The sequence below is a fragment of the Cydia fagiglandana genome, chromosome 12, assembly GCF_963556715.1.
Source record: "Cydia fagiglandana chromosome 12, ilCydFagi1.1, whole genome shotgun sequence".
Lineage (NCBI taxonomy): Eukaryota > Metazoa > Arthropoda > Insecta > Lepidoptera > Tortricidae > Cydia > Cydia fagiglandana.
The window spans coordinates 20,166,547-20,238,285 of record NC_085943.1 but is presented as its reverse complement, the minus strand read 5'-3'; the positions used below and the strand labels follow the sequence as shown (position 1 = coordinate 20,238,285).

Below are 71,739 nucleotides of genomic sequence, written 5' to 3'. Positions count from 1 at the left end.
AAACTATGACAAAATATAATACTCTACACTAAATTTGACAAAAAAAAACCAATTTGACAGTTTGACAGATTATGTCAATATACATTATGCCATGTCACTTTGTACTAAATATTACCATACACATAAATGCATGTATATAAGTGGCGTACACGAAGAGAGGCCTATAGGTCAGCAGTGGGCGACTGAAAGCGAAAATGATGATGATGATGATTACCATATAATTACCTATTCTATTCTATTCTATTCAATAATAATATTTAAGTAATTTTATTTTGTACTTAACCATGACAAAATATGATCTTACACTAAATTTGACAAAAACTGTCAAATTTGACAGTTTGACAGATCATGTCAATATACACTGGGACACTGTAACATGCCCCTTTGTACCAAAGATTCCCATACGAAACCCAAAAACTCGCCCAAAAATACATACGCACAGCGATCACTGGGGCTGCAAGTGCGTTGCCGGCCCTTAAGATGAGAAATGCAGTCTACAAAAAATTACCCAACATTGACATTTAGTACTAAACTATGACAAAATATAATACTCTACACTAAATTTGACAAAAAAAAACCAATTTGACAGTTTGACAGATTATGTCAATATACATTATGCCATGTCACTTTGTACTAAATATTACCATACACATAAATGCATGTATATAAGTGGCGTACACGAAGAGAGGCCTATACTCAGCAGTGGGCGACTGAAAGCGAAAATGATGATGATGATGATGATGATGATGATGATGGTGATTACCATATAAATCATGACCCGAACTTACTAACCCGAAATTACAAAAAAAAAAATTAATGTATGTAAAACGGTCAAGTGCGAGTCGGATTTCAATATTTCCATACAAAAAAGTCATCAGCCCCTGATGGAGCTAATAGCAAAGTTTTTTCGTAAATTCGTACCTTCAGAACGATATATCTCGAAAACGGTAAGAGATAAAGCAAAATGGACTTCAGTTTTGAGCTGTCGCTAGTACGAAGTACTAGCGATTAATGCATTTCCGTATACATAGACCTTTTTTGGGACCGATTTGGACAAAAAAAAAAATCAAAAAATGAAAAATAAAAATTTGACCCGGGTCTAAAATCTTTATTTTTAGAGCTAGAGAGATGAAAAAAAAACCGTTTCTGTAAAATTTTAATATCTTTTGTTCAACCCCAAATCCAATCATATAGTCTTGTAACTTTAATTTAAAAAAAATAAAAACTGAAAAATTTGTATGGGAGGTCCCAGAAGGGGGGGGATTTCCACCCCTAAAGGGGGGTTCAGAATTTAGATCTCCTTAAGAAACCCTTATATACCGAGTTTGAGTCAAATCTACCGAAGGACGTACCCTTAACCTAACCTAACCTAACCTAACCTAACCTAACCTAACCTAACCTAACCTAACCTAACCTAACCTAACCTAACCTAACCTAACCTAACCTAACCTAACCTAACCTAACCTAACCTAACCTAACCTAACCTAACCTAACCTAACCTAACCTAACCTAACCTAACCTAACCTAACCTAACCTAACCTAACCTAACCTAACCTAACCTAACCTAACCTAACCTAACCTAACCTAACCTAACCTAACCTAACCTAACCTAACCTAACCTAACCTAACCTAACCTAACCTAACCTAACCTAACCTAACCTAACCTAACCTAACCTAACCTAACCTAACCTAACCTAACCTAACCTAACCTAACCTAACCTAACCTAACCTAACCTAACCTAACCTAACCTAACCTAACCTAACCTAACCTAACCTAACCTAACCTAACCTAACCTAACCTAACCTAACCTAACCTAACCTAACCTAACCTAACCTAACCTAACCTAACCTAACCTAACCTAACCTAACCTAACCTAACCTAACCTAACCTAACCTAACCTAACCTAACCTAACCTAACCTAACCTAACCTAACCTAACCTAACCTAACCTAACCTAACCTAACCTAACCTAACCTAACCTAACCTAACCTAACCTAACCTAACCTAACCTAACCTAACCTAACCTAACCTAACCTAACCTAACCTAACCTAACCTAACCTAACCTAACCTAACCTAACCTAACCTAACCTAACCTAACCTAACCTAACCTAACCTAACCTAACCTAACCTAACCTAACCTAACCTAACCTAACCTAACCTAACCTAACCTAACCTAACCTAACCTAACCTAACCTAACCTAACCTAACCTAACCTAACCTAACCTAACCTAACCTAACCTAACCTAACCTAACCTAACCTAACCTAACCTAACCTAACCTAACCTAACCTAACCTAACCTAACCTAACCTAACCTAACCTAACCTAACCTAACCTAACCTAACCTAACCTAACCTAACCTAACCTAACCTAACCTAACCTAACCTAACCTAACCTAACCTAACCTAACCTAACCTAACCTAACCTAACCTAACCTAACCTAACCTAACCTAACCTAACCTAACCTAACCTAACCTAACCTAACCTAACCTAACCTAACCTAACCTAACCTAACCTAACCTAACCTAACCTAACCTAACCTAACCTAACCTAACCTAACCTAACCTAACCTAACCTAACCTAACCTAACCTAACCTAACCTAACCTAACCTAACCTAACCTAACCTAACCTAACCTAACCTAACCTAACCTAACCTAACCTAACCTAACCTAACCTAACCTAACCTAACCTAACCTAACCTAACCTAACCTAACCTAACCTAACCTAACCTAACCTAACCTAACCTAACCTAACCTAACCTAACCTAACCTAACCTAACCTAACCTAACCTAACCTAACCTAACCTAACCTAACCTAACCTAACCTAACCTAACCTAACCTAACCTAACCTAACCTAACCTAACCTAACCTAACCTAACCTAACCTAACCTAACCTAACCTAACCTAACCTAACCTAACCTAACCTAACCTAACCTAACCTAACCTAACCTAACCTAACCTAACCTAACCTAACCTAACCTAACCTAACCTAACCTAACCTAACCTAACCTAACCTAACCTAACCTAACCTAACCTAACCTAACCTAACCTAACCTAACCTAACCTAACCTAACCTAACCTAACCTAACCTAACCTAACCTAACCTAACCTAACCTAACCTAACCTAACCTAACCTAACCTAACCTAACCTAACCTAACCTAACCTAACCTAACCTAACCTAACCTAACCTAACCTAACCTAACCTAACCTAACCTAACCTAACCTAACCTAACCTAACCTAACCTAACCTAACCTAACCTAACCTAACCTAACCTAACCTAACCTAACCTAACCTAACCTAACCTAACCTAACCTAACCTAACCTAACCTAACCTAACCTAACCTAACCTAACCTAACCTAACCTAACCTAACCTAACCTAACCTAACCTAACCTAACCTAACCTAACCTAACCTAACCTAACCTAACCTAACCTAACCTAACCTAACCTAACCTAACCTAACCTAACCTAACCTAACCTAACCTAACCTAACCTAACCTAACCTAACCTAACCTAACCTAACCTAACCTAACCTAACCTAACCTAACCTAACCTAACCCAGCGCATGGTGGCCTGCCATAAAAACGAGACTGTCAGAAGAAGACTGCCCGATGAACTTGAGACGGACCATCGACAGCTATCTAGAAAATAGGAAAGTAACAGTGAGATACGCTGGACAAGAATATAACAAAGGCACAAACAAGGGGTGTGTCCAGGGATCCATAGGGGGACCCATTCTGTGGAATCTCCTCCTGGACCCTCTGCTGAGAAAACTGGAGCAGAACGGAGTCTTCTGCCAGGCGTTCGCGGATGATGTGGTGTTGATTTTCGATGGCGACACGGCCCTAGACATAGAAACGCAGGCAAATGCGACCCTCGAACATGTTCGGACGTGGGGCATCGACCACAAACTGAAATTTGCTCCACACAAAACATGCGCAATGGTAATTACTAGAAAACTAAAATTCGATGCACCACGCCTGAGCATGGGCGGGGTGAACATAGCCATGTCAAACGAAATAAAAATACTGGGCCTCACCATCGACCACAAGCTAACATTCAACCAGCATGTGGCGGGCGTCTGTAGGAAGGCTCTTAATATGTATAAAAAGTTGGCCCGGACGGCCCGTGTAAGCTGGGGGTTGCACCCGGAGGTCATCCGCACTATTTACACGGCGGCAGTGGAGCCGGTCGTTCTATATGCCGCAAGCGCGTGGGCACCCGCCGCCAAAAAACTGGGAGTGATAAAACAGCTTAACACCGTACAAAGAGGTTTTGCCCAAAAGATATGCAAGGCATATAGAACAGTCTCATTAAACTCAGCACTGCTGCTCGCTGGGATGCTCCCATTAGACCTCAGAGTTCAAGAGGCGGCTTCTTTGTACGAGGCAAAGAAAGGAGTGCCCCAGTCGGCACTGCTAGATCGGGAGGTAGAACGGATGTCTTCGGCCATGGAAGCACCCCACCCGGCTGAGCACAGCGACCTGGAAGTCATAAGTCTGGTAGACCAACAACAAGTAGACAGCTACAGTAATTACCAAGTTCGCATCTTTACGGATGGGAGCAAGATTGGGGGCAAGGTTGGGGCCGCGTTATCCATATGGAAAGGCGAAACTGAGATCAAAGCCCACAAACTTGCTCTCTCCGAACAATGCACAGTCTACCAGGCTGAGCTCTTGGCGCTGTGCAAAGCTACGAGAGAGATCACAGCGAGCAGGGAAAAGACATTTGGAATTTACAGTGACTCAATGGCGGCCCTCCAAACAATCCAAAATCGAAAATGTTTCCACCCTCTAGCAGTAGAAGCCAGGGATAACCTTCGAACCTCATCCCGGCAGGGCAAAATGGTAACCTTGCACTGGATAAAGGCTCACGCCGGACTGGAAGGGAACGAGAGGGCGGATGTGTTGGCAAAGGAGGCCGCCGTTGGGTCAAAGCGAAAACCAAATTACGACAGGTGTCCGGTTTCATTCGTAAAGCGAGCCATTCGAACGGCAACGATTGAGGAATGGAACCGGAGATATGTCGATAGCGACACCGCCTCTGGAACAAAATTATTTTTCCCGGACGCAGTAAATGCCTACAAAATGGTACGGAAAATACAGCCAACAGGTATAAGAACCCAACTGATGACGGGCCACGGCGGGTTCTCGGAATACCTACATCGATTTAAATGTAAAGAGAGCCCGTCGTGCATATGTGACCCCGCAGTCAGGGAGACGGTGCCGCATATCTTGCTGGAGTGTCCTGTCCATGACCAAATGCGGTTTGACCTGGAAATGAAATTAAACTTAAACTTAAAACTAGCAAATATGAAAGAGTTAATAACATCAGCTAACAGAGAGGAATTCTTAAACTATTGTGAAAAAATTTGTAAACAAGTAGCAAAACGAAACGAGAGCTCATAAATTATGTTTACATAATATAATGATTATATTAATGTTAAGCATAAAACTTTATATAATGAAATAAAAAATAGTACTAAGAACATGTAACAAATATAGTTTAAGGGAAATAGATGTAAGAAATGTGACAAAACTGTAAAACAATAAAAGATATGTGTTGAAATTGATTCACCCACCCATCCCGAATCTCATGAGAAATGAAAATAAATAAATAAATAGAATATATATAGTATAGATAGAGATAGAGATATAGGTGGGAATCCCACCCACAAAAAAGTACGAAAGATGATGAATGCAAGAAAGAATTGTATGTAGAATGAAAGTGCGAGAAGCAAATAAGCGAGAACTGGCATGAAAGAGAAACCAGAAAATACAGGCTCCGATCATGTTGGAGGTAGAAGCATAGGAAAAAAAAAAAAAAAAAAAAAAAAAAAAAAAAAAAAAAAAAAAAAAAAAAAAAAAAAAAAAAAAAAAAAACCTAACCTAACCTAACCTAACCTAACCTAACCTAACCTAACCTAACCTAACCTAACCTAACCTAACCTAACCTAACCTAACCTAACCTAACCTAACCTAACCTAACCTAACCTAACCTAACCTAACCTAACCTAACCTAACCTAACCTAACCTAACCTAACCTAACCTAACCTAACCTAACCTAACCTAACCTAACCTAACCTAACCTAACCTAACCTAACCTAACCTAACCTAACCTAACCTAACCTAACCTAACCTAACCTAACCTAACCTAACCTAACCTAACCTAACCTAACCTAACCTAACCTAACCTAACCTAACCTAACCTAACCTAACCTTTTTTTTTTTTTTTTTTTTTTTAAGAGGGGAAATGCTTTACGCATACCACCCGGCGCGGGGACGGGCCGGGATGGTTATGTGGGACTCCCTGTTGTGGGCTAATGAGACCCCAGGTTTACCCACTAAAACCCCTCTGTTGCCGCCTCGCTGCTATATGGCGAGGTCCCAGGAACGCCGAAGTACTCTTCCGCAACCTCGCCAGCGGCTGTCCGGACTCGGACCCGACTCTAGGGGAAATCACCCCTTCACCTCAGTGGGCGCGTTGATTACCCATCGCGCCCGCCCACGCAGGGACCTTTGTGTGGGCGACCGACGTCCCCGAGCCTGCCGCCCACAAGCGCCCTTATGGGGGTAACCGGCGGTCATATGCCAACCGCCGCCGCCCCACGCGCTTGCGGCGCATTGGCTGAGAGGCCGGATCTTCCTCCCTGCTACGCTCCGCTGCCTCCTTCTGCACCATCACGTCCTCGCAGAAGGAGGCCACCGCCTTCCATCGACTCTCCCCACCAAGCATGGCTTTTACCACTGCTGGCAAGGACAGGTCTCTCCCCACTACGGCCACGAGTGCGGCCCTCTCATCAGCCCACGCTGGGCAAATGGCCAGCGTGTGTAGCGCCGTGTCTTCGGCATTGCCGCAGTCGTGGCATTGCATCGTTGGTTCCCGTCCCGCCCTCCTACACAGGTATCTCCCGAAGCAACCATGCCCCGACAGGACCTGAGTAAGGTGGAAGGAGAGGAACCCCCCCTTTCTTCTGATCCATCGCTCCAGAACGGGTCGGATGGCTTCGACGGTCCAGTGGCCGGCATTTGGCGCCTCCAATCTCTCTTTCCACTTCTGGAGGAGCACTCGACGGGAATCAAGTCTCCAGCGTCTGACCTCCTCCAGAGGTGGTTGGACCCCCCTGGCCCGCGCCTCAGAGACACGCCAATAAACATCAGCGAGCGCTGCTGCGTCGAGGTCCCAGGGCGGAGTCCCCGCCAACACGCACGCTGCCTCGTGGGATACGGAGCGGTATGCCCTCACCATCCTGACCGCCATAACCCGCTGCGGCCTCCGCAACTGGGCTTGATTTTCGGCGGTCAGGGTGAATGCCCAAATGGGCGCCCCATATAGGGCCATCGACCGAACAACACCCGCGTACAGTTTCCTGCAGCTCACATTCGGCCCACCGACGTTGGGTAGAAGCCGGCTGAGTGCCGACGCCGCTCCAATTAGTTTGGGAGCAAGGCCTTCGAAATGTTTCTTGAACGTCCAACGGCTGTCAAGGACTATGCCTAGGTACCGCATTGTCGACTTGACACCAATGGACGTTCCCCCCACCATTAAGCTGGAACCCGCCGGAGGGGCCTTCCGGGGCCCATGGAAACACAAGGCCTCTGATTTGTTAAGGGCCACCTCCAGCCCCAGCCTCCTGATCCGAGTCACGACCGACGCTACTCCCGCTGTGGCCCGAATTGACGCCTCCCTGAAGTTGTTGCCGCGAGCCGTTACCAGTGTATCGTCGGCGTAACAGGTCACGCTCACCTCCGGCAAGTTGGCCCCCCTCAGCACCCAGTCGTACCCGATGTTCCACAGGAGTGGTCCTAGGACAGACCCCTGTGGAACGCCGCACGACAGCCCCTTCTCCTCCCAAGCACCGCGCGCAGGGTACCTAACGGTTCTATCGGTGAGGTAATCCTCCACCGTCTTCCGCAGGTACTCAGGCACGGCATGGCGCTTCAGTGCCGCCTTGATACAAGCCCAGGGCAGGGAGTTGAATGCGTTGGCGATGTCTAGAGACACCGCCAAAACCACCTCACCCCTGGAGACTGCTTCATCCGCTAGAGCCTTCACCCTCGCAATTGCGTCGATCGTGGACCTGCCCCGACGGAAACCGAACTGATGGACACTGAGGTTCGGTCCCAGCCCCTCGAGGTGCCGCACGAGACGAGCAGCCACCACGCGCTCCAACAGTTTACTGGCCTCGTCCAGCAACACTATCGGCCTGTAGGCCGAGGGTGAGTCCGGTGGTCGCCCCTCTTTCCGCAGAAGGACAAGTTTCCCCGACTTCCACACACGAGGAAACCGCCCCTGCGCCAAACAGCCGCTGAAAAGCGCTCTCAAGCGCGGCTCGAGTGGGCCCAACGCCAGAACCCAGGCCCGGCCGGGGACTCCGTCGGGGCCAGGGGCAGTGTTTTTGGCTCGGAGCCGGAGCACCGCTGCCCCCAGTTCACCCTCCGTTACTTCCGGCGCCTCACCCACATCTGCTACCCTGGGAGGTGTCATGGGCGGAGGTATGTGTTCGTCCCTTGTCGGGAAAAGGGCACCGACCACCTGCTCGAGGAGCTGTGGCTGGAGACTTTGCGTTAGCGGGGGTGCCCAGGGGCGAAGCTTGCGCCTCACCATTTTATACGGCCTCCCCCACGGATCGTTATTTAGAGTCTCCAGCATCTCCTCCTCGGCTAAATCCTTCGCCCTGCCGATCGCTCTCTGCAGCAGCTTGACGGCCGCCGAGTATACTGCATATAAACGCTCCTCCTCTGGCACGTCTCGAATCCGCCGCCTCCTGCAGTGAGTATAATGGCGTCTTGCAGCAACGCACGACTGGCGCAGCTGCGCAAGTTCCGCGGACCACCAGTACACTCCACGCCTTGGGGGAATCGGGCCGACCCGTGGCATGGCCGCGTCACACACCTCGACCATAATACTCCCCATTCTCTCCGCCTCCGCATCGACATCAACAGGTCCTTCAGGGACTGACACCCAAGCTTTTACCACAGCTGCCTCTATAAATAAATCCCGGTCCAGGCGCTTGAGCGCCCAACGCGGGCCATCCCCTCGCAAGGGCCGATTCTGACCGTTCGGGTCGGCCGGAAGAGTGGAGACCTCGAACCGAATGTATCGGTGGTCCGATAAAGTCTCCACATCCTCCAGCACCTCCCAATCTCGAACACGGCGCGCCAGGGCAGCGTTTGCGAACGCGACGTCAACAATTGAGCCACCTTGTTGCCGCACGCACGTGTTTACCGACCCTCGGTTCAGAACAACCAGCCCAGTTGACACCGCCCACTCCTCCAGCTCCGCACCACGGGCGGTCGTTGCTGGAGATCCCCACGTCCTGGACTTAGCGTTGAGGTCTCCGGCCACGAGCACCATACCGGGACGGCTTCTGCCAATCAGTGTCCCGATCTCGACCAGGAACGGTTCAAACTCGGCCAAAGTCCGGTTCGGCGAGAAATACGCCCCAACCAACATTGTGTCGCCAATCCAGGCCGCGACGTAACCGTGGCCCCTTTTTACTCTTTGTAGCGGCGGAGAACCAGCGGACGGATTGACGATTATAGCCGCTAGACCGTCCAAATCTCCGGCCCAATTGTCTCTGGGTGGGACGGAATAAGGCTCAGCAATAATCCCAACTCCGATTTGCCATTCCGCCAGGCTTTGAGTCAGCAGGTCCTGGGCTCTGGCGCTATGGTTTATATTCCCCTGTAGAAATCGGATGGCCATTATTAATCGAGAGCCATTCCCTCTGCCGCCTCATTACGGACCACAGGTGTTTTTGTAGCCACTTGAGAAAGCTGCGAGGAGACCCGAGGGCCATCACCAACTTTCTTCCCCTTTCTCGGACGTGATGTAGTGCATGCCTTGGAGCCAAGGACGTGACTTGCCGGCATGCCCGCCGTGTCACACACGGCACAGTGGGGCGCCGCCGAGCACTGCGCCGCCTTGTGGTCAGGCTTCCCGCAGCGGTAGCACAGTCCGCCACGGTCCACCTGCGCCTGACACTGTGCTTTCACATGTCCGCACTCCAGGCAACGGAAGCAGCGCATTACTCTCGGCTCCAGCAGTTTGACCTGTGCGGAGGACCACCCCACAAGGAAACGACCGCCATCGGCCACCTTTTTTGCCGCCGTAGTCGGGCAGCGCACCCACACTGTGCCAAGACCACTGTAGTCCAGACGAATCTCCCCGGTTTTCACCTGATCCGTAGGACATTCGCCAGCTCGAGCAACGGCGGCAACTACCTCCTCTGGGGTTACAGAGTCGTCCAGGTTTGATAGGCGCAGCTCTGCACACTTTGTCGGCCTGGTGACCCGGACTCCTTCCCCCAACTTCTCCGCCAGCTCCTGCGCCAGCTTGTCTGCCTTCTCGCTGCTGGTCACTCCCGGCAACTCCAGGACCCGTGCACCAGTAGCTGCTCGTCGGAATTGCAAGGCCGAGATGCCGAGTTCCGCGAGATTCACTTTGGCCTTAGCCTCGGCCAGCACCTTGGCATACGTCACTCCCCTTTTCTCCGCCTCTGGTTGCAGCGTTAGCACCACTGCTGCTGACCGTGGTGAGCGGAGATTACGTGCACCAGAATTAGGGCGAGTCTTTGCCTTCGCCTGAGGCTGCGGGTTCGACTTCGCAGCGGCCTTCTTTTTAGCCCTCTTGCTGACCACCTTAGTCCACTGCTGGTCCGAGGAAGCGGTTGCAGGGGTTAGTAGTTGGGGCTCTCTCGAAGCCGATGGGCCAGCATCGGCGGCTGGTTGCAAGCCCTTCTTCTGTTTTGGCTTCCCGCTTTTGGGGCCCTCTTGTGCTGGAGAGGGAGGTGCAGGGGATGCCTTTTTATTGCCAGGCGCCACTACCGGCGTCTTGTTTTTCTTTTTACCGGCACTGGTAGGCACCGAAACGGGTGCCATTTTCTCTTCCGCCTTCTTTTTGTCAGCCGCCAGTTGGGGACGCAGGTTTCTGGCGGGAAGTAACCTTCCTTCTACTTCCAGCGCATCAAAGCGGGCATTCATCATGGCGACTATGGTTGCCCGGTCAGATGATGGCTCCACTGGCTCCTCCGTAAGAGCAATCGGCTGCGTCTGCATCGGAGAGGGTACTCTCCCCGACTCACGCTGCTGCAGATCCTTCTTAATTTGGGCTAACTCCGCCCGCAGCTCGGCTATCTCAGCTTGCTGTCGCTCGTTACACTTTTGAAGGCGTTTTACCTCGTCAGAGGACAGTAAGCGCGCCGCCAGAACCTCTATGGCATCTACAATGGAGTCCCCTGCCTCCTTGAGTTTCCTTTGATAGGTTCCTTTTAGGTTGCGGGAAGTCTTTGCTACGGCCTTTATTATTGCAACAGCGTCAGACGATTGTTGCACGAGAGCAGACGAAAGCTCCGTCTCATTTGATGGATTTAACGGCCGCGACCTGATTGACATTTTACTGACCTTCTCTTCGGCATTCAATTTTGATGTCTCACGCAGCTCGGCATTGAGCTTTGCCTGTGCTGCCGCCTTGCTCATAAAGTCCGCCTTCTTCGCCGGCCTCGCACCCGACGGCGACGCAGCGCCGTTCTGCATCTCTGTCTCTTCGCTCTCACTGCCTGACCTGCCGTCCTCGAGCTTTCGGCGCTTGCTACTCGAGTTCCAGAGGCGGCCCAACGACGGTGATCGGGACCGCGACCGCACATTGTACAGCGAGTCGTCCGATTCAGCCGATTTGTCATCGGCATCCTGGTCAGTCTGACTGAATATCAGACGCGCCTTTGGGACCGGGGTCTGGCTCCTCAGCCCAGTCCGCGTTCCCCTTCTCCTTCCGTCGGCGCTCCGTGATTCACGCCCGTCGCCGACCGAAACATCGCCAGTTGTATCGTGGACTCCGGTGCCCTCCATCAGAGCGTCCACTTCCACCGCCACACCATCGTTCAAATCTATTGGACTTATCAGTGTCCCTAATCCATCACCAGTTGTGATTTGGTCCTGTGAAGGGCCGTTTGTTTTGTTTTTAATTGTATCTTCCATATATTAATCCCACGAGTAGGGTGACTAAAGCTGCACAGTGGTCAGAGAACCCCAATAACCAAAGTGCCCCTTATACGCTGCAGGTTCGGGCGGTACTGCAGGTTGGCGCATTAGTAGCTGATGAACACCCCAGCCACTCCGGAGCTCCGGAGCACCCCGATATCATGTACCACAATACCGGGGGTTGTGGTTTTTTAGTGTGGTTTTCTCCACTTGGGCCGGCCGGTAAAGGCAAGCCCCCTGGCTCCTAAAGGAGTAACAGGCTGGCCGACGGTGACCTGAGTCTGCCCCGCTACGCCTAGCACTAGGAGTAGTAGGGCCCGCCGCCCCTCCTCATCACACGCACCAACGCCCTTCGGTTCAGTACACTTCCCGTACTCCATGACACCATATAGATGGAGGTCTTTGGGATAGTGTCGAAACCCGGGCTGACGGGGAGTGGCGTAATGCCCCGTGTGCTGGTTCGCTTCCTGTACGTCCTTCCCCCCAAGCCTGCCCGGTATGGGTAGCCCTATCCGGTATAGCCTCGGAGATCAGCAGGATACTACAGGCAAACCCACCATTCCCTCTTCACTTCGCATCTGAAGTGTCCTCTGCTTAAGCAGAGGAGCCCAGAGCAGCACCTTCTCAGCCTGTAAAAGGCCGTTTTCCCTCCCCCCCGTGTCGAGTTATTAGCAGCAACGGTAAGTGATTCCCCGTGAGAGATCCCTTACCGTTGCCCCCAGGGTACACCAGCCAGGACCCTACCCTTTCCTGCGGATTCACGAGAATTCAAAGGAATTGGCAGAGCCCTGACCCTCGTGGAGGTTACTCGACCTAGCACCCCAACCTAACCTAACCTAACCTAACCTAACCTAACCTAACCTAACCTAACCTAACCTAACCTAACCTAACCTAACCTAACCTAACCTAACCTAACCTAACCTAACCTAACCTAACCTAACCTAACCCAGTCACGTGCCACAGGGCGTCGTAGCAGCATCGTTTTCGAAAAGCTCCGCTCTAAAAAATTCGTGGACGTGGCAATTTTAGCCCGATCGGCCCCAAACAAAAACCGGCGTGTGTGGAACAGTGCGCGCTATCCGACGGATTGCAGTGTGTGAGTGGCGGACGTCCCAAAAAACCGCAAAGTTCAAAAAACAGTGAAAAGTGAGGTTAAGTTGAACTTTAAAGCTATCTGCAGTGCGATAGGAGATCGCAACACACAAGTTCGATACATCAACGGAAGCGCCGAATTAAGGTCTACACGCCGACATCCTCAGCGCCTCGATACCATCATCGGCTGAAGTACAATCACCAAAAAAACAAAAACCACGTGGTGGCGTGGTCAGCGATCCAGAGGCGTGCGGCAAAATCGGACAATACACAAAGAAGCGGCTTAGTACCTGGAGTGTTAAGGCATTTAGAACAAAATTTTTGGACCTTCCATCAGTGAGTAATTGACTTTTTAAAATTCAAAATTCAAATTGAAATAACTTGGAAACTTCAGTCAGACTGTATACTTTTTAAAGCAAAATCTGGTGCGCGCTAGCTGGGACAACACATCTGCGAAGTTTAAGAATTTTCTGGACCTTTTTAGTTAGAAAACTTTTAAGTTTTTCAAAATTTGTGAAAAATACCGATTGTGAATATTTTCTGTATTGGACCATTACAGCTTATTATTGTGTGTGATAGATGTGTATTTTATATTAATTTTAAAATTTTTTGCGCAATTTTACGTCAAGCGGTTCCGTAGATATTCATTTTTAACCCTTTTTTGGCCATAAATTCTAAATTAATAATAATTATAGTTTTTTCCCACTTAGTTTAGATATAGAACAGGTATTTCACCCCGGGAAAGCGGAAACGCGGACCCCGTAGCATTGAAATCGACCGGAAACCGAAAAATCGCCATTTTGTTTTTTCGGGTATCAAATTTCAAATTGTAATTTCTCGGTAACCGCTTGTCGTAGAAAGTTCGGATTTTCACCTCAGGTATTAACTTTAGGACAGAAACCAACTTTCCCTGGTTTCAGGTGAAAATCCTGAAAAAATTTTCTAAGTGTTGGGACCACTTTTATTTGACAGAGGGGATAAGGAAAATAGCAGGGAAGAAAACCCGAAATCTCTCCGGCCACTGGTTCCCGAGATATTGGCCCTCAAACATCAAGTTTGACAGTTCGGCGGCCATCTTGCCGTTTTTCGAGCTGCAATATCTCGGCAACCCGGGGGCCTGGAGACTCGCGGTTTCTTTCCTGGAGGACAGAGCAGGCACATCCACCACCTTCAACTCTTTTCAGGAAATTTCGGGCGTTTTTGAGTCCGAAAATTCCTGAAAATTTTTGAGGCCTGAAAGTGGTCTCACGCGACAGTATAGGTTAAGATTAGCGTACCAGCCCAAAATCCGGGTTTTCTGCGACCCCGGGAACGGGAGATATCAGCGGTCAAAGTTGAACTTTGACAGTTCTCGCCGCCATCTTGGAAAGACTCAAACCAAGATATCTCCCAAACGGTAAGTCGTAGAGGACCGGGGTTTTTTGCAGGGGTACAGGCACGACCTCCTCTGTGTAGGTACTCACACTCCAGAATTCTTCAGAGCTTTCAGGAATAAAAATTTTTCAAAAAATTTTTAGTCCTGAAAGTTAGCCCAGGGGATAGAGCTCGTCGAGCACAGTAAAACGAGCCCAAGCACGGCAAAATTGGGCCATCGGTTCCCGAGTTACAGTAAGATACCTGACTTGAAACCGGTTCTGGAGACCGATACCAGAAACTTTAAATCGCCACTGCTCGGGAACTCCTGGGACTAGGATAGCCGTGTTTGGTATCGCTGGAAAGGGCCCGGGGAGAGCTACCTCTTGAGCATAGAAATTTGGCTCTAGGTAGAGCTCAAAAATTTTTTGTAAAAATTAGTCATATCTTAGATTTAAGTGATTTCTGTGTTTATACATACAGTCGTAGTAGTTTAATTTGATAGTAGAGTCTGCGACTCTACACCTGTAAAACAAAAATTTTGACTCTACATTTTTAATTTTCTTTTTATTTTTACTTATTTTCTCTTTTAATCTACACTGACGGTAAGTAAAATTACCAGAGCGCCGCCTCCCTTTTACAGAGGCGGAAAACAATTAGTTGACAACTATACTTTGAGTGTAGAGTGTAGTAAGATTAAGTATATTGGGTTGGTCCCTATTGACTGACACAAATACCTCGACATGATCCTCGGTAGAAGCCCGGTCAAACAGACGGGGGACTCAGCTCCCCCCAAACAAAAAACCCCGGAGAAGAGCGTGAGACGGAGCATAGGGGAGTGGGAAGCAGCGAGCAGCAGTGAAAATGGCCCCACTCAAGCCCCCAATGCCAGTACAACAATGCAGGCCGGCCAGGCAAAGCAAAACGAAGCTCTGGCACAGGAGAACAAGGTTACAACTATAACCACAGCCACCTTAGGCCCGAAAAGGCAAAATACGATAACTATATCACCAGCGAAAAAGCATACCGTCGCACCTACAAAAACAAAAAAGGTCTACTCGAGCAGGACGGCAGAGGCCCGGGTCCTCCACGACATGGCGACCAAAAGCATAAAAGATGGGAAAAATGTCAAAACGTCAATCAAAAACGACGTCTTGGTGGCCCTGGACCGGCTGTACCAGCTCGTGAAGGAAGCTGAAACCGGGGCAAAAAAGGAGGCCGATGCCGATACAAGTAAAGGGAAACTAGTAGCAAACAGGGAGATGCCCGAGGACAACAAAGAGGCCACAAATAACTTGGCCGTGGCAGACACCGACACCTTCCTGTTAAAACTGGAAGAGCAAACCAGGCTCATCAAAGAAAACAATAGAAAAATGGATGAGCTGAAGGCCTCGGTGAAGACTCAACAGGAGACCCTCGAAAGGATGGTGACAACGGCGACATATGCCGGCGTGACAGCGGGACCGCCCAGTGCGGTCCCTAAAGTCAGACCGGAAGTAAGAGGCACCTTACACACCGTTGTCATCACCTCCAAAAACGAAACTGAAACAGGTGAGGAGGTCCTGGACAGAGTAAGAAAAGCGGCTGACGCCAAGGAGGGATGGATAAAGGTGGAAAGGGTAAGAAAGGCGAAGGACAGAAAGGTACTTATGGGATTCGGGACCAAAGGAGAGAGGGACAAATTCCGAGAAAGGATGGAGAGCCAGGGAGTCGACCTCAACGTCGAGGAAGTGAAAAACAAAAACCCGCTTCTGATAATGAGAGACGTGCTACAGATAAATAGCGACGAAGACATAATAAGGGCCCTCCAAAATCAGAATCGGGATGTTTTCCATGGCCTCGACGAAGAGGAAAGACACCTGGAGATCAAATACCGCAGAAAAGCAAGAAATCCACTAACTTGCCACGTCGTTCTAAGGGTATCCCCCACAATTTGGAACAGAGCACTTGAAGGAAAGCGCCTGAGGATAGATCTCCAGAGTATCCGCGTAGAGGACCAGAGCCCCCTAGTGCAATGCACGCGCTGCCTGGGCTATGGCCACAGTCGGCGATTCTGCAAAGAGCCAGCAGACCTGTGCGGCCACTGCGGTGGACCGCACTTAAGAGAAGCATGCCCGGAAAAACTCACAGGAGAAGCAGCGGCGTGCATAAATTGTACTCGGGCCAAAATGGAAAACTGCGCCCACGATGCATTTAGCAATGAGTGCCCAGTCAGGAGAAAGTGGGACACATTAGCCCGGGCATCCGTAGCGTACTGCTAAGGTGGCCCCGGAGAACAAAGGATACCAATGTATGCAGGCAAACCTCCAGCGCAGCAAACTGGCTACTACCGAACTCTTGCTGGAAGCCAAAAAGCGCAAAACGGCCATCGCGATGATTCAGGAGCCCTATGTGGGGAAGGAAGGAGAGGTGCAGGGATACCCAGGGGTTAGGATCTTTCAAGACAAAAAAGTGGAAGAGGGACCTGTGAAAGCGGCGGTCATGATCTTCGATGATGATCTCGACGTCACACAATACCCTGACCTCACCACAAAGAACATCGTAGTGGTGAAAGCCCGAACAATAGCCTGGACAATAGTGATGGTGTCCCTGTACTTCGAGCCTGATAAACCCATGGTGGAATACCTTGAACACCTCAAAAAAGTGCATAAAGAGATGGGTCAGGTAAAGATCATCGCTGGAGGCGATTTCAATGCCAAAAGTACCTGGTGGGGAAGCCAAATCGAAGACGAGAGAGGGAAAGAGCTGAGTGGACTGCTAGAGGAACTAGAACTCCAGATCCTGAATACAGGTACAACTCCAACATTTGATACAATAAGAGGTGGAAAAAGGTACAGCAGCTATGTGGACGTAACATTGTGCTCTGTTGATACGCTCGAATTAGTCGAAAACTGGCAAGTGAACGAAGGCCTTACAAGTTCAGACCACAACGGTATTACTTTTAAAATAAACCTAAAACCATCGAAAGGAACTAACATACACAGAACAACACGCATTTATAACACGAGAAAAGCAAACTGGGAGCAGTTTCATGGGAAACTGACCCAAGCTTTGCAAGACACTCTACTCACTACACAACACCTGGAAAATGTACACAACACAGAACAAATAGACGAAATATTAAACAATTACACACAAGCCATTACGAACACATGTAAAAGTACTATACCAAACAAAAAGAACGCAAACACACTCACCTTGCCATGGTGGTCCCAGGAACTTGCAGAGAAGAAAAGAAGCGTAGCCACCAAAAAGCGCAGAATTCGCAATGCCGCGCCCATCCGGAGAGCAATGGTGATCGACCTCTACCTGAAAGAAAAAGAAGAATATGAGAATGCTGTACGAATTGCACAGACGGAGAGTTGGAAGGAGTTTTGCTGTAAGCAGGATCGGGAGGGAGTGTGGGAGGGGATATATAGGGTGATGGGAAGAATTACTAAGCGAGAGGAAGACCAGCTGTTACAGAACGAGGGAAAAACGTTGGATGAACGAGGATCGGTGGAGTTACTAGCCAGAACCTTTTATCCCGATGACAGCGAAAAAGAGGATACGATGAACCATCGTCGCATCAGAGACTTAGCGCAAAAAGTAAACGTGAGGCATCATGATGAAAAACATGACCCCCCGTTTACGCAGAGCGAGCTTAATGCGACGATGAGGTCATTTAATCCAAAAAAGGCACCAGGATCCGACGGCTTCACCGCCGACATATGCGTCCAAGCCATAAAATGTAGTCCCGACTTCTTCCTGGCACTATTAAATAAGTGCCTTGAACACTATTACTTTCCAAAGATATGGAAAGAGGCCACAGTGGTAGTACTCAAAAAACCCGGTAAGGAGTCCTATACTTTGCCCAAATCTTACAGGCCGATTGGGCTTTTGCCTGTCTTGGGCAAGATATATGAGAAGATGTTGGTGGCCCGCCTCAAGCACCATATACTACCAAAAATCAGTCCTAAGCAGTACGGTTTTATGCCCCAAAGAAGCACCGAAGACTCCCTCTATGACCTGATGCAGCACATACAAGGTAAATTAAAAGCAAGAAAGCTGCTTACCATGATATCACTGGATATAGAGGGAGCCTTCGACAGCGCATGGTGGCCTGCCATAAAAACGAGACTGTCAGAAGAAGACTGCCCGATGAACTTGAGACGAACCATCGACAGCTATCTAGAAAATAGGAAAGTAACAGTGAGATACGCTGGACAAGAATATAACAAAGGCACAAACAAGGGGTGTGTCCAGGGATCCATAGGGGGACCCATTCTGTGGAATCTCCTCCTGGACCCTCTGCTGAGAAAACTGGAGCAGAACGGAGTCTTCTGCCAGGCGTTCGCGGATGATGTGGTGTTGATTTTCGATGGCGACACGGCCCTAGACATAGAAACGCAGGCAAATGCGACCCTCGAACATGTTCGGACGTGGGGCATCGACCACAAACTGAAATTTGCTCCACACAAAACATGCGCAATGGTAATTACTAGAAAACTAAAATTCGATGCACCACGCCTGAGCATGGGCGGGGTGAACATAGCCATGTCAAACGAAATAAAAATACTGGGCCTCACCATCGACCACAAGCTAACATTCAACCAGCATGTGGCGGGCGTCTGTAGGAAGGCTCTTAATATGTATAAAAAGTTGGCCCGGACGGCCCGTGTAAGCTGGGGGTTGCACCCGGAGGTCATCCGCACTATTTACACGGCGGCAGTGGAGCCGGTCGTTCTATATGCCGCAAGCGCGTGGGCACCCGCCGCCAAAAAACTGGGAGTGATAAAACAGCTTAACACCGTACAAAGAGGTTTTGCCCAAAAGATATGCAAGGCATATAGAACAGTCTCATTAAACTCAGCACTGCTGCTCGCTGGGATGCTCCCATTAGACCTCAGAGTTCAAGAGGCGGCTTCTTTGTACGAGGCAAAGAAAGGAGTGCCCCAGTCGGCACTGCTGGATCGGGAGGTAGAACGGATGTCTTCGGCCATGGAAGCACCCCACCCGGCTGAGCACAGCGACCTGGAAGTCATAAGTCTGGTAGACCAACAACAAGTAGACAGCTACAGTAATTACCAAGTTCGCATCTTTACGGATGGGAGCAAGATTGGGGGCAAGGTTGGGGCCGCGTTATCCATATGGAAAGGCGAAACTGAGATCAAAGCCCACAAACTTGCTCTCTCCGAACAATGCACAGTCTACCAGGCTGAGCTCTTGGCGCTGTGCAAAGCTACGAGAGAGATCACAGCGAGCAGGGAAAAGACATTTGGAATTTACAGTGACTCAATGGCGGCCCTCCAAACAATCCAAAATCGAAAATGTTTCCACCCTCTAGCAGTAGAAGCCAGGGATAACCTTCGAACCTCATCCCGGCAGGGCAAAATGGTAACCTTGCACTGGATAAAGGCTCACGCCGGACTGGAAGGGAACGAGAGGGCGGATGTGTTGGCAAAGGAGGCCGCCGTTGGGTCAAAGCGAAAACCAAATTACGACAGGTGTCCGGTTTCATTCGTAAAGCGAGCCATTCGAACGGCAACGATTGAGGAATGGAACCGGAGATATGTCGATAGCGACACCGCCTCTGGAACAAAATTATTTTTCCCGGACGCAGTAAATGCCTACAAAATGGTACGGAAAATACAGCCAACAGGTATAAGAACCCAACTGATGACGGGCCACGGCGGGTTCTCGGAATACCTACATCGATTTAAATGTAAAGAGAGCCCGTCGTGCATATGTGACCCCGCAGTCAGGGAGACGGTGCCGCATATCTTGCTGGAGTGTCCTGTCCATGACCAAATGCGGTTTGACCTGGAAATGAAATTAAACTTAAACTTAAAACTAGCAAATATGAAAGAGTTAATAACATCAGCTAACAGAGAGGAATTCTTAAACTATTGTGAAAAAATTTGTAAACAAGTAGCAAAACGAAACGAGAGCTCATAAATTATGTTTACATAATATAATGATTATATTAATGTTAAGCATAAAAGTTTATATAATGCAATAAAAAAAAAAAAAAAAAAAAAAAAAATAGTACTAAGAACATGTAATAAATATAGTTTAAGGGAAATAGATGTAAGAAATGTGACAAAACTGTAAAACAATAAAAGATATGTGTTGAAATTGATTCACCCACCCATCCCGAATCTCATGAGAAATGAAAATAAATAAATAAATAGAATATATATAGTATAGATAGAGATAGAGATATAGGTGGGAATCCCACCCACAAAAAAGTACGAAAGATGATGAATGCAAGAAAGAATTGTATGTAGAATGAAAGTGCGAGAAGCAAATAAGCGAGAACTGGCATGAAAGAGAAACCAGAAAATACAGGCTCCGATCATGTTGGAGGTAGAAGCATAGGAAAAAAAAAAAAAAAAAAAAAAAAAAAAAAAAAAAAAAAAAAAAAAAAAAAAAAAAAAAAAAAAAAAAAAAAAAAAAAAAAAAAAAAAAAAAAAAAAAAAAAAAAAACCTAACCTAACCTAACCTAACCTAACCTAACCTAACCTAACCTAACCTAACCTAACCTAACCTAACCTAACCTAACCTATCCTAACCTAACCTAACCTTTTTTTTTTTTTTTAAGAGGGGAAATGCGTTACGCATACCACCCGGCGCGGGGACGGGCCGGGATGGTTATGTGGGACTCCCTGTTGTGGGCTAATGAGACCCCAGGTTTACCCACTAAAACCCCTCTGTTTGCCGCCTCAAAGCTATAAGGCGGGGCACGGGAAACGACCGAGACCATGCTTCCGAAACCCCGCCAATGGCTGTCCGATCTTTGGACTCGACTTCGGAGGAAGTATTCCTCTGTCACTTTAAAAGTGCGCCATTAAGTCGGCGTACTGGCCATCCCAGGGACCCTCGTGTAGGCGACAGGCGTCCCCGAGCCTGCCGCCCACGGATACCCTTAAGGGGGAAGTCGACGGTCGTACGCCAAACGCCTCCGTCCTACGCGCTTGTGGCGCATCGGTTGGGAGGCTGGGTCTTCTTCCCTTTCTCTTTCCGCGGTCTCTTTCCTAGATATTACATCTTCGCAGAAAGAGACCACCGCTTTCCATGATCTCTCGCTGTCTGCCATAGTTTTCACCACGGCAGGCAGGGAGAGGTCGCGCCCTACTACAGCCACGAGTGTGGCCCGCTGTTCTGTCCAAGCTGGGCATACAGCCAGCGTATGTTGTGCCGTGTCTTCGGCAGCACCGCACCCGTGGCATATCGGCGTCGGTTCTCGGCCCAATCTGTTGCACAGATATCGTCCAAAACATCCGTGTCCTGAGAGGACCTGCGTCACTCGGAATGTTATAGGGCCATGGTCCCGGTCAAGCCATTGTTTTAGGACCGGACGTATTGCCTCTATAGTTAGGTGACCAGCAATCGGATGCGCCAGTCTCTCCTCCCAAATGTCCACCATTTCCAGCCGAATTGCTTCGCGCCGTCCATCAATTTCTCTTGGTGCTGGTGCCTCATCCCTCTCATGCATATCCTCGCGCCAGCGGTAAACAGCTGCGAGGGCTCTTGCATCGAGGTCCCAGGGCAAGGATCCCGCTAAAGCACACGCAGCATCCGTAGATATGGTACGGTATCCCCGGATTACCCGCAGCGCCATTGCTCTTTGCGCTTTTCTCAGCTGGGTAGCGTTTTGCCTTCCAATGGCGTCAGCCCAGACGGGTGCGCCATATAACGCCATGGAGCGAACGACTCCCGTGTACAAACGGCGGCATGAAGCCTTGGGCCCTCCCAAGTTCGGGAGTATACGCCCCAGGGCCGCCGCTGTACTGAGCAGTTTTGGAGCCAAGTGTTCGAAATGGGCCCGAAAGTTCCATTTGCTGTCAAGTATGACGCCCAGGTAGCGCAAGGTCGGCTTGACAGCAATCGGGACCCCGCCTACTATGATTTGGGCTCCTACCGGAGGACCTCTACGGTGGCCATAAAAACAAATGGCCTCGGATTTCTGTAGGCCGACTTCCAGGCCCAACCGCCTTATTCGGTTGACAACGTGGGCTACACCCGCAGTTGCCAGAATGGCCGCATCTCGGAAACTGGGCCCGCGGGCCGTCACCAACGTATCATCGGCATAACAAAACACGTCAACTCCAGGAAGGTTTGCCCCCCGCAGGACCCAGTCGTAGCCGACATTCCAAAGTAGCGGGCCCAAAACCGATCCTTGAGGGACACCGCACTCCATCCTTTTCTGTCCCCAATTTCGCTGCCCAGGCCAGATCACAAATCGCTCACTTAAATAGGCCCTGATGATATGGGCCAGGTGAGGAGGAGCCCTGTGGTAGCGCAAAGCTTCATTTACAGTTTCCCAGGGCATGGTGTTGAAGGCGTTGGCTATGTCTAAAGACACAGCCAAGACGACCTCGCCCCGAGAAATCGACTCCTGTGCAAGCCTTTTCACTTGCAGAATCGCGTCCACTGTAGAACGGCCGCTCCTGAAGCCGTATTGATTTTCGGCCAGGTCTGGACCAACCTCTCTTAGATGCTTGATGAGGCGGGATGCTATGATGCGCTCGAATAGCTTCCCCACCTCATCAAGCAAAACAATCGGCCGGTACGCTGAAGGCGAATCAGACGGACGACCCTCTTTCTTTAGCAGGACCAGTTTTCCCGATTTCCATGCTACTGGGAAGCGGCCCTGCTCCAGGCATGCCGTGAAGAGACGGATAAGACGCGGCTCCAGTTCTTTCAACGCGAGAGCCCAAGCGCGGCCAGGGACTCCATCTGGGCCGGGGGCAGTGTTCTTGGCTCGCATCTTAATCACTGCTACGCCAAACTCAACCGTTGTTACAGGTGGCACTTCAGCTTCCTCCACTTCATCTGCTCGTGGTGGTGCCATTGCTGGCGGCCTGTTGTTTCTTCCCCTAGGGAACAATGCCGAGACAACGTCGCTGACAAACTCTGGTTCTAACGTTTGGGTGAGCGGGGGGCCCCAGGAGCGCAATTTGTTCCTTACGAGCTTGTAGGGCCGGCCCCACGGGTCCACATTCAAGGTGTCCAGGAATGCTTCTCTCGCAGCGTCCATGGCATTTCCTATGGCGGCTTTTAGGGACTTCTTTGCCTCCTTATACAAGGCGTAAAGGTTCCTTTCTGCGTCTTCGTCTGTTCGTCGGCGCCTCTGCCTTGTGTACCGACGCCGCGCGGCTGTACAGTCCTTGCGCATTTGTGCAAGCTCAGCAGTCCACCAGTACACCTTTCGTTTTTGTGGTGGAGGCTTGGCTCGGGGCATCGCCGTATCGCATATTAGTGTCATGGCATCCCGGAACCAGGATGCTTCCGTCTCCACCACTACTTCGCCTTCCGGCGAAGGAAGCCACGCCTGTACAATAGCCGCCTCTAAAAGAAGGTCTCGATCCATTTTGCCGAGAGCCCATCTTGGACCTCCGCCGCCAATCGGTAGCCTGCAATTTTGGCCAGTTTGAACTGATGGCGATGTGGAGACGTCGTAACGAATGTACAGGTGATCGGACAACGTCTCCACATCTTCCAGTACCCTCCAATCATGGACACAGCGTGCCAGGGCGGCATTTGTGAAAGACAGATCCACTATTGATCCGCCTTGTTGCCGCACGCACGTGTTAGCGACTCCCTGGTTGGCTAGAGTCAGCCCTGACGCAAGTGCCCACTCTTCAACGACCTCACCGCGCACGTCCGTCGCCGGCGAACCCCACGCAGTGGACTTCGCGTTAAAATCTCCAGCGACGACCACTGACCCCCGGCCATAAAGCTGGCTGACTCGGGCGCCTACCTCCGCCAGGAACCGTTCGAATTCAGCCAAACAGCGATTCGGAGAGAAGTAGATGCCGACAAAAGTGACACGTTCATAATTTGCCGACACATAACCTTTCCCCCGGACAACGTTTTCGAATGTGCCTCCTCTTGCCATCAATGCGACAACTCCGTCTATATCAGACACCCAATCGCTTCGCGGTGGGACTGAGTACGGCTCAGCCACAACTGCCACATTAATACTCCACTGAGCCAGGGATTGTAAAAGCAGATCTTGAGCCCTGGCGCAGTGATTAAGGTTAGTTTGCAACACCTTAATTGTCATTAATTGTCGGTCGTTACAATGTCCATCTCATCTTCTTCCACCGCACCGGTGGAAGGGATAACAGCCTGGGAGGGGGCCCGGGGGCCATCGCCAGCGCGTTTTGTATTCTTTGGGCTAGGGTTGGTGCAAGCTTTGGACCCGATTTTATGGTCCGCAGGTTTGCCTGCAGCATGACACAGGATACATTGAGTTGATCCAGAGCACGCTGACCTCTTATGTCCTGGTTGACCGCAATTATAGCAGCGGTTACTGTAGTCTTCAGTCGCTGTGCATTGAACCCCAGCATGCCCCATCTGCAGGCAGCGAAAGCACCTCATGGGTCTTTCTTCAAGAAGGCTAACTTTAGCCGAGAGGCCCCAGCCGAGTTCAAGGCGACCAGCCTGTGTGACTTTCTTGGCTGCGGTAACAGGGCAGCGCACCCACAGAGTGCCGAGTCTTCTAATACCGCGACGAACCTCACCAGTCTTTACCAGGTCTGTTGAGCACTCGCCGGCGCTGGCGATCGCAGCTACTACCACCTCGGGCGTTATTGAGTCGTCCAACTCTGTCAACCTGAGCTCTGCGCATTTGACAGGTCTTGATACACGAACAGCTTCTGGACCCAGCTTTTCCGCAAGCGCTCTGGCCAGTTGGTCGGCCTTATCACCACTGGTAGTTCCTGGGACCTCTAGAACGGTGCCCCCAGTGATCGCGCGTTTGATTCGCAATGCAGAAATGCCGAGTCCAGCCAAGTCAACCCTACTCTTGGCCTCCGTAAGTACATTCGCATACGTCACCCCCCTTTCAACTGCCTCTGGGAGCAGTGTCAGAACCACCGCTGACGAACGCGGGGGCACTAGTTTGCGTACCTTCTTTGGTTGCTGTTTCTCTTTCGGTTGTGTTTTGGAAACAGCATTGGCCGCCTTCTTTTAACCTTTTTTTTTTTTTTTTTTAAGAGGGGAAATGCGTTACGCATACCACCCGGCGCGGGGACGGGCCGGGATGGTTATGTGGGACTCCCTGTTGTGGGCTAATGAGACCCCAGGTTTACCCACTAAAACCCCTCTGTTTGCCGCCTCAAAGCTATAAGGCGGGGCACGGGAAACGACCGAGACCATGCTTCCGAAACCCCGCCAGCGGCTGTCCGATCTTTGGACTCGACTTCGGAGGAAGTATTCCTCTGTCACTTTAAAAGTGCGCCATTAAGTCGGCGTACTGGCCATCCCAGGGACCCTCGTGTAGGCGACAGGCGTCCCCGAGCCTGCCGCCCACGGATACCCTTAAGGGGGAAGTCGACGGTCGTACGCCAAACGCCTCCGTCCTACGCGCTTGCGGCGCATCGGTTGGGAGGCTGGGTCTTCTTCCCTTTCTCTTTCCGCGGTCTCTTTCCTAGATATTACATCTTCGCAGAAAGAGACCACCGCTTTCCATGATCTCTCGCTGTCTGCCATAGTTTTCACCACGGCAGGCAGGGAGAGGTCGCGCCCTACTACAGCCACGAGTGTGGCCCGCTGTTCTGTCCAAGCTGGGCATACAGCCAGCGTATGTTGTGCCGTGTCTTCGGCAGCACCGCACCCGTGGCATATCGGCGTCGGTTCTCGGCCCAATCTGTTGCACAGATATCGTCCAAAACATCCGTGTCCTGAGAGGACCTGCGTCACTCGGAATGTTATAGGGCCATGGTCCCGGTCAAGCCATTGTTTTAGGACCGGACGTATTGCCTCTATAGTTAGGTGACCAGCAATCGGATGCGCCAGTCTCTCCTCCCAAATGTCCACCATTTCCAGCAGAATTGCTTCGCGCCGTCCATCAATTTCTCTTGGTGCTGGTGCCTCATCCCTCTCATGCATATCCTCGCGCCAGCGGTAAACAGCTGCGAGGGCTCTTGCATCGAGGTCCCAGGGCAAGGATCCCGCTAAAGCACACGCAGCATCCGTAGATATGGTACGGTATCCCCGGATTACCCGCAGCGCCATTGCTCTTTGCGCTTTTCTCAGCTGGGTAGCGTTTTGCCTTCCAATGGCGTCAGCCCAGACGGGTGCGCCATATAACGCCATGGAGCGAACGACTCCCGTGTACAAACGGCGGCATGAAGCCTTGGGCCCTCCCAAGTTCGGGAGTATACGCCCCAGGGCCGCCGCTGTACTGAGCAGTTTTGGAGCCAAGTGTTCGAAATGGGCCCGAAAGTTCCATTTGCTGTCAAGTATGACGCCCAGGTAGCGCAAGGTCGGCTTGACAGCAATCGGGACCCCGCCTACTATGATTTGGGCTCCTACCGGAGGACCTCTACGGTGGCCATAAAAACAAATGGCCTCGGATTTCTGTAGGCCGACTTCCAGGCCCAACCGCCTTATTCGGTTGACAACGTGGGCTACACCCGCAGTTGCCAGAATGGCCGCATCTCGGAAACTGGGCCCGCGGGCCGTCACCAACGTATCATCGGCATAACAAAACACGTCAACTCCAGGAAGGTTTGCCCCCCGCAGGACCCAGTCGTAGCCGACATTCCAAAGTAGCGGGCCCAAAACCGATCCTTGAGGGACACCGCACTCCATCCTTTTCTGTCCCCAATTTCGCTGCCCAGGCCAGATCACAAATCGCTCACTTAAATAGGCCCTGATGATATGGGCCAGGTGAGGAGGAGCCCTGTGGTAGCGCAAAGCTTCATTTACAGTTTCCCAGGGCATGGTGTTGAAGGCGTTGGCTATGTCTAAAGACACAGCCAAGACGACCTCGCCCCGAGAAATCGACTCCTGTGCAAGCCTTTTCACTTGCAGAATCGCGTCCACTGTAGAACGGCCGCTCCTGAAGCCGTATTGATTTTCGGCCAGGTCTGGACCAACCTCTCTTAGATGCTTGATGAGGCGGGATGCTATGATGCGCTCGAATAGCTTCCCCACCTCATCAAGCAAAACAATCGGCCGGTACGCTGAAGGCGAATCAGACGGACGACCCTCTTTCTTTAGCAGGACCAGTTTTCCCGATTTCCATGCTACTGGGAAGCGGCCCTGCTCCAGGCATGCCGTGAAGAGACGGATAAGACGCGGCTCCAGTTCTTTCAACGCGAGAGCCCAAGCGCGGCCAGGGACTCCATCTGGGCCGGGGGCAGTGTTCTTGGCTCGCATCTTAATCACTGCTACGCCAAACTCAACCGTTGTTACAGGTGGCACTTCAGCTTCCTCCACTTCATCTGCTCGTGGTGGTGCCATTGCTGGCGGCCTGTTGTTTCTTCCCCTAGGGAACAATGCCGAGACAACGTCGCTGACAAACTCTGGTTCTAACGTTTGGGTGAGCGGGGGGCCCCAGGAGCGCAATTTGTTCCTTACGAGCTTGTAGGGCCGGCCCCACGGGTCCACATTCAAGGTGTCCAGGAATGCTTCTCTCGCAGCGTCCATGGCATTTCCTATGGCGGCTTTTAGGGACTTCTTTGCCTCCTTATACAAGGCGTAAAGGTTCCTTTCTGCGTCTTCGTCTGTTCGTCGGCGCCTCTGCCTTGTGTACCGACGCCGCGCGGCTGTACAGTCCTTGCGCATTTGTGCAAGCTCAGCAGTCCACCAGTACACCTTTCGTTTTTGTGGTGGAGGCTTGGCTCGGGGCATCGCCGTATCGCATATTAGTGTCATGGCATCCCGGAACCAGGATGCTTCCGTCTCCACCACTACTTCGCCTTCCGGCGAAGGAAGCCACGCCTGTACAATAGCCGCCTCTAAAAGAAGGTCTCGATCCATTTTGCCGAGAGCCCATCTTGGACCTCCGCCGCCAATCGGTAGCCTGCAATTTTGGCCAGTTTGAACTGATGGCGATGTGGAGACGTCGTAACGAATGTACAGGTGATCGGACAACGTCTCCACATCTTCCAGTACCCTCCAATCATGGACACAGCGTGCCAGGGCGGCATTTGTGAAAGACAGATCCACTATTGATCCGCCTTGTTGCCGCACGCACGTGTTAGCGACTCCCTGGTTGGCTAGAGTCAGCCCTGACGCAAGTGCCCACTCTTCAACGACCTCACCGCGCACGTCCGTCGCCGGCGAACCCCACGCAGTGGACTTCGCGTTAAAATCTCCAGCGACGACCACTGACCCCCGGCCATAAAGCTGGCTGACTCGGGCGCCTACCTCCGCCAGGAACCGTTCGAATTCAGCCAAACAGCGATTCGGAGAGAAGTAGATGCCGACAAAAGTGACACGTTCATAATTTGCCGACACATAACCTTTCCCCCGGACAACGTTTTCGAATGTGCCTCCTCTTGCCATCAATGCGACAACTCCGTCTATATCAGACACCCAATCGCTTCGCGGTGGGACTGAGTACGGCTCAGCCACAACTGCCACATTAATACTCCACTGAGCCAGGGATTGTAAAAGCAGATCTTGAGCCCTGGCGCAGTGATTAAGGTTAGTTTGCAACACCTTAATTGTCATTAATTGTCGGTCGTTACAATGTCCATCTCATCTTCTTCCACCGCACCGGTGGAAGGGATAACAGCCTGGGAGGGGGCCCGGGGGCCATCGCCAGCGCGTTTTGTATTCTTTGGGCTAGGGTTGGTGCAAGCTTTGGACCCGATTTTATGGTCCGCAGGTTTGCCTGCAGCATGACACAGGATACATTGAGTTGATCCAGAGCACGCTGACCTCTTATGTCCTGGTTGACCGCAATTATAGCAGCGGTTACTGTAGTCTTCAGTCGCTGTGCATTGAACCCCAGCATGCCCCATCTGCAGGCAGCGAAAGCACCTCATGGGTCTTTCTTCAAGAAGGCTAACTTTAGCCGAGAGGCCCCAGCCGAGTTCAAGGCGACCAGCCTGTGTGACTTTCTTGGCTGCGGTAACAGGGCAGCGCACCCACAGAGTGCCGAGTCTTCTAATACCGCGACGAACCTCACCAGTCTTTACCAGGTCTGTTGAGCACTCGCCGGCGCTGGCGATCGCAGCTACTACCACCTCGGGCGTTATTGAGTCGTCCAACTCTGTCAACCTGAGCTCTGCGCATTTGACAGGTCTTGATACACGAACAGCTTCTGGACCCAGCTTTTCCGCAAGCGCTCTGGCCAGTTGGTCGGCCTTATCACCACTGGTAGTTCCTGGGACCTCTAGAACGGTGCCCCCAGTGATCGCGCGTTTGATTCGCAATGCAGAAATGCCGAGTCCAGCCAAGTCAACCCTACTCTTGGCCTCCGTAAGTACATTCGCATACGTCACCCCCCTTTCAACTGCCTCTGGGAGCAGTGTCAGAACCACCGCTGACGAACGCGGGGGCACTAGTTTGCGTACCTTCTTTGGTTGCTGTTTCTCTTTCGGTTGTGTTTTGGAAACAGCATTGGCCGCCTTCTTTTAACCTTTTTTTTTTTTTTTTTTAAGAGGGGAAATGCGTTACGCATACCACCCGGCGCGGGGACGGGCCGGGATGGTTATGTGGGACTCCCTGTTGTGGGCTAATGAGACCCCAGGTTTACCCACTAAAACCCCTCTGTTTGCCGCCTCAAAGCTATAAGGCGGGGCACGGGAAACGACCGAGACCATGCTTCCGAAACCCCGCCAGCGGCTGTCCGATCTTTGGACTCGACTTCGGAGGAAGTATTCCTCTGTCACTTTAAAAGTGCGCCATTAAGTCGGCGTACTGGCCATCCCAGGGACCCTCGTGTAGGCGACAGGCGTCCCCGAGCCTGCCGCCCACGGATACCCTTAAGGGGGAAGTCGACGGTCGTACGCCAAACGCCTCCGTCCTACGCGCTTGCGGCGCATCGGTTGGGAGGCTGGGTCTTCTTCCCTTTCTCTTTCCGCGGTCTCTTTCCTAGATATTACATCTTCGCAGAAAGAGACCACCGCTTTCCATGATCTCTCGCTGTCTGCCATAGTTTTCACCACGGCAGGCAGGGAGAGGTCGCGCCCTACTACAGCCACGAGTGTGGCCCGCTGTTCTGTCCAAGCTGGGCATACAGCCAGCGTATGTTGTGCCGTGTCTTCGGCAGCACCGCACCCGTGGCATATCGGCGTCGGTTCTCGGCCCAATCTGTTGCACAGATATCGTCCAAAACATCCGTGTCCTGAGAGGACCTGCGTCACTCGGAATGTTATAGGGCCATGGTCCCGGTCAAGCCATTGTTTTAGGACCGGACGTATTGCCTCTATAGTTAGGTGACCAGCAATCGGATGCGCCAGTCTCTCCTCCCAAATGTCCACCATTTCCAGCAGAATTGCTTCGCGCCGTCCATCAATTTCTCTTGGTGCTGGTGCCTCATCCCTCTCATGCATATCCTCGCGCCAGCGGTAAACAGCTGCGAGGGCTCTTGCATCGAGGTCCCAGGGCAAGGATCCCGCTAAAGCACACGCAGCATCCGTAGATATGGTACGGTATCCCCGGATTACCCGCAGCGCCATTGCTCTTTGCGCTTTTCTCAGCTGGGTAGCGTTTTGCCTTCCAATGGCGTCAGCCCAGACGGGTGCGCCATATAACGCCATGGAGCGAACGACTCCCGTGTACAAACGGCGGCATGAAGCCTTGGGCCCTCCCAAGTTCGGGAGTATACGCCCCAGGGCCGCCGCTGTACTGAGCAGTTTTGGAGCCAAGTGTTCGAAATGGGCCCGAAAGTTCCATTTGCTGTCAAGTATGACGCCCAGGTAGCGCAAGGTCGGCTTGACAGCAATCGGGACCCCGCCTACTATGATTTGGGCTCCTACCGGAGGACCTCTACGGTGGCCATAAAAACAAATGGCCTCGGATTTCTGTAGGCCGACTTCCAGGCCCAACCGCCTTATTCGGTTGACAACGTGGGCTACACCCGCAGTTGCCAGAATGGCCGCATCTCGGAAACTGGGCCCGCGGGCCGTCACCAACGTATCATCGGCATAACAAAACACGTCAACTCCAGGAAGGTTTGCCCCCCGCAGGACCCAGTCGTAGCCGACATTCCAAAGTAGCGGGCCCAAAACCGATCCTTGAGGGACACCGCACTCCATCCTTTTCTGTCCCCAATTTCGCTGCCCAGGCCAGATCACAAATCGCTCACTTAAATAGGCCCTGATGATATGGGCCAGGTGAGGAGGAGCCCTGTGGTAGCGCAAAGCTTCATTTACAGTTTCCCAGGGCATGGTGTTGAAGGCGTTGGCTATGTCTAAAGACACAGCCAAGACGACCTCGCCCCGAGAAATCGACTCCTGTGCAAGCCTTTTCACTTGCAGAATCGCGTCCACTGTAGAACGGCCGCTCCTGAAGCCGTATTGATTTTCGGCCAGGTCTGGACCAACCTCTCTTAGATGCTTGATGAGGCGGGATGCTATGATGCGCTCGAATAGCTTCCCCACCTCATCAAGCAAAACAATCGGCCGGTACGCTGAAGGCGAATCAGACGGACGACCCTCTTTCTTTAGCAGGACCAGTTTTCCCGATTTCCATGCTACTGGGAAGCGGCCCTGCTCCAGGCATGCCGTGAAGAGACGGATAAGACGCGGCTCCAGTTCTTTCAACGCGAGAGCCCAAGCGCGGCCAGGGACTCCATCTGGGCCGGGGGCAGTGTTCTTGGCTCGCATCTTAATCACTGCTACGCCAAACTCAACCGTTGTTACAGGTGGCACTTCAGCTTCCTCCACTTCATCTGCTCGTGGTGGTGCCATTGCTGGCGGCCTGTTGTTTCTTCCCCTAGGGAACAATGCCGAGACAACGTCGCTGACAAACTCTGGTTCTAACGTTTGGGTGAGCGGGGGGCCCCAGGAGCGCAATTTGTTCCTTACGAGCTTGTAGGGCCGGCCCCACGGGTCCACATTCAAGGTGTCCAGGAATGCTTCTCTCGCAGCGTCCATGGCATTTCCTATGGCGGCTTTTAGGGACTTCTTTGCCTCCTTATACAAGGCGTAAAGGTTCCTTTCTGCGTCTTCGTCTGTTCGTCGGCGCCTCTGCCTTGTGTACCGACGCCGCGCGGCTGTACAGTCCTTGCGCATTTGTGCAAGCTCAGCAGTCCACCAGTACACCTTTCGTTTTTGTGGTGGAGGCTTGGCTCGGGGCATCGCCGTATCGCATATTAGTGTCATGGCATCCCGGAACCAGGATGCTTCCGTCTCCACCACTACTTCGCCTTCCGGCGAAGGAAGCCACGCCTGTACAATAGCCGCCTCTAAAAGAAGGTCTCGATCCATTTTGCCGAGAGCCCATCTTGGACCTCCGCCGCCAATCGGTAGCCTGCAATTTTGGCCAGTTTGAACTGATGGCGATGTGGAGACGTCGTAACGAATGTACAGGTGATCGGACAACGTCTCCACATCTTCCAGTACCCTCCAATCATGGACACAGCGTGCCAGGGCGGCATTTGTGAAAGACAGATCCACTATTGATCCGCCTTGTTGCCGCACGCACGTGTTAGCGACTCCCTGGTTGGCTAGAGTCAGCCCTGACGCAAGTGCCCACTCTTCAACGACCTCACCGCGCACGTCCGTCGCCGGCGAACCCCACGCAGTGGACTTCGCGTTAAAATCTCCAGCGACGACCACTGACCCCCGGCCATAAAGCTGGCTGACTCGGGCGCCTACCTCCGCCAGGAACCGTTCGAATTCAGCCAAACAGCGATTCGGAGAGAAGTAGATGCCGACAAAAGTGACACGTTCATAATTTGCCGACACATAACCTTTCCCCCGGACAACGTTTTCGAATGTGCCTCCTCTTGCCATCAATGCGACAACTCCGTCTATATCAGACACCCAATCGCTTCGCGGTGGGACTGAGTACGGCTCAGCCACAACTGCCACATTAATACTCCACTGAGCCAGGGATTGTAAAAGCAGATCTTGAGCCCTGGCGCAGTGATTAAGGTTAGTTTGCAACACCTTAATTGTCATTAATTGTCGGTCGTTACAATGTCCATCTCATCTTCTTCCACCGCACCGGTGGAAGGGATAACAGCCTGGGAGGGGGCCCGGGGGCCATCGCCAGCGCGTTTTGTATTCTTTGGGCTAGGGTTGGTGCAAGCTTTGGACCCGATTTTATGGTCCGCAGGTTTGCCTGCAGCATGACACAGGATACATTGAGTTGATCCAGAGCACGCTGACCTCTTATGTCCTGGTTGACCGCAATTATAGCAGCGGTTACTGTAGTCTTCAGTCGCTGTGCATTGAACCCCAGCATGCCCCATCTGCAGGCAGCGAAAGCACCTCATGGGTCTTTCTTCAAGAAGGCTAACTTTAGCCGAGAGGCCCCAGCCGAGTTCAAGGCGACCAGCCTGTGTGACTTTCTTGGCTGCGGTAACAGGGCAGCGCACCCACAGAGTGCCGAGTCTTCTAATACCGCGACGAACCTCACCAGTCTTTACCAGGTCTGTTGAGCACTCGCCGGCGCTGGCGATCGCAGCTACTACCACCTCGGGCGTTATTGAGTCGTCCAACTCTGTCAACCTGAGCTCTGCGCATTTGACAGGTCTTGATACACGAACAGCTTCTGGACCCAGCTTTTCCGCAAGCGCTCTGGCCAGTTGGTCGGCCTTATCACCACTGGTAGTTCCTGGGACCTCTAGAACGGTGCCCCCAGTGATCGCGCGTTTGATTCGCAATGCAGAAATGCCGAGTCCAGCCAAGTCAACCCTACTCTTGGCCTCCGTAAGTACATTCGCATACGTCACCCCCCTTTCAACTGCCTCTGGGAGCAGTGTCAGAACCACCGCTGACGAACGCGGGGGCACTAGTTTGCGTACCTTCTTTGGTTGCTGTTTCTCTTTCGGTTGTGTTTTGGAAACAGCATTGGCCGCCTTCTTTTAACCTTTTTTTTTTTTTTTTTTAAGAGGGGAAATGCGTTACGCATACCACCCGGCGCGGGGACGGGCCGGGATGGTTATGTGGGACTCCCTGTTGTGGGCTAATGAGACCCCAGGTTTACCCACTAAAACCCCTCTGTTTGCCGCCTCAAAGCTATAAGGCGGGGCACGGGAAACGACCGAGACCATGCTTCCGAAACCCCGCCAGCGGCTGTCCGATCTTTGGACTCGACTTCGGAGGAAGTATTCCTCTGTCACTTTAAAAGTGCGCCATTAAGTCGGCGTACTGGCCATCCCAGGGACCCTCGTGTAGGCGACAGGCGTCCCCGAGCCTGCCGCCCACGGATACCCTTAAGGGGGAAGTCGACGGTCGTACGCCAAACGCCTCCGTCCTACGCGCTTGCGGCGCATCGGTTGGGAGGCTGGGTCTTCTTCCCTTTCTCTTTCCGCGGTCTCTTTCCTAGATATTACATCTTCGCAGAAAGAGACCACCGCTTTCCATGATCTCTCGCTGTCTGCCATAGTTTTCACCACGGCAGGCAGGGAGAGGTCGCGCCCTACTACAGCCACGAGTGTGGCCCGCTGTTCTGTCCAAGCTGGGCATACAGCCAGCGTATGTTGTGCCGTGTCTTCGGCAGCACCGCACCCGTGGCATATCGGCGTCGGTTCTCGGCCCAATCTGTTGCACAGATATCGTCCAAAACATCCGTGTCCTGAGAGGACCTGCGTCACTCGGAATGTTATAGGGCCATGGTCCCGGTCAAGCCATTGTTTTAGGACCGGACGTATTGCCTCTATAGTTAGGTGACCAGCAATCGGATGCGCCAGTCTCTCCTCCCAAATGTCCACCATTTCCAGCAGAATTGCTTCGCGCCGTCCATCAATTTCTCTTGGTGCTGGTGCCTCATCCCTCTCATGCATATCCTCGCGCCAGCGGTAAACAGCTGCGAGGGCTCTTGCATCGAGGTCCCAGGGCAAGGATCCCGCTAAAGCACACGCAGCATCCGTAGATATGGTACGGTATCCCCGGATTACCCGCAGCGCCATTGCTCTTTGCGCTTTTCTCAGCTGGGTAGCGTTTTGCCTTCCAATGGCGTCAGCCCAGACGGGTGCGCCATATAACGCCATGGAGCGAACGACTCCCGTGTACAAACGGCGGCATGAAGCCTTGGGCCCTCCCAAGTTCGGGAGTATACGCCCCAGGGCCGCCGCTGTACTGAGCAGTTTTGGAGCCAAGTGTTCGAAATGGGCCCGAAAGTTCCATTTGCTGTCAAGTATGACGCCCAGGTAGCGCAAGGTCGGCTTGACAGCAATCGGGACCCCGCCTACTATGATTTGGGCTCCTACCGGAGGACCTCTACGGTGGCCATAAAAACAAATGGCCTCGGATTTCTGTAGGCCGACTTCCAGGCCCAACCGCCTTATTCGGTTGACAACGTGGGCTACACCCGCAGTTGCCAGAATGGCCGCATCTCGGAAACTGGGCCCGCGGGCCGTCACCAACGTATCATCGGCATAACAAAACACGTCAACTCCAGGAAGGTTTGCCCCCCGCAGGACCCAGTCGTAGCCGACATTCCAAAGTAGCGGGCCCAAAACCGATCCTTGAGGGACACCGCACTCCATCCTTTTCTGTCCCCAATTTCGCTGCCCAGGCCAGATCACAAATCGCTCACTTAAATAGGCCCTGATGATATGGGCCAGGTGAGGAGGAGCCCTGTGGTAGCGCAAAGCTTCATTTACAGTTTCCCAGGGCATGGTGTTGAAGGCGTTGGCTATGTCTAAAGACACAGCCAAGACGACCTCGCCCCGAGAAATCGACTCCTGTGCAAGCCTTTTCACTTGCAGAATCGCGTCCACTGTAGAACGGCCGCTCCTGAAGCCGTATTGATTTTCGGCCAGGTCTGGACCAACCTCTCTTAGATGCTTGATGAGGCGGGATGCTATGATGCGCTCGAATAGCTTCCCCACCTCATCAAGCAAAACAATCGGCCGGTACGCTGAAGGCGAATCAGACGGACGACCCTCTTTCTTTAGCAGGACCAGTTTTCCCGATTTCCATGCTACTGGGAAGCGGCCCTGCTCCAGGCATGCCGTGAAGAGACGGATAAGACGCGGCTCCAGTTCTTTCAACGCGAGAGCCCAAGCGCGGCCAGGGACTCCATCTGGGCCGGGGGCAGTGTTCTTGGCTCGCATCTTAATCACTGCTACGCCAAACTCAACCGTTGTTACAGGTGGCACTTCAGCTTCCTCCACTTCATCTGCTCGTGGTGGTGCCATTGCTGGCGGCCTGTTGTTTCTTCCCCTAGGGAACAATGCCGAGACAACGTCGCTGACAAACTCTGGTTCTAACGTTTGGGTGAGCGGGGGGCCCCAGGAGCGCAATTTGTTCCTTACGAGCTTGTAGGGCCGGCCCCACGGGTCCACATTCAAGGTGTCCAGGAATGCTTCTCTCGCAGCGTCCATGGCATTTCCTATGGCGGCTTTTAGGGACTTCTTTGCCTCCTTATACAAGGCGTAAAGGTTCCTTTCTGCGTCTTCGTCTGTTCGTCGGCGCCTCTGCCTTGTGTACCGACGCCGCGCGGCTGTACAGTCCTTGCGCATTTGTGCAAGCTCAGCAGTCCACCAGTACACCTTTCGTTTTTGTGGTGGAGGCTTGGCTCGGGGCATCGCCGTATCGCATATTAGTGTCATGGCATCCCGGAACCAGGATGCTTCCGTCTCCACCACTACTTCGCCTTCCGGCGAAGGAAGCCACGCCTGTACAATAGCCGCCTCTAAAAGAAGGTCTCGATCCATTTTGCCGAGAGCCCATCTTGGACCTCCGCCGCCAATCGGTAGCCTGCAATTTTGGCCAGTTTGAACTGATGGCGATGTGGAGACGTCGTAACGAATGTACAGGTGATCGGACAACGTCTCCACATCTTCCAGTACCCTCCAATCATGGACACAGCGTGCCAGGGCGGCATTTGTGAAAGACAGATCCACTATTGATCCGCCTTGTTGCCGCACGCACGTGTTAGCGACTCCCTGGTTGGCTAGAGTCAGCCCTGACGCAAGTGCCCACTCTTCAACGACCTCACCGCGCACGTCCGTCGCCGGCGAACCCCACGCAGTGGACTTCGCGTTAAAATCTCCAGCGACGACCACTGACCCCCGGCCATAAAGCTGGCTGACTCGGGCGCCTACCTCCGCCAGGAACCGTTCGAATTCAGCCAAACAGCGATTCGGAGAGAAGTAGATGCCGACAAAAGTGACACGTTCATAATTTGCCGACACATAACCTTTCCCCCGGACAACGTTTTCGAATGTGCCTCCTCTTGCCATCAATGCGACAACTCCGTCTATATCAGACACCCAATCGCTTCGCGGTGGGACTGAGTACGGCTCAGCCACAACTGCCACATTAATACTCCACTGAGCCAGGGATTGTAAAAGCAGATCTTGAGCCCTGGCGCAGTGATTAAGGTTAGTTTGCAACACCTTAATTGTCATTAATTGTCGGTCGTTACAATGTCCATCTCATCTTCTTCCACCGCACCGGTGGAAGGGATAACAGCCTGGGAGGGGGCCCGGGGGCCATCGCCAGCGCGTTTTGTATTCTTTGGGCTAGGGTTGGTGCAAGCTTTGGACCCGATTTTATGGTCCGCAGGTTTGCCTGCAGCATGACACAGGATACATTGAGTTGATCCAGAGCACGCTGACCTCTTATGTCCTGGTTGACCGCAATTATAGCAGCGGTTACTGTAGTCTTCAGTCGCTGTGCATTGAACCCCAGCATGCCCCATCTGCAGGCAGCGAAAGCACCTCATGGGTCTTTCTTCAAGAAGGCTAACTTTAGCCGAGAGGCCCCAGCCGAGTTCAAGGCGACCAGCCTGTGTGACTTTCTTGGCTGCGGTAACAGGGCAGCGCACCCACAGAGTGCCGAGTCTTCTAATACCGCGACGAACCTCACCAGTCTTTACCAGGTCTGTTGAGCACTCGCCGGCGCTGGCGATCGCAGCTACTACCACCTCGGGCGTTATTGAGTCGTCCAACTCTGTCAACCTGAGCTCTGCGCATTTGACAGGTCTTGATACACGAACAGCTTCTGGACCCAGCTTTTCCGCAAGCGCTCTGGCCAGTTGGTCGGCCTTATCACCACTGGTAGTTCCTGGGACCTCTAGAACGGTGCCCCCAGTGATCGCGCGTTTGATTCGCAATGCAGAAATGCCGAGTCCAGCCAAGTCAACCCTACTCTTGGCCTCCGTAAGTACATTCGCATACGTCACCCCCCTTTCAACTGCCTCTGGGAGCAGTGTCAGAACCACCGCTGACGAACGCGGGGGCACTAGTTTGCGTACCTTCTTTGGTTGCTGTTTCTCTTTCGGTTGTGTTTTGGAAACAGCATTGGCCGCCTTCTTTTTCTTTTTGCCCTTGGGGCCCACCTTTTGCCATCCTTCCTCTGTTGAGGGACCTGGAGACGCTGGATGGGACCGAAGGGTTGCCGTACTCTGGCTGACAATGGGCTGTGGGGCAATGCTTTTCTTGCCTTTGCCCTTGCCTTTGCCGCTGATCTTTTGCGGCTCTTCAGTATAATTTGGTGGACCCTTCTTGCCAGCGACAGGGGCCACTGGCATCGCGGGCTTTTGGACGACGCTGACGTTAGAAATCGACTCTTTCCTCTTGTCACTTGCCAGAGGTGGACGGAGACTTTGGGCTGGCAATAGTCTGCCTTCTTTCTCCAAACCATCAAATCTAGCATTAATCATGCTACCTACTTGAGTTGTAACAGCCCGGACAATGCTCTCTATGTCCAGGGCCGCAGGTTCGTTAGACTTAGCCTTCTTTTTGGATGGCGCCGGTGGATGAGATCCCGACGGCGCAGATTGAACCACGTTCATTTCCTCTAGGGGAAGCGAACTCCGATGTGACATTTCGAAGCGTTGCATGTCCTCGCGAATTTTTCGGAGCTCAGAACGGACATCTGCTAGTTCCGCTTTAAGGCGCTTGTTCTGTGCCACTAGTTGTCGGGTTTCGTCGGATACCGTGTGTGTCCTAAGCTCCTCAAAGACCTTCTTCATTTCCTTGGCTGATTCCTTTAGAGCTTTTTGAAAGGTACCCTTAAGATGACTGGACTTTTGGGCCACCATGTCAATGGTTTTTGGTGGTCTTAATTGGCGGGTTTTATAAGACAGACACAAGTCCTCCGCCTCTTCTTCGTCGCGAAGGCGAAGTTTTTCGCGTTTCGCCTTATTGCCCGCGCTTGCTGATGTACTAGGACCATCGTCAACATTCGGCGACCTAGATCGCGACCTTTCATTCGAAAGGCGCCGTCTCTTGCTCCAGAAGCTGCTCTCACTCGCTGGGGAGCGTGAGCGTGATCGAGACCGATTTGAGCGCATTGACCGGGCTGAGCGCATGGACCGGACAGAGGTAACACTCCCGTCCGAGTCTGTTGCGGAGACCTTTTCCGCGTCTAGACGCTCAAGCGTCACTTTTGCGACTTTCGTCGCCACCTTCATCGTCAATTCCGAATCAGAAGCAACATTCTTTGTCCGTTCTTCGTTTGCAGGGGTCAGGTTGGGTTTGGGTTTTTGTTGGGTTTGTTTTTTAAGATTATTCAATTGCATAATAAGTCCCACGAGTAGAGGAGAAATAAATTTCCACGGAAGGCAGAGATCCTCGATGCCTAGGTGGCCCTTTTAATACTGTGAGGTCGGGCGGTATCACAGGTTTGGATTCTCATGACTGGTAATCACTCCAGCCGCTCCGAAGAGCATCTTGACGCGGAAAGCCGACACGCCAAGAGTTATGGATTTTTTATTGGGGTTTACTCCCCTTGACCCGGCCGATTAAGGCAAGGTCACCGGTTCCGAGGGCAGGCCTAAAACATGACCAGAACCCACCCCGGGATAACGGTTCGGCCGACGGTGACCGTAGTCTGCACCACTAACTTCTTCCCCGAAGCTAGCAGCACCCGCCGCCCTAGGTGGTTTTTATAGAGGTATTCCGTCCTCGCGGTCCCCGTCCATCGCCAGCGACCCTCGTGCCGACCCCACGGGCCGGGTTACGAGTTGGCCGACAGCTGACTTGAGTCAACCGTCGCCCTCACCATGGGTAATTTTTATAGAGGTTTTCTTCCTCGCAGCCCACACCCCGAAGGGAGACGGCCCCCGCTCCTGGCACCAACGGACCAAGTTTGCGGCTTTGACGATGCACGCACGACATCGCACGACCACCATATACCAATGGTATTGACCACTAGACCACGGCTGCGTCCTCTGCCACCTCAGGTGGAACTGAGGCATGACGGGAGCAGCCAACCACACAACACGGCACTGAAGCCAACGCAGGAGCAAGCTCAACTGCACCACGCCTATGACTGGTAGTTCGCAGAGGAAGGACAGCAAACGCGCAACTGAGCGTCTATCCTCCCCCTCCCAGGGTGCACCACGAGGAGGTCTACCAGCCCTTGCACCCCCGCCTTCTTTTAACCTAACCTAACCTAACCTAACCTTTTTTTTTTTTTTTTCGTTGGAAAAATGCTTTATGCATGCCCACACACCCGGGGGAGAAATGCGGGTTATGTGGGACTCGGCAAAGGCGCCGCTACCCACTAAAAAACCAACGGTATGCCTGCGCGCCGCCAATTGGGCGTGGCCACGGGTTCTCTTAAGTACGCAACCGTGACCACGCCGGCGCCGCTCGCCACTACCACATGCGGCGGGTCCTTCTCTGGGGGGGCTAGAGAGGAACTTCTACCCCTGCCTCCTCAGAAGGCGCGTGGGCATACCACGCGCGCCTTCTCTGCGAGGCCTATGTAATGGGCAGCGACGCCCCCGCGCCGCTGCCCGGACCTCGCTAGGTGGGGGAAAGGAGATGGGCATACGCTCTCCTCCGGGCCCCTGCGCGCTTGCGGCGGATCGGGTGCGAGGCTGGGTCAGCCTCCCGTTCCCTCTCCGCTGCCTCCTTCTGCGACATTACATCCTCGCAGAAGGAGAGAACCGCTTTCCACGACCTCTCGTCGGCGGTCATAGTCTTAACTATGGCTGGCAAGGAGAGGTCGTCCCCCACCACTGCCACGAGATCACGGCGCTGCCCCGCCCAGGCTGGGCATTCCTCCAGGGTATGCTGCGCCGTGTCCTCGGCGCAGCTGCACTGGTGGCACTCGGCCGTCACCTCCCGTCTTGCGAACCGGTGCAGGTAGCTCCCGAAACAGCCATGACCCGTGAGCACCTGCACCAAACGGAAGGTTAACGAGCCCCGCTCTATCTCCATCCAGTTTTGTAGAACCGGCCGGACCGCCTCGACAGTCCTGTGTCCTTCCTCGCGTCCAGCTAGTTGTTCCTCCCATTGGAGGACGATGGACTGCCGGACGAGGAGCTTCTGCGCCTCTACTTCCCTGGGCGCTGGATGGTACTCCTGCAGCCGTAGGTCTCTGCGCCACTCGTACAAAGACGCTTGGGCCTCCGCCTCCAGATCCCAGGGAGGCGTTCCCGCTAATAAGCAAGCCGCATCGTACGAGATTGTGCGGTACCCGCGTACAACGCTGATGGCCATCGCCCTCTGAGCCTTCCTCAGCAGGGCGACATTTCGGGCCGCCAGATTCACCGCCCAGATCGGCGCCCCGTACAGGGCCATCGATCGCACCACCCCCATATACAGACGGCGGCTCGCAACCTCCGGCCCCCCGATGTTGGGCATCAGCCTCTTCAGTGCGGCCGATGCTGCCATTAGTCGGGGGGTCAGGCGGACAAAGTGCTCGCGGAAGCTCCACCGGGAATCAAGGACAAGTCCAAGATATTTCATGTTGGACTCTACCTTGATTCGAGTGCCACCAACGACGATGCTGGATCCTTCAGGTGGCGCCTTCCGGGCAGCGTGGAAGCAGAGCGCCTCGGACTTGTGCAGCGCCACCTCCAGACCCAGCATCGTTATGCGCCTCACCACCTGTGCTACCGTCACGGTGGCGAGGCGTGCTGCTTCCCGGTACGAGGTCCCCCGGGACGTGACTAGCGTGTCATCTGCATAACAAGTCACACTTGACCCCGGGGGAAGCTCCCCCCGCAGGACCCAGTCGTACCCAATGTTCCACAGGAGTGGCCCTAAGACCGATCCCTGTGGAACACCGCACGATGTCTCCCACCTTGTTAGCCCGCCGGCCCGGACCGGATACTCCACGCACCGCTCCGAAAGGTAGGCCCCGACAATTTGGCACAAATAGGGGGGCACTTTGTGGTGTTTCAGCGCCTCCCTAATGCACGACCACGGCAGGGTGTTAAAGGCATTGGCGATATCCAAGGACACCGCTAGCAGAACCCCACCGTGGTCAACCGCCTCATCCGAGAGGGCTTTGATGCGCGCGACCGCATCGACGGTCGACCTGCCCTCTCGGAATCCAAACTGATGTTCGGACAAGTCAGGTCCCACTCCCCGGAGGTGCTCGACGAGGCGACAGCAGATGATACGCTCGAAGAGCTTGTCAGCCTCGTCGAGCAACACGATCGGTCGGTAGGCTGTTGGAGAGTCCGCGGGACGCCCATCTTTTTTAAGGAGGACGAGCCGGCCGGTTTTCCAGATGGTCGGAAATCGGCCGGACTGCAGACAGGCGTCCAGTAGCCCGCGGAATCTCTCCCCCAGGGCCCGCAGCGCCAGAGCCAGGACGCGTCCTGGGATCCCATCTGGACCAGGTGCCGTGTTTTTAGCTTTAAGCCTCAGCACGGCTGCATCTAGCTCTGCCTCCGTTACCGGAGGCACCCCGACTTCCGCAACCTCATACCCTACGAGCTGATGAGGAGGTGCCATTGCTGGGGGCTGGTGTTCCGGTCTGTTCGGGAACAAGTTGGAAACAACCACCTCCAGCAGTCGAGGCTCGAGACTCTCCGTCAAGGGGGGGGCCCAGGGGCGCAGTTTGCCCCTGACCGCCTTGTACGGCCTCCCCCATGGATCCCGATTTAGCGTCTCGAGAAGCTCCGCTCTGGCGCTCGCTTTCGCCTCGCAGATGGAGAGCTGCAACGCCTTGACTGCCTCTCTATAGGCGTTGTACAGCCGCGTCTCTTCTTCAACGTCTCGGGTCTGCCTTCGTCGGCGGGACCGTGTGTACTGGCGTCTCGCCCTGTTGGAGCGGGATCGAAGTTCTTCGATTTCTCGAGACCACCAGTACACTTGACGCTTCGGAGGCCGTGGCTTGGCTCGTGACATGCCTGCGTCACAAATTTGTGACATAGCTTCACGAAACCAGGCTGCCTCTTCCTCAACCTCCACAGGCCCAGGAGATGTTGACCAGGCCTTTACGAGGGACGCTATTTCTACCGCTTCGCGATCTAGGCTGGTCAGTGCCCAGCGAGGGGAAAGAGTCGCAGCACGGCCATTCGGACGACGATCTGTGTCTGTCGTGTCTCCGGAGGACGTGGAGACATCAAACCGGATGTACCAATGGTCTGATAGTGTCTCCACCGTCTCTAGCACTCTCCAGTCACGGACACGAGTCGCAAGTGCCGGGGTCGCGAACGTAACGTCCACTATGGACTCCCCCTGCCAGCGCACGCAGGTACTGGCCGACCCTCGGTTCAGAACTGACATGCCGGTCATCGTCGCCCACTCCTCTAACAGATCTCCACGAATATCTGTTGCGGGACAGCCCCAAGACCTGGATTTGGCATTTAAATCACCCGCGACAACTACCTGGCGCGGTTGGGTCTGGCCGACGAGAGCCGCTAGCTGGCCGAGGAAGGCTTCAAACTCAGAGACTCTTCGGTTGGGGGAGAAATATACCCCAATCAGGGTGATTTCGCCCCAGAGGACAGCCACATAGCCTTGACCTCTCGACAAGGTGGAAGGGGGCGGTATGCCCGCTGCCCCTGCCTTTGTTATAATGGCCACTAAGCCGTCCAGGTCCGCAGCCCAGTTGTGGCTGGGAGGGACATAGTACGGCTCGGCGACCACGGCGACATCTATCGACCACTGCGCCATGGACTGCAGGAGGAGATCTTGAGCCCCGGCGCAGTGGTTTATGTTCGCCTGGAGGACCCGATTAACTGACGCCTCCATTATTCGGCGCATTGTTAATCGGGCCCTCTTTAGCAGCCGGAGGCGTTGACGCTCCAGGGGTGCCTGGTTTGCCGGCCATCTTCCGGGACGCACGTTTCGGGGCTTTAGCCCCCGTCGTGCAGGTACTGCTGCCGGCAATGTGGTCGGCAGGTTTCCCCGCTGCAGCGCACAGAGTGCAGTGGGGCGCGGCGGTGCAGTCCTTGGCCCGGTGACCGGATTGACCGCAGCGGTAACATTGGTCGCTGCGATCGATTTCTGAGGTGCACCCCTTCCTAACATGGCCAGGCACCAGGCAGCGGTAGCACCTCAGGGGTCGGGACTCCAGCAGCTGCACGTTTGCCGAAGCCCAGCCGACGAGGAGTCGCCCCTCAGCCACTTTCTTGGCGGCTGCTACGGGGCAGCGAACCCACGCTGTACCCAGGCCTGTTGGTGTTCGGGAGATCCGGCCAACATTCACTGCCTCTAGGGCACACCCTCCAGCTTTCGCCACGGCAGCGGCGAGCTCTTCTTCTTCGACCGAGTCATCCAGGCCGGAAATGCGCATCTCCGCGCATTTGACCGGCCTAGCGATGCGGACGTCGGCCTCATTAAGCGTCTCCCTCAACTTGGCAGCAAGGGAGTCTGCTTTGTCGCCACTGGTGGTGACTGGGCCCGGGATCTCCAAGATTGCCGCCCCTGTCACTGCCCTACGGAACCTCAGACCGGTGATACCGAGCCCGTCCAGGGAGATTTTGGACTTGGCCTCCGTAATCACCGTTCCGTAGGTGACGCCTCTCTCTTCTGCTCCCATCTGCAGGGTGAGGACTACGGCCGCCGAACGCGGGGCGCGCAGTGTCACCTTGGCGTTCTTGCGACCCTTCCCTTCTTGCGCTTTCCGCGGTGCCGCCGGCTGTTGTGGCTTCGCAGTCGTCGCCGCTCCAGCGGAAGTCTTCTTTTTGTTCTTACCCCGCTTGACCACAGTCGTCCAACCCTCTTCAGAGGCTGGCACTGGTGTCTGCAGCCGAGGCTGCTGGACTTGGGAAGCGGGACCAGGAACACTCGTAGGAGGCTTTTTGGGCCCCTCCTTCTTTTTCTTCTTCTTCGCGGCCCGCTTCGCACCCGATGGGTTGGTAGGAGCTGGGGTGCGACCGGGGGGAGAGCTTCCTGCTTTGGAAGGTGTGGGAGCAGTCGACGCCTGGGTAGGTTCCTGTGGGAGCAGTCTCTCCTCCAAGGCGCTTAACCTTGCACCCATCATGGCACTCACCTTGGCAACGATGTTGCGCTCCAAGTCGCCTTGCTCCCGAGCAGGTGGTGTCGCCGTCTCTTGGCGCGTCCCTTCGAGGCGCTGCCCAAGGCCAGCACGCAGGTCGCCCATCTCCTTACGGAGCTCGGCCATTTCCGCCTTTAGGCGAGCGTTTTCGGCGGCGAGCCTCCTCGTCTCATCGGAGACAGTCCGGCCCCTCAACTCGCCGACTGCTTCCCGGATCGCAGCCATAGCCTCCTTCAGGATACGCTGGTACGTGCCCTTTAGGTTTTTGGACTTGGTGGCCACGTCCTTAATAAGCCCCAGACTATCACGCACCTGCTGGTTCAGGGCCAGGGCTGTGCGGTCTTCATCGTCTGACCCACTTGTCGTCCCGAATGATTCCGGATGGAGGGCAAGCCGTCTTAATGTCAATTTTTTGGACGCGGCCCTCAGGTCCTCTTCGGCCTGCCGCAACCTTCTCCTTGGTCAGCCCTGCATAGCGTGCCGTGGTTGGTCGGCGGCCTCTTCCTCGCTTGGAAGGTCCCGAGGCGGACTTTCCTCGCTCCGCGAGATCGGAAGCCTCGCCGCTCGGCGATGCTCCAGTGTCACTACCGCTGCTTCGCTGCCTCTTCCGTCCCTCGGACAATTGGGCAGTTATCGAAGCGTCGGATTCGGCGTTTTCCCCATCGGTTGGCATCGGAGAGAAAAATACTCCGTGCCCAGGGAGGTCATCCGCATCTATTGTCCTGGGGGAGAAGAACTCCTCCCTGCCAAGACAGGGGACCCTTTCTGTAATGCGTTCCAGTCGCACTACGGCTTTACGTCTCTCACTAAGCACTCTAGCTGGTTCGGGTGGAGAGCGTGCAGAGTCCACCGCCGTCCCCGGAGGCACGTCTTCAACATGGCGCACAAGGCGCCCCTGGGCATCCCGAAGTGACCGGAACCCATCTTTGGGGGGCCTGGTGGAAGCTTCCGCCTCTGCCGGACCACCATCCTCCCCATCACCCCCTCCTTGCAGCCTCAAAACCAAATTACTCTGCAAATCGGTGTCCATGAAGTATTTGCCAGTGTCGTCGTTTTGGAATCTAGAGTGGTTTGCCCCCCCAGAATACGGAAGGCGGCATGTCGCCACAGCACGGGCGCTTGCCCGTCCTGTGGCGACATGGAGGATTGGAACCTCCTGGGGTAGTTCTCCATTTTCGTTTCCACTCATTTTTGGGTTGCTATTTTTAAGGAGGTATGCCCCTCCCTGACGCTTGTGACTGGACTCCCTCCAGCCACGCATCCCGTCGGCACGTCAGACACACCTTGGGATTGGGGTGATTTTTATAGTGGTTTTCTTCCACGTGATTTCCCTCTCAGTGAGCGGAATCCCCGGCCCACTCAGTGTGGGTTACGGGTTGCCCGACGATGGTCAAGGCCAACGTCCGTCTGCAGACTGTGAGACGGATCCGCCGCGCTTAGTAGCCGAAGCCACTCCCACTCCTCCCCTCGCCAGAGGGAATTCCTAATGGGTCCCATCAGCGTCCCAACAGGGACCTTGCGGCTCACACTGTGCCCTCTGCTACTCAGAGGGACACGTGGAGCCACCCGCCATTTATCTCGGTAGTCTGGCCCTTCATCCCCGGCCTGTCCGATATGGGAAGCCCTATTCGGCATAGCCCTGGGGAACACTGGCATAGCTACGCAGCCACTCCTCAGGGTATCAACCAAGGAACTGCTCCGCGGGCGAAGATCCGGAATATGTCCCCCGCAGCCGCCATTGGAGGCCAGCAGCCCCCCCAGACGCGCAACGGATACGCGCGGCATCCGACGCGTGAGCCTCCCGATCCGCTAACACCGCCGACCCGCCCGGAGAGATGGATCTGCAATTGGGTTTCACAGAAGCCCAATGCACAATCCTTCCAGACAGCTAGGCAATGTCAGAAGAGCAGAAGGCTCCCCAAACTGGCTACCACACACATCCATGACGCGTCAGGGGCCCATCCAGTCCCCTCCAGCGCCTACGGGGGGAGAGCACCCGGACTCTCGCGCGCAAAACAGTGACCTGATTGACACCACATAACATTCCCATCTGCTCATCCACTGCGCCGTCTGCTTATTCAGAGGGAAGCGTGGAGAGCCATTCTCGGGCAGAAAGCCCCCCCCCCCCCCTAATTCCCCCCCGGTGTTTGGTTCGCGGGACTACGTCCTACCCCGGCTCGATGACGAGACGGGGCTTTCCCCTATCCACCACCTGGGGACGCGCCACGTCGGGGTTCACCTCCCCGCCCACTCGGACACCCGAGCAGGTCCGTGGGCCATGGACTAACCTTTTTTTTTTTTACGAGGGGAAATGCGTTACGCATACTCCCGCCCCCGGGGGGATTATGTGGGACTCCCCTCCCTTAGGGGGAGGCCTACCCACTAAAACCCCTCGGTGTACCCTCGCTCCGCCTGAGGTAGGGCTAAGGGAACGCTTGGCGCTTACCTCGGCCCTGCCATGTGCGTGTCGCCCTTGCGGGCTCGGCTATTGCGGCTTTTGCCATTGTCCCTCCTAGGTGTGCACTTTTTGCGCCTTATCCGCCTCGGGACACTCTCGTCAGGCAGGAGACCCCCCGATCTCCTGCCCGAGGTCCCAGTTAGGGCGGCAAGCGGCGGTCATACGCGGCCCGCCTCCGCCCGGTCCTTTTTCGGCGGATAGGGAGCGAGAGGGGATCGTCCTCTCGCTCTCTCTCCGCCGCCTCCTTTAGGGACATGACAGCGTCGCAGAACGCGACGACCGCCTCCCAGGTGCCTCTATTACGGACCATCGCACTGGCTATTGCCGGCAGCGATAGGTCTGCTCCAAGAACCGCCGCCATCTCCGATCTTGGTTCATCCCACGCAGGGCATACGGCGCGGGTGTGATGCGCCGTGTCCTCCTCACCTCTGTCACAGTGCTTGCACACCGCTGTGTCCTCTCGTCGTGCCACTCGCCACAGGTACCTACCAAAGCAACCGTGCCCAGTAAGTACCTGTGTCAAGTGGTACGTCATTGGCCCGAAGTCGCGCTTCAACCAGTCCCTAAGGACTGGGCGTACTGCGCCCACCACCTCGCGGCTTGCGCTCGGGGCTTCTAGCCTTTCATCCCACCTCCGGAGAAGGTCATCCTTGGCCTCCTCCCTCCAAAGCTTGATCTCCTCCGGAAGTGGACGATTTCCCGCCGCCCGCTCTTCCGCAACTTGCCAATATACCGCCGCCAGGACCCCAGCCTCCAGGTCCCATGGTGGGCTGCCGGCCAGCAACGTCGCCGCCTCAAAGGAGACCGTCCTGTACGCTCGTATCGCTCTTGTGGCTATAACCCGTTGGGGTCTGCGCAACAGGGCCACGTTCCGAGCGTTCAGGGATTCTGCCCATATTGGGGCCCCATAGAGTGCCATGGAGCGCACAACACCCTGATAAAGGCGGCGGCATGTGCTGCCCGGTCCCCCGGTGTTCGGGAGCAGTCCCCCGAGTGCTCCGGCTGCGGCCAACAATTTTGGCGCCTTCCGCGCAAAGTGCTCAGTGAAGCTCCACCGACCGTCGAGGACAATGCCTAGGTACCGCATCGTCGACTCGACGGCGATGGAGGTTCCCCCGACCACTATTTCCAGCCCAGGAGGCGGTGCGTTTCGAGGCCCGTGAAAACATAGAGCCTCGGACTTGTTGAGGGCCACTTCGAGTCCCAAGGCCCTAATGCGACTCACCACGTGAGCTACCCCTGCTGTGCCGAGCCGGACGGCCTGCCTGTGGGTGCTCCCCTTTGCGGTGACGAGAGTGTCGTCAGCGTAACACAGTACGTTGACGCCCCGCAGGTTGGTACCGCGAAGCACCCAGTCGTACCCGATGTTCCACAGGAGTGGTCCGAGGACTGACCCCTGTGGGACACCGCACGTGACCGTCCTGCTTGCCCATCCAGCTTGAGTCGGGTATGTGATGGCCCGGTCTCTGAAGTAGTCCTCGACTACTATTCTGAGATAGTGGGGCACACCGTGGTACTTCAATGCCTCCTTGACAGTCTCAAAGGGCAAAGTGTTGAAGGCATTCGCTATGTCTAGCGACACTGCCAACAGCACTCCACCCCGTGAGACTGCCCCATCGGCGAGGACCCTCAGCCGCGCTATGGCATCAATGGTCGACCTTTCCCGCCGAAAGCCGTACTGGCACTCGTGCAAGTCGGGTCCTACCTCCCCGAGGTGTCTGACGAGACGGGCCGCGAGCACTCGCTCAAGGAGCTTGCCCATCTCGTCAAGCAAGACTATGGGGCGATAGGCCGACGGCGACTCAGCCGGGCGCCCGTCCTTCTGAAGAAGGACGAGCTTACCGGTCTTCCAGCTTCGCGGGAACCGACCTTGTTGGAGACATGCGTGGAAAAGGGCCCTCACTCTCTCCTCCAGCTCACCAAGCGCGAGCACCACGACACGTCCGGGCACACCGTCAAGTCCGGGGGCGCTGTTCTTCAGCCGGAGCCTTAACACCGCTGCCCCGAGTTCCCCCTCTGTGACAGGAGGTATGTCCTCCTCTACCGCAGTGCTGGTAGCGTTCCCACCCATCGCTGCGGCAGGCGTGGCATTTGGCTCGGTAGGCGGCGTAGAGCTCATCCTCCCTGGCCGGATCGCGTATCCTTCTCCGTCTGCTCCTGGTGTATTGGCGGCGCGCAGCTGTGCATCCGCTTCGTGCCTCACGAAGCTCCTCGCGCCACCAGTAAAGCCGGCGCCGCGGCGGAGTCGCCTTTGCTCGGGGCATTGCTGCATCGCATATGCGCTGGAGAGCAGCAACCTGCCGCTTCGCCTCGGCGTCGACTTCACCGATGGGCCTAGGCCCGGCCTGCCACCCCTCGACAATCGCTGCCTCTTTGGCCATTTCTCGGTCGAGTTTGCGCAGTTTCCAGCGCGGCCCTTCCCCCGCAGTGGGTCGACCGACACCCCTTGGAGTGGCAGGGAACGTGGAGACATCGAATCGAATGTAGCGATGATCCGACAGCGTCTCCACGTCTACCCTCACTCCCCACCCCATTACGCGCCGTGCGAGAGCAGGGCTGGCCATTGTTAGATCCACAATTGACCCGCCCCGCTGTCGCACGCACGTGTGTGTCGACCCCCTGTTGAGGATCTGCAACCCCACTTCGACCGCCCATTCTTCCATGGCCTGCCCTCTCGCGTCCGTCGCTGGGGATCCCCATGTCGTGGACTTGGCGTTAAAATCTCCCGCGACGAGCACCAGCCCCGGGCGACTGCTGCCGATCAGAGAGCCCACCTCATCCAGGAATGACTCGAACTCGGCCAATCTCCTGTTTGGCGAGAAATACGCCCCGACCACCATCGTGTCTCCTAATAGTGTGGCGACAAAGCCGTGGCCTCTGGTGACGTTTTGGTGACGCGGCGCATTAGCTTGGGCCTGCGTGACAACCGCTACTAGGCCATCCCTGTCACCAGCCCAGTTGTCCCTCGGGGGCACAGAGTAGGGCTCTGCCACCACCGCGACATGTATCAACCACTCCGCCATGCTTTGGAGCAGGAGGTCTTGAGCTCTGGCGGAATGGTTGATATTCGCCTGCAGATACCGGACGGCCATTCCTAGCCATTGGCTGTCCGATCCTCCTCGACCCCAGGCTCAGGCCTTCGTGGGGGACTTGGCTGGGGTGCGTCCCACGAGATATAACTACATAATATATAATTTCATATTAATAACATTCACAAGATATAATGAACGTCTGCTATAACATCAAAATCAATATTTTTATCAGGAATAACGGTCAATTAACATAATACTCATTTTGTATAATGACTTTTTATATAACACTCAAATACTCTAAATTCAGTTTATATAACATACATAACGTATATCGATCATAGTATATACTATCTTTTAGTATACTGATTATAAAATATAATAGCGTATGATATACTAAATAGGTTATAACTCCTACCCCTACAGAAAACAAACTGCTGCCAGAAAAGTAGGTTAGGTTAGGTTAGAACTGCGACCCCTACAGAAAACAAACTGCTGCCAGAAAAGTAGGTTAGGTTAGGTTAGAACTGCGACCCCTACAGAAAACAAACTGCTACCAGAAAAGTAGGTTAGGTTAGGGTAGAACTGCGACCTCTACAGAAACCAAACTGCTGCCAGAAATGTAGGTTAGGTTAGAACTGCAACCTCTACAGAAAACAAACTGCTGCCAGAAAAGTAGGTTAGGTTAGATTAGAACTGCGACCCCTACAGAAAACAAACTGCTGCCAGAAAAGTAGGTTAGGTTAGGTTAGAACTGCGACCCTTACAGAAAACAAACTGCTGCCAGAAAAGTAGGTTAGGTTAGGTTAGAACTGCAACCTCTACAGAAAACAAACTGCTGCCAGAAAAGTAGGTTAGGTTAGGTTAGAACTGCGACCCCTACAAAAAACAAACTGCTGCCAGAAAAGTAGGTTAGGTTAGGTAAGAACTGCGACCCCTACAGAAAACAAACTGCTGCCAGAAAAGTAGGTTAGGTTAGGTTAGAACTTTGACCCTTACAGAAAACAAACTGCTGCCAGAAAAGTAGGTTAGGTTAGGTTAGAACTGCGATCCCTACAGAAAACAAATTGCTGCCAGAAAAGTAGGTTAGGTTAGGTTAGAACTGCGACCCCTACAGAAAACAAACTGCTGCCAGAAAAGTAGGTTAGGTTAGGTTAGGTTAGAACTGCGACCCCAATAGAAAACAAACTGCTGCCAGAAAAGTAGGTTAGGTTATACAATATGAGCATTATGCATTTTGGTGTTAGATGTTTTGAGTAATATACATTATAAATCTGAGATATTATGAACGTTATACATAATGATCATTATATACAATGATATTATACTTAAATAACGGTATACTTAACAAAAGTATATATTTTGATGTTATATCTAACGTTCGTTATACACCTTGAACGGTATACAAAACAAACTTATACAATATGAGCGTATATAATATGAATATTATAGTATAAGTTCTTATGTCTTATATTACTTACCCACTTGGCTGCGTAGAGGCTCCGGGGCCACCTGCAGCAGTTTTCTTCCGTTTGGGTGGGTTGCATGTTTTGCTTCCCACCCTATGGTCTGCACGGATGCCCGCAGCGGCGCACAATGAGCAATGCGCGGTGGCATTGCAGTCACGCGCGATATGGCCCGTCCCACTGCAACGGTAACATATAGGGCTCCGATCCACCTCCGACTTGCACTTCGCACGCACGTGTCCCACTTCCAAGCATCGGAAGCATCGCGTGGGCCGACTGTCGAGCAGTCTGACCTGCGCCGACACCCACCCCACGCGGACCCGTCCGCCCTGCGCCACCTTTTTGGCAGCTGCGATAGGACACCGCAGCCACACCGTACCCAACCCCGAAGGGCCGAGCGTGACCTCCCCGGACTTGATGTCCTCCTCTGCGCAGCCACCTTCCTTTGCTACCGCCGCCACCACTTCCGAGGAAAGTACGGAGTCGTCCAGGCCCGAGATGCGCATCTCCGCGCATTTGGTGGGCCTAGATATACGGACCAGGGCAGGGTCCAGCACCTCCCGCAGTTTGGCGGCCAGATCATCTGCCTTTTGGCCGCTCGCCGCTCCGGGGATCTCAAAGGCGCGGGCATCCGTGGCGGTCCTTCGGATCCGAACACCCGCGATCCCCATCGAGTCAATTTCGACCTTGCTTTTAGCCTCGCTGAGTACGGCGGCGTAGCTCGTGCTGCTATCGGCCTGGGGTATCAGTGTCAGCACCACCGCTGATGTGTTAGGAAGGCGAAGCTTCCGGGCTTTCTTTGGTGGAGCCTTGTTCGTATTCGGGCTCACCTCCTTTTTTGCACCCTTGGGCTTTCCCTTTTTCCCCTTCTTTACTACCTCGGACCAGGTTGACGTGGCAGGTGCAGGCGCCAGCGCAGCAGCGGCGGAGCCTGGCATTACCGGGGCCGGGATTTCCTGGGCGGAGCTTCCCTTCCGGGGCTTCTTCTTCTTCTTCCTCCCCACAGAGCCTGAGGAGGAAGGTCCCTTTGCAGGCACCATAGGCGGGACCAGGGCCTTCGAGGAAGCGCCCGCGAGCCTTTTTTCCTTCTGAGTAGTCTCTCCGCCGGACGGAGGGAGGAGTCTGTCTTTGATTGTGGTCATGTGGGCGTCCAGGTACGACGTCACCTGGGCCATGACCACGCGACAGATCTCCTTCGTCAGAGGCGCCGAGGTTTTGCTCTGTTCGGCCACCGTCTTCGAACTCCTATCCTGTCCGGGTAGGGAGGATGCAGCACTGCCCTGCTGACGCATCGCCTCCATTTGGGCCTTAATTTCGGCCATTTCTTTTCGGAGACTGGCCATCTCCCCCCTCAGCCGGTCGTTGTCGGCCTGAAGCCGCGTCGTTTCCTCGGTGGCTGTGCGTTGGCTGAGTTCAGCAAACGCATCCGTGATTGCCGACGAGGCGTCTTTTAGGCGGCGGATGTACGGGCCCTTCAGATTCTTTGATGTGGCTGCCACCCTTTCGATGACAGCCACACTATCCGCGACCTGTCGTCTCAGGTCCCGTATGCCGGGCTCTTCTTCGGGGTTCGCCCCAGGCCGAGGAATGGTGTCTTTGCGGAACCCTTGCCGCGTTCGGATTTCCATTTGTTCCAGCTCTTTCTCCGCCTCGAGGCGAGCCTCTTCCCGGAGGGCACGGTTATAAGCTTCTCTTGCCTTAGCCATGCCCATGTAATTCCCAGTCGTGGGGGGGCGGCCCCGGCGTTTAGAGGCTTGGGATGAGCCCCCGCTGCCGGTTGAACGGCGCCCCTCATCTCCGCTGGAGCCTGGCATAGAGTCCGAGTCGGATGGTCGAGGTCTTTTTTCTGGGCGGTCCTGCCACATCCTACCGTACTCTTCACCCTCCGTTGTCTCCACGTCCGAAATTGGCACTAGGCCCGCGGGTTTGAGTGGGGTCGGCATCCGTGGGCGCACCTTTCCCTTTCCCCGGTTTTTGGGGTTGCCCGTTGGAGCCTTCCCCTCCACGTCGGTTCCTTGACGTTCCGTGGTCGGGCTCCCATGGCGACTAGGGGGGGGGGGGAAGTCACCGGCGACGGGCTGGACCGCACCGTGTACATGGTGCCGTCCGAGTCACCCCCACTTCCCGCTAGAATCCCTGGAATCCCTGGGTCTATTCGGGTCAGGAGGACCTTGGCGACCCTCTCGAACCTGGCCTCACGGCCTCCCTCGAGCGCCAGTAGTGCGCGTGGCTCCTCCTGTCTTGCCCCTACTTCTGTGGCGGTGCTCGGAGTTGCACCTGGCGCCATGGACTAACCTAACCTAACCTAACCTAACCTAACCTAACCTTTTTTTTTTTTTTTTATACAGGGGAAATGCATTACGCATACCACCCGGGCGAACGGGGACACCCGAGTGGTTATGTGGGACTCCCACGAGAATCCGGTCTACCCACTAAAACCACCTGTCTGTCGCCTCGGTGCCTTAAGGGCGGAGTTACGGGCACGCGGCGTCACTCATCCGCAACTCCGCCAGCAACTGTCCCTCAGGACCCATCACCAGGTAAAACCTCCATTAAGGGCGTATCCGAATACTTTCCACGCCTCCTACCCGAGGACCTCTTTCCTATGGGTGTCAAACGCCCCCGTATCTGACACCCGGAGGTCTATGTTAAGGTGGCAAGCGTCTGTCGTGCGCAGCACGCCTGCGTCTCATTCTACGTCGGCGCATAGGGTCAGCCTCAGCCTGAATCTCCCGCTCGCGCTCCGCCGACTCTTTTCCGGCCATGACATGTTCGGAGAATTCCAGAATTGACTGCCACGCCTCATCGCCGGACAGCATAGCTTGCACTACGGTCGGCAGCGACAAGTCTTGCCCAATACAGGCAATTACGTCTTCTCTTTCTACGGCCCAGACCGGGCACTCCGCCAGTGTGTGCTGGGCGGAGTCTTCAGGTGCACCGCACTCATGACAACCCGGGGTCGGCTCCCTTTTGGCTTGTTCGTGCAGGTACTTTCCAAAGCAGCCATGCCCGGAAAGCACCTGCGTGAGCCGGAAAGTTAAGACCCCAAAATCCCTTCCAATCCATTCATGGAGATTAGGTTGGATAGCTTCAATGGTGCGAATGCCCGCCCTAGGCCGAACCAGCCGCAGCTGCCATTCATCAACCGCCTCCTGCTGCAGCTCATCACGCCGCTTCTTCAATTCCTGCGGAGCCAGCACCTCACCCCGGTCTCGCGCCTCTCCGCGCCACTGGTATAGGGTCGAGAGGACCCTCGCGTCCAAATCCCAAGGCAGAGAGCAGGCTAGAACGCACGCGGCCTCCGTGCTTATCGTACGGTATCCTCTTATAACCCTTACAGCTATTGCCCTCTGCGGCCGGCGTAACCGAGCGATATTTTGCCTATTGAGAGCATTTGCCCAAACTGGGGCACCATAGAGTGCCATCGATCGCACCACACCCATGTAGAGGCGACGACATGAAGCCTTTGGCCCTCCCAGGTTTGGCAGTATACGCCCAAGGGCAGATGCGGCGCGCAACAACTTGGGTGCCAGGCGCTCAAAATGCGCACAGAAATTCCACTTGCTGTCGAGCACAACACCAAGGTAGAGCAGTGATGGCATGACGGCAATCGGGACTCCTCCCACCACAATAGCCGCCCCAGCTGGGGGAGCTTTTCGTGGACCATAGAAACATATGGCTTCAGACTTCGCTAGAGCCACCTCAAGACCCAGACTTCTGATCTTGCCCACGCAATGGGCAACTGCCGCTGTAGCTAATATGGCTGCATCACGGTAATTGGGACCCTTGGCCGTCACAAGCGTATCATCGGCGTAACAGATGACGTTGACCCCACGCAAACCTAACCTTTTTTTTTTTTTTGTCGCAGGGGAAATGCGTTTATGCATTCACCCCCGGGCTGGGGACGCCCATTGGGGGGGTGATATGTGGGACTCGCTCCTCCCGTAACTCCCTCTGCTAGTCAGAGGGAGGGGAGGAGAATACCCACTAAAACCCCTGCGGCGTTTCCGTCTATGCCGTTATAGGGGGATGCAATGGGGTCGCGAGCATGTCACCACGGCATCCCCCGGCAGTTCTGGCCCAGTTAACCGGGAATACCACCAGATTCGGGGAGAGTTAGCAAACGCATAACTATCTCTCCCCCGTCCCGTGTAGGGTTGTGTTATGCGGGTCCCCTACCCGCTGCCCTACTGGGGTATGCCGTTGTTCAAAATGGCATACCGCCTGCGTCTCCTTCCCAGTCTTCTGCGTCGGATTGGGAGCGCATTCGGGTCTTCCTCCCGCTCTCTCTCCTTGGTCTCCTTCTGCGAGACAACGGTGTCGCAGAAGGAGACCACTGCCTCCCAGGATCTCTCGCCGTTCAGCATGGCCGCCACGACGCTGTGCAGCGAGAGATCATCCGTCCTAATGGCTGCCGCCAGCGCACTACGCTCCACGACCCAGTGATTGCACACCTCGAGGGTGTGCTGGGCCGTGTCATCCGTCTCACCACATTCATGGCAGGCTGGGGTAGGCTCGCGACCAATCCTGTGCAGGTAGTGCCCGAAGCATCCATGCCCGGTCAGCACCTGCGCCAGTCTGTACCCCACACTGCCATGTGTCCGATCCAGCCATCTGTCCAACGACGGGAGAACTGCCCCTATGGTACGGGTTCCGTAGGGAGAGTTCTCCAGGTCCTCCTTCCATTTTTCGCGCAGCCTTCTCAGCGCGATTTTGCGCGCATTTCGCACTTCTTCAGGAGCAGGGAAATTTCCTGCCTCCCTGCTCCTGATTCTCCGCATATGCGCATCGGCGAGCACCCCAGCGACCAGTTCCCAGGGTGGGGTGCCCGCCAACACACACGCTGCCGCCCATCCTACCGTCACGTACGCCCTGCAAACGCGTATGGCTACAACTCGTTGGGGCCTCCGCAGTAAGGCTTTATTGGCTGGAGTCAGTTTGTCGGCCCAGATCGGGGCCCCATAGAGGGCCATCGATCGGGCCACTCCAGCATAAAGACGTCGGCATGCGTGGGAGGGCCCTCCCACGTTGGGCAGCAGCCGTCCCAGCTCCGAAGCCGCCGTCACTATGCGGGGAGCAATTTGGCGGAAATGCTCCTCGAAATTCCACCTCCTGTCCAGTGTGAGGCCGAGATATTTGATATGGGGCCTCACCTGAACGTCCTCACCACCTATTCTAAGAGAGGTACCCGCGGGCACCCTCCATCCTCTTCTCCCGAAGACTATCACATCGGTCTTCGGGAGGGAGACCTTCAGTCCTAGGAGGCGGATTCTTAGGACTATGAGCTCCGCCGCCACTTCCGCCCTCCGCAATGCCTCTGTCAGTTCCCCGCCCCGAACGGCCACCATTGTGTCATCAGCATAACACATGAGGGCCATTCGGGGGAGCAGCACTGCACGGATGGCCCAATCGAAGCCAACGTTCCATAACAGGGGTCCAAGCACCGACCCCTGAGGAACGCCGCAGGCCATTCGTCTCTCTAGCCGTCCGTTAGGTGTATCGCAGACCACCACCCTGTCTGATAGGTAGTGGTCAACGACTCGCCTTAGGTATAGGGGCACCTCGTGATACTTGAGTGCCTCCCGAATCACCGAGTATGGGAGGGTACCGAATGCATTAGCGATGTCCAAAGACACCGCAATGGCTCCCTCCCCTCTTCTTTGGGCATCCTCACAAAAGGCCCGAAGTGCCCCCAAAGCGTCCATTGTAGACCTGCCATTCCGGAACCCATACTGGCGGTCCGAGAGATTTGGCCCCGTCTCATTTAGGTGCCGGGTGATCCGGGAAGCTACTATGCGTTCGAGCATCTTCCCGGACTCATCCAACAGCACAATGGGCCTCCATCCGGAAGGGGAATCCGCCGGTCTAGTCTCCTTCCGGAGGAGGCACACTCTACCCTCCTTCCAGCACCTTGGAAAAAGCCCATCTTTTAAGCACTGGTCAAAGATGGATTTGAGGCAGTCTCCAAGGTACTCCATCACTATAGGGATTATTTTTCCGTGTACCCCGTCCGGACCAGGAGCTTTTCTGCAGGCTCTTAATCTATGGGCCACATAGGCCATTTCACCTTCCGTCACTAGGGGTACCACCTCCGGTTCCATCAGTTCCTCCTCTCGGGGGACCACCATTGCAGGCGGGTTGAATTCTGGGGCTGGAGGAAACAGCCCCTCTAATATGTTTTGGAGGGGCCCCATTTGCATTGCATCCATAGGAGCGGCCCGGCGGAGCTTTTTCCTTACAAGTTTGTAGGGCCGCCCCCATGGGTTCTCGTCTAGAGAGGCCAGGAAGGCCGTGTGCGCCGCATCTTTCGCCTTGGCAATGGCGAGGCTCAGGGCCCCCTTGGCCTCACTTAGCGCTACGTAGTACGCGTCTAGCTCCTCTTGTGTGTGCCGTCTTCTTCGGCAGCGCGTGTATTGCCGACGTGCCGCATTGCTGGTAAGCCGTAGAGCGGCAACCTCTGGACACCACCAATATGTGGCCCTTTTCCTTCTAGGTGGCCCCGCCCTTCTCATTGAGGCGTCGCAAGTCCTCGTGAGGGAGGCCCGGAAGTCGAGGGCCATAATGTCCACGTTGGCATCGTCGGGTGGTTGCCGCCCCCACCTAGCTTCTACCATAGCTGCTTCTCTGGCCGCTTCACGGTCCAGGGAGGCCAGGCTCCATTTCGGCAGGTTCCCCGCTCTTCTCGCCGGTCTGGGCTGTTGGCATTGCCGGGCTCTGGAGACCCTCATTCTGATATATAAATGGTCAGAGAGGGTCTCCGTGTCTGCTAGGACTCGCCAGTCTGCTATGCGTGCTGCCGCCACTGGGGAGGCCAGTGTGACATCGACAATTGATCCCCCCTGGCGGCGCACGCAAGTGTCGGTTGCGCCCCGGTTGACCACCTCAAGTCCGAGTCCAGTTAACCAGTCCAGGAGTACCGCTCCTCTGGGATCGGTCCTAGGGGAGCCCCAGGCAGCGCATTTGGCGTTTAGATCTCCCAGGACCATTATGGGGGAGGGAGTCGCTCCAGCTACCGCCCGTCCGAGCCTCTCCAGGTAGGCCTCAAACTCCCGCAGTGGCCTATTAGGGGAGAAGTAAACACCAATTAGTACAATATCCCCCAATTTGGCCACTACATAACCAGAGCCGCAAGCCAGTCTGGAGAGGGGCAGACCACCCATAGCCGGCGCCGCAATGGCTACCGAGCCGTCCCTATCGCCTACCCAATTTGACTGCGAAGGTACATAATACGGCTCTGCCACCACGGCCGCAGCAACCCCCCACTCCGCCATGTGCTGGATCATGAGATCTTGTGCACGCGCGGAGTGGTTTACGTTACATTGGAGTACCTCCGCATTTTGTATTAGAGGCATTAATGTTCCATGAGCTGTCGTTCCGTCCGATTTTCAGGTTCATTCGGTAGGGCGGCCGCGGCGTCAGCCGTGGGACCGGCAGTGCAGGCCTCCTTCCCTCTAACTGGTGGGGGGGTGCAAGCTTGTCCGCCCATCACATGTCCCGCCTTTAGTCCAGCATGGTGGCATACGGCACACCAGGGGACCGTCGCGGTGCAGTCTTTGCTCCTGTGGCCTGGTTTGCTGCACCTATAGCACCAGCTGCCCCTATCGACCAGAGACGGGCACAAGGGCCTCGTATGTCCCGTCCCCATGCAGCGGTAACAGCGTAAGGGTAGCTGTTCCATAGCCTCCACACGTGCCGCTGACCACCCGAGCATAATGCGTCCCGCCGTAACGACCGCTTTAGCCACTGTTAGTGGGCAGCGTACAATGACTGAGCCGGATCCACTACGTGCCGTTCTTATTGTTCCAACCGTCACCTGTTCCTCCTGGCATTTGCCGCTGGCGGCAACCTCTTTTTTTAGGATCTCCGGGGTGACGGACTCGTCAAAGCCGGAGATCCTTATTTCGGCCTTTTTGACTGGCCGGTATACTTCAGCCACGTTGCCCACTAGATCGCGGAGCCGATCCGCCAGGTTGTCGGCAGCCTGACTGCTCTGCGCTCCAGGAACCTCAATAATTCGCGCCCCTGTGGCCGACTTGCGCACTTTGAGGTAATCCACCCCAAGTTCCGCCAGTTTTAGCGTGGTAGCCCTTTCCATGACCGATCTGTAGTCTGTTTGAGCATCAGGCTTAAGAACTACCACGACCGCCGCCATAGCTGGGACCACTAGTTTTGGAGCCGTCGTTTGTTTCGGAGCTGGGCCCTTGCCCTTGCCCTTGCTCTTCTTGACCACCGTGGTCCACTTTTCCGGTGGGGGCGCAGGCGGCGGAACATTCGGACGAGCCGGTTCTCTTTGTGCCCTATTAGTAGGGACCGCCGGTTGGGATTTTTTGACCCTAGGCGCAGGTATAGGTCTGGTTTTGCCCTGTCCAGCCGGTGTCGGCGGCAGCTGCGGCTTTTCCGCCACTCGGGGGGCCACCCCTGGTGTTTGTTTAGACGCCGTTTGGGAGACCGGCTGAGATGCCCCCTTGTTTTTCTTATTCTTTCTGGGGGCGCTAGGCTCATCGGGTTGGTGTTCCGTCCCTTCCAGGTCCTGGTGCATCCTCTTATCGGAGGCCAGTGGAGGCCGCAGGATGGTTTCAGGCAAAAGGCGATGTTCAATGCCCTCTATGCGAGCGTTGAGTTTTTCCCCTAAGGTAACGAGCATCTACCTTTTGAGTTTCCCCAGGCTTGCATCCATTAATGCGGTCATCTCCTGCATCAACTTTGTCATATTAATCTCCCCAGTGGGCTCCGCGGGAAGACTCGGAGCCAGTGATTGTCGCTCCGAGAACGCTCTTCGCAGCGCTTTGGTCTCGATCTGGAGTTGTGCTAGCTGCTCTCTCATTCTCTTGTTGTCCGCTCTTAAGGAGCGGACAATCTCCGTCTCTTCCAAGGAGTCCGCTACGTCAATCAATTCCCTACAAGCTCTGTTAATGCTGCCCCATACGCTTCCTTTTAGGTTGCTGCTTTTCGCCGCCTCCTCCATTACCGTTTTTGCGCAGCGTCGCACCAGTGCCACAGGGTCTCCCCTAGCGCTGTTACTCTGCTCTTCGTCAGCGCTGGGTCTCTGGGCTGTGTCTTGTGTGGAGTGTAGTTGGAGTCCTTTCCGGGCTCCCTCTCCAACTCTTCATACTCCATCTCCTGCAGGCGGGCTTTTGCCTCATGGAGGCCAACATAGGCCCCCATTGCCTGACCTCTTTTAGCGGTGCTCTTTTTTCGTTCAGGAGCGTCTTCGTCACTGTTGCGTTTCGGCCTTTTCAGGTTAGCCTCCTGTATATCCATAAGCGCGACATCCTCCTCTGAGTTGTCTTCGTCGTTTGAGGAGGCCCCTGATAAGCGCTTCTCGTCGTCCTCTGCCGTCCAGAATCGGGATCTGGGTCTGTTATCTGGGGAAATTGTCGGAGAGGGTGAGCGTGAATCAACCCCTCTTCCCCCCATGTATCCCCTATCTCCTTCCTTTTCTGACTCGTCACCAGAATTTTCCCCGTTATTTTCCTTGCTTAAACAAGATTTCCCCCTCTTTCTGTCATTCTTTTCTTCACCTGTTCTGGTACCCTCTCCCTTATCCTTCTTTTTATCTTTTTTCCTCCTGTTTTGCCTGCTATTAGGTCGACTCCGGGTCCCTGCACTTGATGAGGTCTCCGATATCTCAGCATCCGATGGAGGCGCCGTCGACCTCGTTGCTTCCTCTTGAGCTTTCTTAGTGGCTGATCCACGAGTGAACCGTCCCTTAGAATTTCGCGTTGGCGAACCACCACCCCTTAGCCTTAAAGTGCCCCGCTCTAAGCACTCTTCAGAACTGAGTTCCGGGCCGCTTGCGCCAACCGTCCCAACCAGGCGTCGAATCCACACTCGGGAGACGCCACCGTCCCTATCTTTTTCCGCGCCTGTAGCGCCCACCATACTATCTTCAAGGTTTGTTTTGTTTATTGAATTATTTGCCATTAGATTCCCACGAGAAGGGGAGAACATAAAACTCCACAGGGGCAGAGATCCCCGTACCCAAACTGTGGCCCTATATACACTGTGAGGTCGGGCGGTATCACAGGATTGGCCACTAGTGACTGATGCACACCCCAGCCGCTCTAAAAAGAGCACCCCCGCACGGTGAACCGCCATGCGAGGGATTGTGGTTTTTTATTGAGGTTATCTCCTCTTGACCCGGCCGACCAAGGCAAGGCCCTCGGTCCCATCAAAGGCTGCTAGACATGACAACAACACCTTATCATTTGGGATAACGAGTTTGTGACGGTGGCCGAAGCCTGTCCACCCGGTTTCTACACTGAAAGCGGGCAGACCCGTCCTGCTCTTGATAGTGTCCCTCACTCTTCGCCTGCCCGGTATGGGATAACCCCGGGTGTCGGGTTATTGGCAACACCGGTAAGCAATCCCACGCAGGAGATCACTTACCGTTGCCCCCAGGGCGCACCAGCCATGAACCATTCCCTTGACTGCGAATCCGCAAGGATTAACAGAAATTGGAATGGCCCAGACCCTCGTGGAGGTTACCCGACCTAGCGCCCCAACCTAACCTAACCTAACCTTTTTTTTTTTTACGAGGGGAAATGCGTTACGCATACTCCCGCCCCCGGGGGGGGGGGGGGGTCGGGAGTTATGTGGGACTCTCCTCCCTTAGGGGGAGGCGTACCCACTAAAACCCCTCGGTGTACCTTCGCTCCGCCTGAGGTAGGGCACTTCGGACTTTTAGGCCCAGGTGAAGATTGGTACCCGGCCTTGCGATCATCAACAAAAAATTTCGTGCTCGCGTTTTTGGTTGATTTTTTGGTTGACATGTTAACTTGACTGGTGAATGAATAGAGTTAGACCAAGAAAATTCTGCAATGATTTTGATAGCATACGAGGTGCAACTAGTGCAAATGTTATTTATACGTCATAATTTCATAGAAGTTTTGACGTTTAAAATAACACTTGCACTGCGTGTGTTATCAAAATCGTTGCAGAATTGTCTCGGAATAAATGGTGCACGTTGAATACGTCTTTTATTTGTCAGCTTAGCCTTTGGCCTCGCTGCGCCATGCTCGGCCTGCGGTCTCGCTTTTTAATACAATGGACATTGGTTGGAGTCTGTGCTCAACTACTTATCCTGAAGCCTGAAGCACGGCACGGCGACTTCGCATGAAAGTTCGCCTCACTGGGGCACTTCGGACTTTTAGGCCCAGGTGAAGATTGGTAATGATGAAGAGGTAAGTAATTAAATATGAAATATGTAATATTTTTCGTATTCTTACATTAACGGTAGGTTTTTATGCTGATTACGACGTTTAAAGGAAACTAATATTAACACTCATCAATAAGTAGTCGTGAATTGGAACAAGTATAAATTTAAAAAAATTGGAAAAGTAAAAAGCACTAGTTCGAGATAACCAACTTTCCGCACGCTAAACAGCTACGTAAAGTAGCACTTTTTGAGCAACTGTATTAAAAAATACTTTTTTTTAAATTCCTCTTCACGCTTAAACTGCTGAACCAATTTAGTTAAAATTTGGTACAGAGATAGTTTGAGTCCCAGGGAATAACATAGCATACGTTTAATCTCAATAATCATCCCTTAAGGGTGTGAAAAGGGAGGAGGAAATTTGTACGGGGATTCAATAACCGCTGAACCGATTTAGATAAAATTTGGTATAAAGATAGTTTGAGTACCAGGGAAGAACATAGGATAGTTTTTATTCCAACAAAAACCTTAAAAATGAAGGGTAAGGTGTAGGATTGTATGGGAAATCAATAAAACGCTGAACCGATTTCGATGAAATCTATGTGTACATCTTTGATTTAGTTGAAAATGATTCTTAACTTGACTTACAACCTAAACTTAAAAAAATATTAACCTCAAACGTCGCAGACGCTTAAAACCCCCCCCACCCCCCACCTGCACCAAAAATCTGGGTGGCTCCACTTCTTAAATCCATCCTTGGGTCCTAAGGACCAATCCTGCTAAAGGAAATCTCTTGTTCATGCAACGCCGTGGTTGACCTTTTTTTGCTCTGAGCAAACACAACTTTTAGGTTTTATGTCGGAAATATCTCACTCAATTTGAACTGAATAACGGCTCGATTCGGGAATAGTAGATTGTTAACCAAGGGTTGAAAGGCACCCATTTCTAAATTAAAACTTCCCAGCTAAGTTACTTTGTTTAAGGTTTTGAATAATTTTAATTACCAATAAGGTAAGTGTCCCTGTGAATGACACTATTAGGAGGAAATTAAGACATTTACCCGGAAAACTACTTAACTATGACCCATACAGACTATTGGTGTATGCAGATTTATGAACCAGTTCTTCCTTAATATCAGCGGAACAATACATTGTATAATAGTAATAACAATTATTAATTATTTCAGTTTTCCTCGACATCTGAATTTGTACCAGTGGATAACTGGCGAAATTTCGAATGTCCCATTGCATGACTATGAAAAAAAAATGTCGTTGACCCAGTGTATGACATGGAGGTGCATCAAGTTTACATGATAGCTGTAACCAATGTATGACACTAGTTACGACCCAATGAATGACACCTCAATACGTAACTGTCATTCACTCCACCACCATAGTAAAACAGTGTATGACACTCATGTCAGATACTACTCACATGATCGAAAAATAATTGGTTTTTACAGAGTATATTAAAAGTATGTCTTACTTCCTTACAACATGGTCAATATTAAATTTCATAAAATAGTAATTTTGTGCGAGTGAATGACATAGATGTCATACACTACTAAAAGCTAAATTTTTTTACCAGTGTATGACATGTCTTCTAAATACTAACGTAAGGAAAATAATCTACTTTTAAGGTGGATGTCTAGGGATGGGATGCCGATTATCAGCCAAAAGATGGCGTCACTGTGCACGAATTGTGGATTTTCACTATTTCTCCCAAAATACAAAGTTTCATAAGATGTGTTGATATGTCCGAAAACTATAAAAAATACTACATCCAAATCGAGACATGTTCAACTCAACATTGTCTCATTTCGTTATTATCGGAATCCAACTGCAAAATATTGCAATTTCTTGCATTCACGCACACTTACGTACTTAAAGTCACCTTAAAGTCAGTGTCAAATGTCAGCAGATTCGTAATGTTACAGTAAAGTAACCTAGAGGGCGCAGCGGATGAAATGTTTATTGTTGAAAAAAGATTGGAAATTAAATAATAAATTCTTGTTTGAGCAACGATGAAGAATTACAAGGCATTCAGAAGCAACTAATGTTTTCGACCATCAACTGTCATGTGCTCGTGGCACCCGTAGCCTCTATTTTGAAAAAAATCAGATTGTAGCTAAGATACATGGTTCAAACCCCGACATAGCCAATTTTTTTTCATTTTATAATTTTAGCATTTTCTTTTGAATCATTTTAAGCGTATGTTATTCTTCGAAACTAAACTTACGTGAGTAAAATATTTTCAGTATTTTAATTATTTTTTAATAATATTATGGGAAGATTTATAAAAGTATTTTATTTTCCGGTTTTCAAAGGATATAAATAATGATTAAAATAATTTAAAAAAAGTCATGCATGAGGCTAATTAGGATCGCAGAATAGGTACATAAGAAGTCAACTATCGACGAAGTATAGCTGGTCAAGCAGATCTTGTCAGTAGAAAAAGCCGGCAAATTTGAAAAATGTAGGCGCGAAGGGATATCGTTCATAGAACATTTGGATTTCGCGCCTTTTTAGGGTTCCGTACCCAAAGGGTAAAACGGGACCCTATTACTAAGACTTCGCTGTCCGTCCGTCCGTCTGTCCGTCCGTCTGTCACCAGGCTGTATCTCACGAACCGTGATAGCTAGACAGTTGAAATTTTCACAGATGATGTATTTCTGTTGCCGCTATAACAACAAATACTAAAAACAGAATAAAATAAAGATTTAAATGGGGCTCCCATACAACAAACGTGATTTTTGACCAAAGTTAAGCAACGTCGGGAGTGGTCAGTACTTGGATGGGTGACCGTTTTTTTTTGCATTATGGTACGGAACCCTTCGTGCGCGAGTCCGACTCGCACTTGCCCGGTTTTTTTACTGACAAGATTTGCTTGACCAGGTATAAAATAAAAGTTTCCAAAATTTTATTGAAATGATATACCTACATGAAATAATCAAATACAACACATTTACTTAAAATAACTTTTAAAATAAGGCATATAAAATTACCAAAAAGATGAAATAAAATAAATAAATAAATACAAAAAGAAATGAGTCTTTGTTCGTGGTTTGAACCCTGTCATGCTGTTCAACTTGTTAGACTTATACTCAGTAGCTAAAAGCCACTAGACCATTTGACCATAGTAGACCCGGGCGAAATATGCCTTCTTACTTAAGTAAGTAACCCATTACTGTCAAAAATATCAAGTTTGAATTGATTTGAAATATAATTTTTCATTGTCGACTTATTGACATCCAAACGTTGCGAGCATGTTGCCCTTTAAGCCAATTGGCAACGTCGCGCGGGGAAACCTTCTATAAATGTATGTCCTTTTATATTTTGTTATTTATGAATTTATGACGATTCTTCTAATACTTATGTTGCAAATTGATTAAATTATCGAGAGAAAAATGCTAATGCAAAGAAAACAAGAAATATCCGTTTCATTTCGCATGCTATGAAAGACGGTCATTGTTGTTGTAAAAGGTGTGCAGGAAATGATAGGGTAGACCGGGGGCAATAGTACCATTTTTTGGATAATGGTTCCTAGTTCAGAATGTATAGGAGTTGAACCAAAACCGTACGTACCTACATATGAAATAGTAGGTTATTGATTTACGTATTTTTGAGGGTAATTGTTGTTAACGGTAAGAATATGGTAGAAAATCCCGTTTTTGGTCAATGATTCCTTGTGTTACAATTAGGGCTTGCAATATCGGATGGTCTCCAATTCCGGAACTGATTTTCGATATTGGATTCGAATCCCGGAATTCCGGAACTGGTTCCGGAATTAGGGGTTATCGTATTTTACTTAATTTTTTTTGTAAAATCCAACAAAAAATGTGAAATTCTGATACTTCACGTTTATTAAAGTTAATATTGTTTAAGAGAAATTTAATTTGAAGTACTACAGATAATTTCATCTCTTTTTTACCACCTTATTAAAATGGTTACTTTTATTCAATTCTATGATACGGGGTAATTATTCGGGGAAAATTTAGTTGCTAGCAAACTATTCAATGGATAATTTTATAAAATAGCTAAATATAACAGCTCTATAATCAGCCTACTCTTCGTAACATAGTACGTAGTGGTGTTGTTTAAGAAGTTGAAGGTCGAAATTTGGCTTTTTCTTTCCTAGATCCTAATTATGATTCAGAATATCATATATTATATGCTTCTACAGGATCCGAAATCGTTGATAGAGAAAACCTTCTATCTAAATCGAAGATTCGCCCATGTAGGATTGAGACTATTCTGACTATTCTAAGCAAGTAAATCACTTTTTTTTTAAGAGCCCATATTGTCCCACTGCTTTATCAAAGCGAAAAGTAAAATATACCCATACTATAGGTCACTGAATGACTAAGAGGCACTTATTAACAACAAAAAAGATGAGTATAGTGTAGTTTCTTAACAATTTTCAATAATAAACGTATTAAAACCTGAAAAAAGTACTTAAATCCAATTCCGGAATTTTCGATATTCAGTTGTATCAATTCCGGAATTGTAATATCGGAAAATTTGTCCGAGATTCCGGAATTTCGAGATTCCGGAATTCCGGAATGCAAGCCCTAGTTACAATTGACCCTTCGTGCGGTGCAGGTCAATAGTACCAAAAATTGGAACGTAAATAAAACCCAAACAATATGTTTATTATATAAAGGTTTATTATTTTAGAGCTTAACTGTAATTAGTATTCTAATTCTAGGGTAACCATGCATGTCGTAAATAAATTAATAACTTTTTTTTTCAACTAGACTAGAAAATTTACGTTAACCTCACTGATACTGATACGAAACAGTTGCTTATAATTTACGAAATGCGCAGTGTTAGTCTTGCTCACGTCTCCTGAATCACCCTGTATAGTTACTTTCTATTGCCCCCTGTTACAATCAACCCCGCCTTAAAAAATACTGACATTCTAATTTTTTGACCAATAACAATCGACTTCGTTGTAAAGTATATTATATACATATGTACATATATATGGGTCAAATGATGACAGTCAAAATTGACTTCTTAGCTGCGTTAATGCGTGCGTGCGTTATGACAAGTCACACCGCTTGCTTGAGGTGTTTTTTTTTTCCAATTCATAAATAAATGTACGTTTACGTGTCTGATGAGCGAATGCTCTTTAAGGAACCTTAAACTAACATATCTCATAGTAAGATAATCGCTACTCACAATTATGACAAGTGTAACTCAATTCCTGGCCCCTATTTCACCAAGCCGACAGTGACATATGTCGAGTGTCAATTGCCAAGTGACAGGTGACAAGTGACAATTTAGTAGACTGTTTTTGTATAGAAGTGCTTATAAACTTGACAGGCCTTTAGTTACAATTGTCAATCTTTCATTTAATGACAATGATTTGATGAATCAAGAGTAGTTTTTATAAGTCGACATGTTTGTCAATTTGTCGGTAATTCTTGACATGAAATCGGAGCTGTGTCAGGCTTAGGTGACAATTGTAGTGTTTTCGTTGTTAGCAAACCCCGTTATTGGCAAACGTTGGCAAAACAAACTTTGTACCCTAAATTCGCCTTTAGGGTACAAATAAAAATCGCTTTTAAATTCTTCTTAACAAGTATGAAATCATAATAACACTATAAATAGTAATTGTTGCCTACGAAGGCGTTTAGTACTTCAACATTTAGGATTTAGATTTGGAATAAGTTTCAGTATAGTTTTGATTGAGTTGGGGACAGGTAGCGAAATTAGGTATGTTTAGGTAAATAGGTAGGTATTGTTTTTTTTATAATTTACTTGGGCGAAGTTGGGCACTAACGGTAAAGTTAGGGTTTTGGTTAGAAAATGAATCTCCGCGAAAGTAACAGAGGTGACATTCTTATACAAGGGAATACATAAAGTAGGTAAGAATAGATTTCTACTTTGACGTCACTGCACTTGCATTTGCAGAAAAAATAACTTAAAAGTAACAAAAAAATAATGCTTTCACGCCTTGTCAACAAATAATGTAGGTACGCTGCATTAGGTGGGATTGGGATCTCAATCAATATCATGTTAGTGATGACAACACGGTACACAGAAAGCAATTAACGATATCTTGTCAAGAATTGACAAATATATCGACTAGTAAAAATTACCCTTGTTTCACAAAATAATTGTCATTAAATTTAAGATGGACAATTGTACCAAAATACCTGTCATGTTTATATGAAATTCTATACAAAACAATCTACGAAATTGTCACCTGTCACTTGTCAATTGTCACTCGACATATGTCACTGACAAATGTCGGTGTGGTAAAACAGAGGTCTGTAATTTTTTGACAATTGCCATACCTGTCGTAGTTGGTGAAATAGGGCCCTGGTCAGTACACTCTTCATGAGCCCACAATTGACAATTATCACATTGCACCCATGTTTCATTGGATCTGCTTATACTATAAGGCTCACCACAGACTAGGCAATAGTATTCTTCTACAGAATCCTCCTTGTCGTTGAATATTTTTTCCTTTTCCGGTCCCTTTCCCCTTGTCTATTACCTTGCCTTTTCCCTTCCCTTTTGCTTTTTCCGTCTCATATTTTTCCTTTATTTTTGGTTTCTCCTAATGCTTTTTTAATATTTTTGGTAACGTTGTTAAGGAGTCGTTTGTACCGCGGTGTCAATTGTAACGGTACAATTGTCCCCGGCTCACATAGTTACTAATGCCCTCGAGTACCCAAAATTACATAAAGTACTTATATTTCAATTCCTTTACCTAACTCATCCCCATACTGTCCCACAAAAGAAACTTTGATAACTAACTAATCATAATCTAATTAATACCAATCTAACTCTAGGATTATTTAGTTTTGAATAATATGACAAAATATTTCTCGTAAATACTTACTTTGATCACTCGAAAACAAAAATGGTCTCCGCGCACCTCCGTTCCGCGTCGCAGCGAGCGGCCGACTAGTGTAGTGTAGTAAACGAAGCAAGTTGTTGTATGGAGACCCATGCATTCATTTCTCAGTCGATGAAATTTTGCTTGGTTATTGTATAGTATGAGCCGAAACTAACATATAAATATCCAAAAAAAACCACTCCTAAGTTAGGTATTTATACGTAAAAATACAAATCTGTTTATATATTGAACCGAGTAATTCCTCCGTCCAAAATTATTTTACCAAATAAGTTATTTGTATCAGTATCTGATACTAGAAAAAAATCTAAAACTTTTGTCAAACATGAGAATATTTTTTTTACGATAATTCCTTTTTTGGCGCTCATTTTCATCGGAAAATTGCTCTGCCATTTTTTCCTTCTTATATGATCTTAGAATATAATTTGGCGTAGTGGGTAAGAAAATCCAAAAAAAAATGCATACCCAAGTTTATGTATTTTAGAACTATAAAAAACTGAGAGTGGAAAATTTCTCAGCCTGATTTCTTTTTAAATATATACTAAGTAGTCACGTATATACTTAAATCAAAAATATCCAAAAGAACTGTCATCCCTTGTACACCCCGCTCCTATACACTGCTCCCTATATGTTTAGTTTTGAATACGCTCGTTATTTTTTGGATGTTTTTATAGTTGAATGGAAAGAAAACTGTGAACTTAATTCAATAAATAAAATGGATAGAGAAATTTTCCACAGCGAGTAAAAAGGCAATTTCTGAAAAACAGTATAGTTATGGTAATTTTTTTAGATTTTCAATTTGTATGTATAAATCGGCAATAAAATGGCATTCCAGTGAAAAAATTAGACTGAGCAATTTTCCGGTCCAAGCCACGCCAAAAAATTATATTTTGTTAATATTGGTATTTCTGCGGGGATTTTTTTTTTGATATTTCATATATTGTTGCAATACGTTACATGAACATGTCCGGAGAAGAAAGTTTAAACGGAGCAATTTTCCGTAAAAAGATATTAACGATTTAAGACTTTAGGTATTTACTTAAATACTATTATTATTGTTCTTTGGAAATTTATACAATACTTTTTATTTATTGATACTTTATCATACTGTAAAGCTTTTTCTGGCTGAGGAATTACTGCGGGGTCCACTACCTTTATTTACTACACTAAGTGAGCGGGTCCAGACAAGTATTGGGCTTTATCGTATATACCCACATAGGTATTCATATTTCGTTGTAATTGTGAAGATAATAACGATGGTACTATTGCCCCGTGGTACTATTGCACC

The 71,739-nt window shown here is 51.8% G+C and overlaps 3 protein-coding genes across 3 annotated transcripts; 1 reads left to right on the top strand and 2 right to left on the bottom strand.

Annotated features, from left to right (window-relative positions):
• Nucleotides 1-3,612: 3,612 nt before the first annotated feature.
• On the top strand, nt 3,613-5,409 carry LOC134669402 (uncharacterized). Its single transcript, XM_063526927.1, has one exon. It carries the CDS (start codon nt 3,613-3,615, stop codon nt 5,407-5,409), a length of 1,797 nt encoding a protein of 598 aa, XP_063382997.1.
• Nucleotides 5,410-37,686: 32,277 nt separating this feature from the next.
• Nucleotides 37,687-39,696, bottom strand: LOC134669401 (uncharacterized). The gene has a single exon (XM_063526925.1). It carries the CDS (start codon nt 39,694-39,696, stop codon nt 37,687-37,689), a length of 2,010 nt encoding a protein of 669 aa, XP_063382995.1.
• Nucleotides 39,697-61,390: 21,694 nt separating this feature from the next.
• Nucleotides 61,391-62,308, bottom strand: LOC134669400 (pre-mRNA-splicing factor CWC22 homolog). Its single transcript, XM_063526924.1, has one exon. It carries the CDS (start codon nt 62,306-62,308, stop codon nt 61,391-61,393), a length of 918 nt encoding a protein of 305 aa, XP_063382994.1.
• Nucleotides 62,309-71,739: the final 9,431 nt, after the last annotated feature.

Bases quoted from the DNA above. Each gene is read 5' to 3' on its own strand.
- LOC134669402 (XM_063526927.1), top strand. From the start codon at position 3,613: ATGAACTTGAGACGGACCATCGACAGCTATCTAGAAAATAGGAAAGTA.
- LOC134669401 (XM_063526925.1), bottom strand. From the start codon at position 39,696: ATGAAGGTGGCGACGAAAGTCGCAAAAGTGACGCTTGAGCGTCTAGAC.
- LOC134669400 (XM_063526924.1), bottom strand. From the start codon at position 62,308: ATGGTGGGCGCTACAGGCGCGGAAAAAGATAGGGACGGTGGCGTCTCC.